Source organism: Opisthocomus hoazin, chromosome 7 (genome assembly GCF_030867145.1).
Source record: "Opisthocomus hoazin isolate bOpiHoa1 chromosome 7, bOpiHoa1.hap1, whole genome shotgun sequence".
Classification (NCBI taxonomy): domain Eukaryota; kingdom Metazoa; phylum Chordata; class Aves; order Opisthocomiformes; family Opisthocomidae; genus Opisthocomus; species Opisthocomus hoazin.
Genome location: NC_134420.1, coordinates 57,582,359 through 57,653,702, shown reverse-complemented (window position 1 = coordinate 57,653,702; position 71,344 = coordinate 57,582,359). Strand labels below are relative to the sequence as shown.

At 42.4% G+C, this 71,344-nt stretch overlaps 3 protein-coding genes across 5 annotated transcripts; all 3 read left to right on the top strand.

Moving 5' to 3' along the window:
* The first annotated feature begins 5,325 nt into the window (after positions 1-5,325).
* On the top strand, positions 5,326-9,379 carry LOC142358784 (alpha-1-antitrypsin-like). 3 transcript variants are annotated; one of them, XM_075426328.1, is made up of 5 exons: positions 5,326-5,432; positions 6,163-6,852; positions 7,360-7,630; positions 8,214-8,361; positions 9,098-9,379. In XM_075426328.1, the coding sequence occupies exons 2-5, from the start codon at positions 6,180-6,182 to the stop codon at positions 9,302-9,304; spliced, it is 1,299 nt and encodes a 432-aa protein (XP_075282443.1). In that variant the 5' UTR covers positions 5,326-5,432; positions 6,163-6,179; the 3' UTR covers positions 9,305-9,379. The 3 variants fall into 3 exon arrangements, with proteins under 3 accessions (XP_075282443.1, XP_075282444.1, XP_075282442.1); XM_075426329.1 differs by having other exon boundaries at positions 5,336-5,432; positions 6,167-6,852; XM_075426327.1 differs by lacking the exon at positions 5,326-5,432 and having other exon boundaries at positions 6,120-6,852.
* Positions 9,380-25,271: 15,892 nt separating this feature from the next.
* LOC104331552 (alpha-1-antitrypsin-like) lies at positions 25,272-31,227 on the top strand. The gene is made up of 5 exons (XM_075426326.1): positions 25,272-25,389; positions 27,019-27,688; positions 29,165-29,435; positions 30,090-30,237; positions 30,954-31,227. The coding sequence occupies exons 2-5, from the start codon at positions 27,031-27,033 to the stop codon at positions 31,143-31,145; spliced, it is 1,269 nt and encodes a 422-aa protein (XP_075282441.1). The 5' UTR covers positions 25,272-25,389; positions 27,019-27,030; the 3' UTR covers positions 31,146-31,227.
* A 9,073-nt stretch (positions 31,228-40,300) lies between these two features.
* On the top strand, positions 40,301-46,418 carry LOC104331502 (alpha-1-antitrypsin). The gene is made up of 5 exons (XM_009936814.2): positions 40,301-40,409; positions 42,073-42,738; positions 43,417-43,687; positions 44,220-44,367; positions 46,091-46,418. Exons 2-5 carry the CDS (start codon positions 42,090-42,092, stop codon positions 46,298-46,300), a joined length of 1,278 nt encoding a protein of 425 aa, XP_009935116.1. The 5' UTR covers positions 40,301-40,409; positions 42,073-42,089; the 3' UTR covers positions 46,301-46,418.
* Positions 46,419-71,344: the final 24,926 nt, after the last annotated feature.

The following is a 71,344-nucleotide window of genomic DNA, read 5'->3' as shown; positions in this document are numbered from 1 at the left end:
TCGGTGAAATCCAGGTTTGTGCCTGCTGTGAGGAAGGCAGGCAGAACTTAGCTGCTTTGAATTCTGCTGGCAGCAGCAGGTGATGAGTGTGTGGCAGGGAGCCTCAGCCCCAGCCCTAGCCCTAGCCTTAGCCCCAGCCCCAGCCCCAGCCCTGCTGTCCTGCCTGATAGGAGTCATCCTGGGGGCCGTGGAGTAAAGCTACGGTTATTGTAGTGAGGAAAGATATAAATCCTTAGGGGACTAGGCTTTATTAACTCCACTGATTACGGAACAGTTTGTTAAATATTATTCTTTGTCTTGTCTCTATCAGAGTGTAGTGAGGGCCACTGTGTTTCCTCTGAGTCAGTTTTAGGTTTCTTGGGCTTTTTTTTCTTGAGTGCAGTTTGACAAAAAAAAGAGTTCGTGAGTGTTTGTACCATGAAAACTTCATGTGTGATGTGCGTCTGTACTATGCATTGACATTGTGCTCTTCATCTGCATTAGAACAGAACAGAGGGATAGACTCGGATTTTTAATGTCTCATTAATTTCTTCAGGCCAGTTTATTAGCTGGACACTGCTGAAGTCAATGATAATATTTTGATAAATTATAATAGTCAATGATAAATGTTTGCCTACAGAGGAGTTGGATACTAAATCATCATAATACTTCAAGATCAGGTGAAGACAGTGTCGACCTCACCGCGCTTACTGGAAGGAGTCTACATCTCACTAAAAAAAAATAATAAGTTACTGATAGCTAAAGGCATATTCTGTATTGATGAAACAGTTAATGTCTCTTAGCCTGGATGTTTAAAGCCTAATCAACTTATTTCATTGCCTCACTTTTAACATTTTTTTTTCCCTTTCATTTGCACTTAACATTGTTTTTCATGTTTTTCAACAAAATCTTGGTAAATAAACTTAAAATATTTTTACATCACTTCCTATCAGGATGGAAAAACATCTGATTTTTACTAGCTTTTAGGAAAAATTTGTTTAAAAGATTGTGGGAATTTCTGCATATAAGATCTGGTAAATGTGCAAATCTTCAAAGCACTTGAAAGTGTTTGAAATTATTGTTGTGTTGACAAAACATCACAATTAGTTTGAGATAGCATTTCTTTTTTTTTTCAATTCATATCATAGCATGTTTGTTATTGCCACAGGTTCTGATTTAGCAAAGATAATGATGATCTTTAGCAGAACTACTCACACGCTACTCATATGACTAGAATGAATAACACTTGCACATCTTGTGCAATCAGGTATCACTTTCAGAAACAATTCCTAGGGCCTTGGTTTCTTCCTCTACTTGAATAGCTCTTGGAGAGGAACCGAAGTTTCCTATCTCCCAGGCTTATGCCTGCATTATCAGGTTAACACATCATACTAGCTGATCTTTCTCCAGTACTACAAACACCTATAGGTGTGTGTGTATTTACATACATAAATATTACGTGTCTTTCACAGGTAGACAAAAACACACGCAATTATCCACATGCAATTATCTACACATCTCACATAAGTAGCTTTTGTATTTTATATGATTTTTAAACCTCAGAAGGAAGGAGGGCATTGTTCTTCCCTTCACTTTCTCATCAGCCTCTTGCAGCCTGAAGATGAGCTATTAGCCTGCCAGGAGGATGATTTGGGTCTGATTCTCTCAGGTTGAACAGTTTGTAAGACTTCAGGGTATTGTATGCTGATCAAGCGATCAAGTGCTCCAGTCACTAGGTTAGTAAACAAAAGATTAGTACTGCTGAGTTCAAAAAGAAAACGGTGTGCTCTGCTCTGTTTTGCTGTTTGACCACATAGCCATACGAGACAGCCACGGAACAAAAGCCTTGGTTTGAAATTGAGGGTACAGTTTGCTTTACCATGTTTCCTGCAGACTCCTAAATGCAGCTCCTCACCAGTGTGCTCCCACCCGAGGTGCTGAACACCCCATATGGGGCATTTTGACATGTGACATAGCTTGGGGCTCCTGCTCAGGAGCCAGACCCTTGGGAGCTTGCAGAGCAGGATGTGTGTGTTGACCAGGCCACTGCTCTTCGCTGGACAGTATAGCAGTTCTCCCTCCTGGCACAGGCTCTCAACTATACCAATCCTCTTTCCTGAGAAGACAGTGAAATTCTTCACCATTATAGTCCAAAAAAAAAAAAGGTATCTGTCTTCATCATTTACACTGCGTTCCTCTTGAAGTTTTTATTTGATAACACCCAGTAGATGTCATTCTGCTAAATATGGCTCAGCAGTAAGTAATGAAGCGAACACACGAGCAGGCCACATCCACACAAGGAAATCCTTTTGCATTAACAATAGATCTTGTTTTCACTTTTCCTTAACTTTTATATTGAAAATTCAGTTATCAATATTTGTACATGAAGAATTAATTTCTTCAAGGCAGATGTAGCAAACCCTGCATGAAGGAATAAGCACATCTGGATTCCCTGATGGAGAAATGTGCACTAAAATGGAGGCTAGAGTTAATGGAAAATGAGAAGCATCTTCTAAGTTGGTCCTTCAAAACATATTCTTAATAGGACCAATTAGTGCCATTCTAGGAAACTGTGTATGAGTTGTAAATATTGAAAACTCAAAGTTTAACTGCTGAGAAAGTACACTCTGTTTTTCCATCACATTGAAATTTTTGATGAGCAGGGAATTTTTTTTCCTCTCTCCCTCTAATATCTTGGCAAGGTAGAAAAATACATAACAAAAGGAAATAAAATGTAAAGCTATAAAGACAAGCAGCCCCAGAAAACAGAAAGGAATATGTGTTGGTTTTCTTAGAGGCTAACGAAGGCATTATTTGCATTATCTTTTATATACATAGTTTTTTGGCATAGTGGAATCTGGAAAAGGAAGTCCTCTGGATGGATTAGCTACTTGCTGGACAACGTGGTATCACTGAATTGCTAACCCTTAATGTAGTCAAGCTGTAAATCACAGTCTCATGATGCCATCTAAGCTATAGACCACAATAAATGTGCTTTTGCACATTTGCATGTTGCAAGCAACGTAAACATACTCTGCTTTATGTGAGTTTATATAGCATCAGAAGGTAGCTTGAAACAGACACAGCTTCCAGAATCTCTGAGGCTGATAAATATACCTTTGGTTAGAAAGTGAAGAAAACAAGCAATAAGGAGCAAACTAGAAAGAACTTTGACTCTATGTTTTTCTTTAAAGGTAGAATATACCACAGCATTTCCTTGCAAGTGTTAGGTTCTGGTAGCAGATTGAGACTGAGGGAACGAAACTGTCTGTTATATCCCACAGAAGGACATTAGCAGAGTGTTGGGATTGTAAGGCCAAATATTCTGTCTTTAGGAAATACCAGAATTAATACTGTCCAGCCTTGATGTAATAAAAATAGCTGTAATAATGGGAATAGGAATGACATGTTTTGACAGCTATTTAACGACACAGCTGTAGAGACACTTAGAAGTCCTGGTGTCTCGTCTCACTTCTGGGACTGGATGTATTCTAGATGGCTCCCTTGCACTAACACCTAACTTCTCTTTCCTCCTCATCACCTTCTACAGGCATTTGCCTGCCAGCTGTCATCCCCACTTTTCCTTCCTCCGCTCTGTAATACGGATGCTTAATCCACAGAGCTGGAACCATTTCTTCGCTGCAGCTTTGGTTATGGCAGGGGAGCATTTGCAGCAGGCCCTGCATCCTCCCTCTCAGCTCTGGTGCCTGGCCAAGGTGTTTCCCCTGATGGAAAACTGGGTATGGATAAGCATCATCATCTGCATAGCAGAGTTTAAAGATCCTCCTTAAATTGCATACCTGACATTCTCACGCACGGTCTTATTGGGAACAGATTTGTTTTGGTGCTCCAAGGATAAATGCAATGGTGGGAGGAATGAATCCAAGGGAACACATGCTGGCTTTTGTTTCTTGATTGCCTTTCAGAGTTCGCTTACAGGTCCTGAACTTGGGCTACAGGCTGAAAAGCTCAACTTTATTGCAGTGCCAGTATGCGCTAAGAATATCTGTATTGCTATCTACGTCCTTGCATGCATCTCCACTTAAGAAGGAGTCATCCTTCAGGCCATCCCTCCATGTATCTCCTTTCTGCCTCACTGCTAATAGACAAACTGATCTGCATTGATGAAGATTTAAGAATATTGGTATGAGTTCTCAGAGCTTGCTAGACTGGAAATACTCAAGTTCCTGTTTTCCATCTTGTAAATTATGTTCACTACTTTATAAGCTGTAATAGGCTAGTGACCACATGGATTGCTGGCTATTTTTTTGACAGCTCACTATCCACTTGTAGTTACTGGGCAATGGGTCAGTGATTTATGGGTTATGGATACTACGCTCACTTCAAAACTGTTCTACACAATGGAGAGGAATTCCACAGGCACAGCCATCTCTGTTAGAAAAACATTCTCCTGCCTTAGTTGGTCCTCGAGTGATCTGTCCATATATCATGAATACCCTGGATATCACCCAGTGTTGCCAGCATGTCTTCTTTAGTGCTGGCTGAAAGGTGAACTGGCAGCCTGTTCTGTGTGCTGCAGGGTCCATTTCAGTTGCATATGACAACAGAAGACTAGCTTCAGGAAACAAGATATTCACTGGCCACATGTCTCTGCAGTGAGTCTCTGGAACGGTCCTTTGTAAGTGTTGTTTCTTAGTGGTGGTGGGTTTGTTGTGTTTCCTAAAAAGTCAGGGGAAAAACTCTTCATCAACCCCCCAAATACCGAGCCAAAGACAATGACCAACAGCTGCATTGACTGGAAATATGTCAGTAGGCTAGCAATGTCACATGTTACACACTGAAGAAACCTTGAGAGTGTTCACCAGTCCCATACAGTCTGCTCCCCTTAAGAAAAGCCCTTAAAACATTAAACGTGGTGTCAAAGGTTATGACTGAGGTATACAATAAGGCAGAAGGGCTTTCTAAATCCAAACCCTGGTTTGAAATCCTGACAGATAGCTAATGACTCTGGCAGTGTCCCTGCCCCATTTATCAGTCCCCTGGGACCAAGCTAAGAGGGAGGGTCTGGCAGGGAGGCTGTGCTCCCTGGGGAGCTGTGCTGGAAGCTTCAACCCCTGCGGCCAGACCCAGGCAAGCAGTGGCCTGCACGTGAAATTACAGCATTTGGCTCCAGCCACAGCAGGTATGGCTCTTCTGCAGATACCCACAGCAGCAGGCTCCTCGTGTCAATCCACAAGCATGGAAGCAGCAAAAGATATAGTCCCTTTTGTCTGCAGCCCCACCACCCAGCACTATCAGCTTGTGTTTGAGTTGAACAAACTGTCCAGAATATCTAGTGTCACTGCTGCTTGCTGTGCATCCTTGCTGGCAATTTTTATTTGCACTAATTAATGATTAACGGGGGTGCTCTTCTTAATCCTGTTCAATGGTACCAAAGAGAAGAAGGAGCCGACAAGACCAGATGGACACAGCAGGATCCTTTTTGTAGCACTGTAAGTACTCTTTTAATCTTCCCTTGGATCATCTGGACTTTCCATATTGGGGGATTATGTGGTTTTCTGGGTAGGGCACCTTTTATGTGTAAACAAAGGGGAATACCTGGTACCTGCAAAAAATCAAAACATGCCAAAAGCCAGCAAGAACTGGCTGCTAGTGAAGAAGATACTTAATGAAATAAAAAATTGTTTTGGAAACAATAGAGAACCCTATGGAGACTTTGCTTGTGACCCGATATTTTATCTGTGAAGAAACTGTGAAAGCATTTTGTAATTTTAGTCCTAGACAGTAGGATCTCTGTTTATATCACATTTTTGTTTAACACGGATTTAATTCTCTAACTATCTGATAAATTAAGGAAGACTAACAGGGCTGCAGTAGTCATCCTGCAGTACAGAGTTCAAAAACCACTGCCACTTGTTACTCTGCGGAAAAAGTCATAAGCTTCCAGTCATGTGCAAATTTTTAAAAATTCAATTTTACTCTTTTTTACAAGTTAGTATGGTCAAAATTACCTCTTTTGAGAGAGTATTTGGTTATAGAAATAGGTTATCAGGAGACATATTCTTTCTGGGGATCACCGGCATGCATCACGAATGTGAAATATAACAGTGAGGGATTTTGGAGAACAGGTGTGTTCTGAGACCCTCATTTTACTTGACTGGAGAACACAGCACGAAGACATTAATTTCCATGTCATGTTTTGTATGCTTATCTCTTTTCCAGAAAGAGTTAACAAGAAAATGAAGCCCACCTTCTCCTTGTGTTTATTGCTGTCTGGTTTGCATACTGTTGCCCAGTGTCATCAGCATCCTCGTTACCACAATAAGCAGGAAGAACCTAAAGGAACATATTACCCAGGACGCAGTTCCAACAGGGAAGGAGTTTATCCAGTTAAGAACAAAACTTTTTTCAAACTAGTGCCCAGCAATGCTGACTTTGCGTTTTCATTTTACAAACTGGTCACATCCGAAGCAACTGATCAAAATATTTTCTTTTCACCCATAAGCATCTCTGCTTCCTTTGCAATGCTGGCACTCGCTGCCAAGTCGGCGACGCTAATGCAAATTCTGGAAGGGCTTGCCTTTAACCTGAAAAAGTTTCAGGAGCAGGAAATACATGAAGGATTTTGTCAACTCCTCCACATGCTGAACCGTTCAGACAGTGAGCTCCAGCTGAGTCTGGGCAATGCCCTTTTTATAGAAGAGACACTAAAACCACTACAGAAGTTCTTGGATGATGTCAAAAGCTTTTATGAATCCGAAGTGTTTTCTACTGATTTTAACAACTCTTCTGGTGCTGAGAATCAGATCAACAGTTATATTGAGGAAAAGACAAATGGGAAAATTGTTAAACTGGTGGAAAACCTTGATCCTCTCACTGCAATGGTTCTTGTTAACTATGTCTTCTTTAAAGGTAAGAACTATCAAAGGGTGCAAAGGTTGTAACTCAGATGCTTACTGCTTAGTACAGGCAATGAAAACAGAAGAGAAAAAAAACTGTAGTTTAAATATTTTAAATGGAGGAAACCATGTTCATTATCTTGAAAATATTCCTATAAAATCACCTGTATTTGTTGTCAGTATAAATGTTTGTGTCCTCACCTTGTTGAGTGAAAGACTGGATTTTTTTAACAAATATCTTTGCTGAGTTTGGTAAATTTTTTGATGTGATGACAGACTCACGCTCTAGTAAAAGATTGTATTTTCAGTATTATCTGTCTTTACTTGTCTTCAAGCACTTGAAAATAAAAAAAGAGCTACTATGCTCTAACACCCGAGTGTGCAGTAACTTTAAAAACATATTTGTTCTAATCAAAGGAAGGCTGTGAGACTAGAGCCTGTTCTATTCACTGTGACCATTCCTGTTTGTATGCCACTGTTTTATTTTTTTTGTTTTTCTTTTTCTCTTTTTTGTCATAAGCCCATTGGGAGAAACCCTTCAGTACTTCATATACAAAACAGGAGGATTTTTTTGTGGATCAGAAAACGTCTGTAAAAGTTGACATGATGTATCGAAAGGGTTACTACAGAAATTACTTTGATGAAGAGCTGTCCTGTTGGCTGGTTCAGATACCTTACAATGGAAACGCTGCAGCATTATTTGTGTTGCCTGACAAAGGAAAGATGAAGCAGGTGGAAGATGCTCTCTTGAAAAGGACTGTATCTAAATGGGAAAAGTTCCTCCAAGACAAGTAAGTGTTTTTGTGAAGGTGAGAGGTGACCATGCTGTAGACTAGTAGTGTTTATCTCACCAAGACAAAATATGAAAGTCCAGGTTATTTTACTGAACTCTATTCACTTAATGGTCCTTCTCTGTGCAGGACTTCCCTTTTCTCAGCTGGAAAATGAAAAAGAGCTGTGGATAGTGAACAAATAGGCCATTGAACTCGGGATCCATCTTGGGTTAAGTTCCTGGCTCAACCATAAGTTGCTTAGCCCTGTGATGAAGTTAACAGACTCTTTTTTCATATGGGCTTTGTGAAACTACAATGGAGCAGCTATTTCTGACATCTTGGGTGTTAGGGTGTTGAGGGCATTCTGTGTAAAAAAGGAAGTTATATTACCATTACTGCAGTTATTTCTGTGATTGCCCAGGCCCTGTTGTGTATTCGAACAATCTTAGGACAGCTAGCTATGATTTTTTTAAAAAAACTTGCTACCTGGCAGTAGCAGCTCTGTTTTAAACAGAGCTGGTATAGTTGTGTCTTTCACCCCACTCCTGGAACCCCACTGTAGAGTCAGTGGATAACATGGGTTCTTTCTTATTTGTTACAGAAAAATACATCTGCACGTTCCCAGATTTTCTATTTCTGGTACCTATGATGTGAAAAGAATAGTCAAACAAGTGGGTATGATTGATCTGTTCACTGAACAAGCTGATCTGTCAGGGATTACTGAGCAGCCTGGACTGATGGTTTCAAAAGTAAGTCAGCATGTGAAACAAAGTGACCACAGGATTTGTCTCTTCCCAGGAACCTGACATTAATATTCCATGAAAATCTTATCACAGTCTCTCGGTAGCATCACTCCGTCATCAACAGCTGCCAGTCTGGAGGCAAAGCAAGCCCTATCATTCCTAAACCTGAAGCCAAACATGCTTACAAGGGGTTATACATACACGGTTTGAGGATGAGGAAAAAACATACATATAATTAAATGTTCTTTTGGCTACTAAGCAAAATTATCTAAAGGTAGCACATTAGCTTTGGTAAAATTTCCTCTAATTCTGCCTATAGAGGGCAAAAGGCTGTTCTTCCTGCCCTTCCAGTGCTCTCAAAAAGTTATTTTTTTCAGCTAGATGATATGGTAAATTCACAATAATACATGAAGCTGCCATATACAAAACTAAGACTAGGCCAAATTACCAGGTTTCTTTGCTTCCAGAGTTTCTTGCCATCAGTCATCTTGAGCGCTCTTTGGCTGCCTGCTGCTCGAGGGTTACTCTCCACGCACTCAGGGAAGGAGGCTAGCAGGAGCGGTCTGATGGCTGATTGTGCTGCGGTGGGAAGGGGAGCAGCTGGTGATGACCTTCCCAGAGGCTGGTGCTGACGGGTTGCACCCCGGGCAGGGCTCTCTTGAGCAAGAGCGAGGAGGGTGGCAGGCTGCTCTCCTCTTCCCAGGTTGTCGGCTGGAGGTTGTTTTGTTTTGTGTCATTGCAGGTGATCCACAGAGCTGTGCTAAATGTTCATGAGAACGGCACTGAAGCGGCAGGGGCCACAGTGAAGGAGGTTACCTGGAGATCTGGCGATTTTCCTCATTCGCCTCGAGTCAGATTCAACAGGCCTTTTCTCGTGGTGATTCTGGATAAATACACCCGCACCGTCCTCTTCATAGGGAAAATCATAAACCCTTTGAAAAATGACTGATTGACCAGATGACACGCACTTATGCACATTGTTGGCTGAATTTCTGTGATCCAGTAAAACATTTATGTGTACTTACCACTGTGTACCAGTGCTTGTCTTTCAACCATTATCCTTATACACACTGTAATCCCTTCAAACACGAAAGCTATTTTTCCTTGTCCAAAAGTCACTGATATTTCCCCCTAGTCTACAGCTGAGTATAGCTTGTAGCATTAATGAAATACAAGTCACTTTTCACCGCTTTTGTAAGAAACCTTTCCTGACGTGCTCCTGCGGGGTATTTCAGAGGTGTAAAACCTCTGGATGATGTAGCTATTGCTCTATGCTCACAGTGTGTGTACAGGAAAGCAGGAGAAGGGAGACAGAGAAAAGGACATGGGAGGTATAAGTCCTGTCTGTTTAATACACTAATCTTTGATAACTAGACTTAAATGCAGATTTCCTTAACACTAGAGTAAACTTCCACTAATTTCTTCGGGTTTTAACCAAGTATGATGTGAAGCTGCAGGATCAGTGACAGGGACACTGGAGGACACACCAGTGGAAAGGGTTGATGAGTGCAGCTGTTTTAGCCTGCCTCTCTCCATCTCCTCCTCAGCAGAAGTCCTCCTCATGAAGACAAAAGGTTATTTTTGCTTCACAGAACATGTTTATTTTACTAAGAAGGAAGCCAACCAGAAGAAAGACTTTCTGTTTTATCTTGCTAATATAGCTTTTATTGCCAATGCCCTGAGATAAAAGTATGGTGGAGCAGTCCATGACACAGCATCTGTTTCCTTTTTATGGATTTATTGTCACTCTTTTCTCTTACTGAAACACCTTCACTGTCATACTTTTCTGCTAGACTTGTCAGACTGTGGCAAAAAAGAGGGAAGAAAAATTATAACTTCAGAGAGTTTGTATTTCCTCAGTAGGAACAGCAGAACTTTCCTAGGGACTGTTAATCTGCTTTAAACTGTCATAGACACACATACAAAATGCAGGTAATATTTGAGAAGTCACCTTTCTAAATATTAACAGTGGATTACTGTTACAGAGTAAAAGTATATTGTGAATTGAGTTTTGTGCCTTTTCACTTAAGGTTTCATGAGTCTAACTTCCTGTCATTGTATTGTTTTATACTGACTTAATGGATAGGATTTTAACATATCAACTACACTAGTTAATTGTATGGTTATGAAAGAAACACAAATCAGTAAATACTTAAATTATTTTCTTATTCTTTCTTTATTTTTTTAAATCAACATCCTTAGCATGTCTTATTAAAACATAGAAAGCCAATGAAAACACCTAAATTACAGACTAAATTCATTACTATAGAATGTCTCAAAACAGTAGGAAAAAAGTAAAATCTAAGTGGCAACTTTTTAAACTTTAGTCTCTTAAAATGTCTGTGGAAAATATAAATTAAAAATTATGGTATTTCTAAAATGCAATTATCTTGATTGGTTTGGGGATCTTTATTTTCATTGTCATGAAATTAATATTATTAATAATAGTAGATTGTAGCTGTAATTATACGAGGGAGGAATAGAAGAACCTTTCCATGTCTACATGTGAGCCATGTAACATGGCATTCACTCTCAAAGTCCTCATCAAAAGCATGTAAACAAATGACAAAACTTTCTTACTCATAACTGTATTTAGTCTGTTCTATATTTGGTAACAAACAGTTAGTTTCATACCACTGAACATGTAAGAACCTGGTATTGGTGTAATACAGATAGACTGATTCTACAGAAGATCATTTAAAATTTCTTGGCAAATCTGAGGGCTAATTCAGGACACTGTGACAAAATCCAGCTTTGCAATGACAAATGATTCTGTAGGCGAATACCAAGAGACTGTATATTCGTTGTTCCTCATAGATCCCAGTGTTAGTGGGGAAAAAAATCTAAATGACATTTTGCCAATCAGATCTCACTTTCAGATGTAAGCTTTTTGCTTAACTTATTTGAACGTGGATGGAGAAAAAACAAGCTGAATTAAGAACTGGATAACAAAAAAAAATCAAGAAACTGTTGTTGGTAGGGAATCTTCTTCAAATGGGAGTAGGGACCATATACATGTGGTTTTGCCTTGGTTTTCTTTCTGTTTTGACAAAGCTCAGGGAATGCCCCTCATGTTCAGCAGACAGCAAATTTGTGTGGTAAATAATCAGTACAGAAGGATTGCACAACCTCCCCAAAACTATCAGCCTTCAGGTTGTCACAAATCCAGTGCAGGCAAGGTTTGCACAGGACAGTGTTTCTTCTTTCAGCCTGCTGGTTTTTTGATTTTTATTTCTTTGTTTGCTCACTGACTGTGAATTTCATGACCAAGAAGCCTCAGTGCAACAGAGGAAGGGCTTTCCTCCTAGCTAGTCAAGGGTTTCTGCTGCTGTGCGCAAGTACTGTGGTGCGCCGCTTCAATGCAATGAGGTTGCTGGAGGATGGAGCTGGCCTGATGAATCACCTGAGGGACAAAGTGCAAAGGACATCTTCTAACCCAGCCTGCACTGAGGCCTATGCTCAAATCTGATGCGTGAGAGCCTGTAACCATGTGTGCGCAGGAGGTGCAGCCTCAGCACTGCCTATGTGGACCCTCAGAGAAATCTGTGATGATATGGCTGAAAGTAGTCTTCTGTGAAGGCTGTTTTAGGTTACTAGCCATAGATGAAGAATTGCCAGCACAGCAAAAGCTTTGGAACAGCACACACTGAGCAGCTGTCTGAAATAAGGAGAAAAGGAAAACAAGTATTGTGGGAATAGCAGTAAACTGTGTATTTGTTGTCAGAACTAGGAAAGACATCTACAGAAGTGAAACAAAATCTAAAAGCTTAAATAAGGAGCTCAGAGACCAGGATTCCAGGATTAATCCATGGTGGATACAGATTTAACCCTCACCTACAAACTATGTGACTTCCAAAAGACATGGGAAGGAAACTAGCAACAATTTTGAGTAGTGCTAAAGATCATAAAAGAAAGAACAAGCAGGAAGAAGCAAAGTGTATATGAGCGTCAGGGCAGAGAGGGAAATAATGTACTTGAAGAAAATCAAGGAAAATAACATATTTCAAACAGCCAGTGGTTAGCACCAAGGCACAGGTCTGTCATTGTTCCCAGCACTGTGCAGCATCTGCTAGGAAGAAACTAAAGGCATACAACATAAGCAACAGCCTGAAAGATCATGGGCTGAAAAGCAAATTCCATATTCTGCTGGAAAGACCTGCTAATGCTCTGTTAAATGTAAGCACAAATAAGAACCCATCTTTTGACAATGGTAGAAGGCATAGGCTTAATGAGAAAAATTCCTGACAAAGCTGAGACGCTTAGTTCTGATGCCAGTGTATTCTTGTCAAACAGGAGATATCATAGAATCATACTATAATTTAGGTCCTTTGCACAGTAATCACCTTTGAATTTGTTTTCTAATATGTAACAACTAAATAGTCCCATGTTGTGATCATTATCATGACATCGAATAACCTGTTACGTTCTTGTACTGTATGATACTGTTCTTTCTGCATGGCACTCTTAGGACATAATGACAAAGAAAAATTTTAGCAGGTTTATAAAGTTCTGGTGGGGATTGATCCCATGATACTTCAGGGATGGTGGAGTAAGATCCTCCCCTTAATGACAGCATGCCTTTCCTGGTGCTCATCATTGATCAGCGCACGTACAATATTATCTTAATGGGAAAATAGTTATCCCTGCAGGAAAATACTGCCATTCATGTCACAGACCCATCACTTGGGGGTGTATGATTTCTCAAAATCAGTTGTCATGTCATTATGTATTCAGGCTTCTATTGCCACCAGGAACTCGGCAGCTTTGAAGGTGTTGTGGCCAAGATCCACATAACCAGCGTCCATCACCTGCTAATCACGCTAACGCCTAGGCTCACGAAGCCCTTGTGACAGATCTATTGCTCAAGGCAGTGCTCTCCCGCAGTCTTCACAGAGCCTTGGTAACCCTGAATATCACATGCATATGCTTGACATATGTCAGAGGAAGTTACCAGCAGCATAATCACCTATGTGAGGTGTTGTAGGGGTTCAGAACGGGGAGTCTGAAGGCATCAACAGTTTCACGGTTGTAATGGATCTAGAAAATGTTTTCTGGAATGGAATGTATTTAATTGTACCACTGACTGCTGAAAGACTGTAAAAGCCAGACCAAAATAAATGAATGCATTTCACACAAAAACTTCCAAGCCTTTTTAATGGAGAACCATACTGTTAACTCAGTATTTTTGCTATATATTAGATTCCTGGCTTGTGCTCTGTCAATTGGCCAGGAGAAAAAATGTCTGTGGGGAAGAGTGGAAGGCCTGTGGTTATATGACTACTGCAAAGGCTTGGCAAGGAGTTGTATTTCTCTCCTTCAAACACAGCATGGTTTGGTCATTTTTGACTTACGTCTATAGCCTGATATTTCTTTTCTATTAGGAAAATACACATGAAGACAGTACTGTATTACAATAATTACATGTTGATGCACATAGACAAGTCAATCACTGGAAATACTGTTGCCTTTCTCTCCTTTACTTTCTTGTTTGAAACCTCCCTCCTGTGCGTATTGAAGTTTACCTGGTTCAAGGCTTTGGCTGCAACTTTCTTCCAGGTAAAGATTCACAGGATACTTTTCCTCAGGACCAGTTTTATTTCTGAGAACTGCTTCCAGATTATGGCTTCAGAGGTTGAAGTTACAGAGGTATCAGGACATGTCACAGACTTTTATCACAATACCTTTAAAAGCGTCTAAATCACTAGATGCCTGCCTTAAAAAAATAGAAAAAGGAAGGGAACTTCCTCAGAAGCTGATTTACAGCCTCCAGGATTGTTTTCACCTGCTTATCCAATTGCCTTATGCTTTGTGGAGTGCAAGCAATAGAACAAAGAGCAGAAGAGGACACTTTGGCTAAGTGGGCATCTTGCAAGTGGTGTGAAACAAGATAACACTTGTACTAAAGCCCATGTTACCTGTGTTGCTTATGGTACAGTTTCTCATTTCACCTGTCTAAAAGGGTGGGTTTGGCAGTGGTGATAAAAGGAATCACCTCTCTGCAAATCAAGGACCAGGAGAACACCTGCTCTTGTGAAATGGTGAGAAAACAGAAACATCCTTGGAGGTTCTGTGAAGAAACATGTAAGGTCTTGAAGAGCACTGCTCTTCACTGAAATAAGGCAGAAGTCCATGGGGAGCAGGCAGGAGGGAGAGGGAAATTCTGAGGTGTCTAAGAAGTCCATGTTGTGCTGTGAGAGACAGAGGCACAAGCTGAGGTCCCTCTTGCTTCTACCATGAGACAGGGAAGCAGGAAAGAGAGAGCAGCCAGGCAGTATGCTGGAGCTAGTCTGGGCAGGCCACCACACAATGCAGGGTTGGAGTTTTCTAAGGCTTGACTGGAATTTAATCAGCAGATGTTAAAGCTTTTGGCATAAATGTCATGGTTTAACCTGTTGCCATATAAGGTCTTAAAGCTTTAAAATGTGCAAAAACTCAGAATAAGCTCTGTGTCATTTTTATGTGACACTTTCATTTGCATTGTCTTTTATTTCTGTTCCATATGGCATAAATAAGATTTTGGTTTGAAGCTTTTGATTCTAGGTTTTGCATATCCTTGAGTCTTTGGGCACGCTTCCTGAACTTCTTTCTCAAAGGCAAGTTCGTGTAGGAGCTGGCAACTGGTATGGCACGATCACCTCTTGCTCCTTCTTCCTTATTTTGGAAGTATGTGGGGCTCTCCCTGTACCAAGCCTTGTAGCAGTTTTAGAGCACTGCAGCAAATGGAGTTTCTCTTCTGAGACATGTTTGTATCTGTCCTAACTGCCAGCGGTTGCCACCTCAGTATCTGCTCAAAAACTGCTCCCTGTCAACCTCGATGGTGGTTACCTCTCTCTTTCTGATTTTGTAGATATGGTACAGTGTTAAACATCGTGTTTAGTTTAGACCCGTCTGCATCCAACTCATTCAATAAAGTACTATGAATCATAAACAAAACTCAGAGCTTTTCCAATCTCAGGTGACTCACTTTTTGGCCAGTTTTTTTGGTAGTATAACATGTGGAGGCTCCTTAAAGAAATAATTCACTTTCTGCACTAAAAAGAAGTGCAGAAAAAGAGAAGGGCAAAACCACAGCAGGGGTAAACATACATAGTTTTAATTCCTGTTTCTTTAAAAAAAAATCCTTTCTGTAGTTCTGTTGCTGTACAAAGAAAGGCATTATAGATATACATTTTCACTTAATTCAGCACAGCAAAATTAAAAGAGCAAATTAGTTCAAAAGCAGTAAGAAGAGTCTGATATGTCCCATCTTTGTATTTTTTAACAGTAAAGACTATGTTTATCTAGTTCCTTTTTCACAGGTACTGATCCCCAAAATGTTCTTTCCATTATCCCCCAAGCAATCCATCTATGTTTTCTTTCCAAAGCGCTCCAGTTGGATGTGACATGTGTGCTTTGGACGGAGGTGGAATTTGGGTGGGGGAAGATGATGAAAGGTCAAGAGAAGTTTAAGGGGAAAACAGCCTCTCTAAACACTTCAGTATTCATGGAGTTTGGCAACACTAAACTAACCACTGAGACCTAAGCCTTGTATCTCATTTCTGTGGGCAAAAACAAGGAATTATTTTTGGCACTCTGTGGATTTAATGGGTGTTCCAGGCTTTCTTTAGAAACTACTTCAAAGACATTAATTAAAACCCTATTTTCTCGTTGTTTACATTCTGGTCTTTGAGTTCAGTCATAGATCTGAACTAGCATAAAACTAATCTTTGTAACAAATATTGATGGCATTCTATGGAGAGATGGGTAATTTTCATGAAGCTTTCTTACTCAGATGTCAATTCCCTTCCTCACTATCTTGTAAATGACTGACAGCAAATAAGTCCACTGTGCGATTAGGTCTCACTCTCACATACTAACTGGTCACTTCAGTGCATAGTACAGCTTGAGAGCTGTAAAATTACCTAAAACATCTCCTTGGAATCAGCAATGTAGCTGAAACCAGGCTCATCTCAAGGTAGCCACCAGCAATGCTGACTTCACATTTGTGTTTTACAAGCAGGTCATGGTAGACAAAGGTGACAAGAACATTTTATTTAAGGGGAGATCCACAGAAGTTTTCTTTCAATTACTGCTAAGCAAGGTCCAGGTGAACAAATGCAATGCCCTGTCTGTAAATGACAACCCAGAAGTTTCTGGATGATGGCAAAGAGATGCATGATGCAGAGGCTGGCAGAAACTGAAGAGAAGATCAATGAATAGTTTGAATGAAGGAAAGTCTAATTAGGAACTTATTCTTACCATGCAGTGGTTAAATACTGGAAAAGGTTGCCCGGAGAGGTTGTGAAATCCTGGTCCTTGGAGGCATGTCCCTGAGGAACCTGATCTAAGCAAACGTGTTTTGAGCAGAGGGTTGGAGTAGATGACCTCTGGAGGCTGTCCTGGGTTTGACCAGGACGGGGTTAATTTTCACCAGAATCCAGGAAGGGGCAACAGCCGGGTGGGCTGACACCACCTGGCCAACCAGAGCAGGATATTCCATACCATGTGCCTTCATGCTGGGTTCCAGTGGCGGGGAGCCGGGCGGTGGGAACTCACTCGTGGCTCCGGAGCGCGCAGTGGCGGTTTGGTCCGGGAGAGCGGCTCTGTGGGTTGTGCAGTTTGTGTTGTGTTTTCTCCTTTTCTGTATCGTTGTTGTTGCTATTCCCTTTGTTTGCTGTTCTGTTAAACTGCCCTTATCCCAACCCACCAGTTTCTGCCTGTTTCTTTCCATTCTCCTCTGCACCCCAGCAGGGGGAGGGGCGGCCGCACGGCACTTTTATTGCCGGCCGCAGCCAAACCATAACAATGCTCCTTCCAACCTAGATTATGATTCTAAGATTCTGTTGCACAGGGGAAAAAAGATGTGGGGAAAACACACTGGCACACTTGATGACTGTGTTTTCTTTAAAAGTAAAATACGCTGTACAGAGGGACAGTTTCAGAAATATAATGTTTTAATGCCTGATTATGATCCCCACATTTTAATTTTTCTCTGCCTTATTGATTGATTATAAAGTTGCTGCAAGAAACCATTGGACAACATAGCTGGACAGAATTTGAACAAGATTTTATTATTGAATGGATGCACGTGTTTCATTAGAGGAGCCTAGCACACCTTTCTCCTGCTTTTCTACTTCAGCCACTTTCTGGCATTTCCAGTTCTCTGCTCTGCACTAGGTCTTTTTCCAGCCCCTGGACTCGGTTTCCTCAGATGAAATCGCTCCAGGGAGTCACCGTATGAGGGACCTCCCTTCACACTTCTGCTGCCCAATCCCCATTCTTATGAAATTTGCCCACTTTCTTTGTGAGATGTTCACAAAGCCCTGCTGAATTTTGCTGAGAAGTACAGGAAGGCTGCACTAGCCAGGGCTGCTGAATACAAGTTTAGTTGTTGTACTTTCACTCTTCAGCAGTCGTCAATGATTATGATTGTAGGTCAAACTGTCTGTAGCAAAAAATGAGGAAACCTTGGCTTAAAGTTTTGGGTTTGGAAATCCATGTAAGGCAATTTCCTGATCTTGCACTTGTACTATGAACATCAACATGCGAACAAAAGGATCTCATTTTTAAAGTATATACAAAGATGCTGTAAACTTAATCCTGTGACTGCCTCTTTGCAGGCCTAATGCTGCCTTGAGAAGCCTAGCTCTGCACTGTACTCAGGGCTGTTGCACTCCAACACAATACATGCTGGAGATGTCACAGGCTTGGGGGCTTGGCCATATGGACTGTCATTTCTTAGGTGATCCAAACGTGTGACATATGCAGACAACCAAAATATGAATTTTGTATGAACATTGCCAGTGTTTAGCTTGAAAACAGACTCTGTCAGAACTCAAAATGTTAAACATGTTAATCTTAGTTACTGAGACCCGTTTTTAAACTGGACAGAGGGAAGCAACATTTGTATGAGAAGACACCTTGAAATTGCAAGAATTCAACCACACAATACTTGAAAAGCAAAGAAAACTTGCAAGTAGTGATCTTTATTTCATATACATATATGCATCACTAGCCAGCTATACCAACAGATAGTGTGCCAGCAGCAAACTGTCAGATTAGGTTGGGCTGATTAAACCTTCTCACTTTGTTAGGCACGGCTCATTGAACAGCCACTGTGTAAGTGTCCACAGGAATTCACCAATTCTTACAGCCCTAACCAAGCAAAAACATGAGGCTAGACTTCTCTTTAGTATCCATTACAAAAATCAACATGATTGTCTCCCATGAAAGTATAAACACAATACACCAGATCAGAACCACCTTGCACACTGTGGTGGTGCAGCACCCCTCACCTGGTGATCCTGAAACCAGCCAGCATTGTACCCTACAAGAATAGCTAGCTGGCATGACTGGTCACACCTGGCACCCCCAGATTAGCCAGCATTGTAATCTTGCTTACATGGTAAGAATGGCTAGCTGGTGTGATGAGCCATTTTTCATGTCTCTGAATGGGGGCAGTGATTTGGGACAACCTGGAACTTTCCTTGTCATTGTGCAAGAGCAGTGAGTTGGGTTGATCAGATACTCCCTGACAATGCCTGGAACCACTGATGCCTGGAGTTGTACCTGCCTGCAGAATTATACGTTCTGGTTGGTACTGGAGTTGTATAGCTACCGCCTTGGGATTACATCATGTGGATTGAGACCAGGATGGAAAAATACTGATGCCTAAAGCCAATCATCTTGAGACCCTATAAACAGGGGTACCAAAGAAGGCTCTCTGAGTTTGTCTGGTCTGCAGTGGGTTGTACCCAGTAACTCCCTCTGAGTGGGATGCTTCTTAGAGTATCTCGAACTCTGTCGGCTTCACCTGGGCTGATCTCCTTGAGACTCAACCTTTGCCCACTGAGAAATCATTTTATTTGAAGTGATTATTTAACTGAACTCGAGGGGAATTTTGGTGTGAGTGTACCGATTCAACATAATATTCTATTACTGTGACTGCAATAGCAAATTCTGCTTAATCATTTAGTAAATGTTAACTAGTGATTAATAACTGCTGACTTCCTGTAACTCTCTCTCTCTCCAAACTGTGAACACACAAACATATTCCTTAGACACAAAACACTGTGGTCTAGGGTCGGTTCTGGATCCAGCCATACCTCGGATCCCCTCTGAGAAGGACTTTAAAAAGTAAGGAGGTTCAGTCTGAAGCTGGTGACTCAACGGGATGGTCTTCCTATCCCCTTACACACTTTTCTTACACTCTATAAATAATTTTCTATATAAAACCCCTTTTGATTTTGTATTCCAGTCATTTGATCAGTAATAGAGTGAACCTTGCCAACACACTCTGTAAGATCACATTTTCCAAATTTTCAGTAAAATCCTTTCTTGCAAAACCTTGGAATGATCATGTAAGTGACCTAACCGCTCTTTCGCAACACACACGAACTGTGTTTATATTAGAGCTAAGAGCAAAAATGTGTTTCTTTAGTAAATGTGCTAATGAGAAAAATAAAACAAGCCAGTGAGAGACATTTTAGTGCAACTTAAAGTTGTGTTTGCATGTCAATGTCAGGTTTTATGCTACTGTTTTTAAAAAATCTCTTTTAAGCCCATCATTACTACCCATAAAAAAGGTTAAAGAAGAGCTACTTAGGACCAGTAAGACTTCTCCATGGACAAACTTTCCACTAGTGTAACTACAGTTTTCAAAGCTGGTCTTAAAATTACACTCTGTAAGTCACAGCAGAGCTCCTAGATAAAAACATGGCTTGGACAGCTATTGGGGTTGATGTAGCTTGAGAGTTAGCACGACTAGGCCGCTTAAGTGAAACAGTTAGCATAACTAAACAGGCCGCTGGAAAAAACAGCTAAGAATAGTCATTGAGAAAGTTCTGATAGTGCACATGATGTGGGTTAGCAAAAACAAGATGTGTTCAAGCACGTGGAGGCGGTCTGTTGCTATTAGCGCTAGTGCATACTTACCAATCATAAGGGAATATGGGGTGCGTGAACAGCACGTGATTTATGTCTGTAGCCTATCCGAATAAGCGTGATTGCGTGTGCAGATATGGAAAATGTATATAACCATGCAAGCAGAGCAATAAAGTGAACTGACTGTGCATTGCATCAATGTGTGAGAGTCATTCCTGTCCCTGCACGGATGCTGAAACTCTGCAGACAGCAAACATCAAGCACCTTAACAATTCTTTCAAGCTTCTGCCAAATGTAAGCATGAAGTACAGATTATTATTAAGACTGTTTTTTTGGTTCATAAACATGGATATAGAAAATCTGTTTCCAGCCATTCTAGTGTAAGAAGTTTTCTTTCCACATGACACAGAAAACTCAGTAAAATACTTAAATTCTACAGTTTTCCTCTAAATGAATAAATACTATACACAGAAAGGACACTTTTGAGGGTTTAATGAATGAAATAAAATGGGATTGTATCCTTTTTTTCTCAGGTTTTAGAGCTGAAATATTATCTTCAAGGCTTTGCAATATGAAAATGGAAATGAAACAATTTTGCGCATCTCTGTAACTGAGTAGTGTTTCTTACTGTGGTTCTCTAGTTGGGAGTTGTTTGAAATGGACATGTTTACCTCTCAGATTATGCAAATTATTATATTAAAGACTCATTAAAGTAACAAGCTCCTGACTTAGAGGTCTCATTAATCTGCATCTACAGTATAAACAAGCATGCAGGATCTGTCAAATGGGATTACAGAGCTAAGACAAATGTTTTTGGAAAAAGAAATGCAGGGAAGATTCTTACGTGAACCACCACCCGGCTGAGGGTGGCTTATCTTCCATGCATCCTCCTTCCCTGCTGACTTGAAGGCCAGTAGCAGGCAGACTTCTTAGTCCTGTTGTAAGAATAGAAATTCGTGGGAAGATCTGACTGCAACCACGTATGTCTGCAAAACCTACTCTATGTAGGCTCTTCAGCCTAACACTGACCACTGCTCCAGAGCCCGTCTCTGGCTCCACCACAGCGACTGTATCGTTTCAGCTAGAGTTTGGTGCTGGGGTAAGCAATGGTGAATTTTGGCAGTGTGTATACTGTCTTTGTGGACAGGACATGGAGATATCCTTGGGTCAGCTGATACAGAGTGGTTCTTGTTTATACCAGATATGTGACACATAATGTGGATGTTACAGATCTTCTGGAGTGGGGTGGCTTTGTGGGCTCTGCAAGAACTTGGTCCGAGTCTTCCCTCAGCCAAGGCTGACATTCTGCTGCCTTGAGACATTATCATTTCTAGTTTTGCTTTGCCTTTCTTTCAGAGTTCCCAAAGTAACAGGAGAGTGATATAATAGCCCGAGAAAATGTTTATATAGAGTGATGCTGAGGGTGGGCATTGGATTCTGTAGGGTATGGCTGGGGCTACCTGAGGTTGCAAGATTTGCTGATGAAAGGAGATAGGCAGCTCATACCAGAGACACTTGGACTAGAATAGTATGAGTACAGTCAGATGGTCAGGAATGAACTAAGGTGTAAATCAAAGTGGCAGTGTAGGCACATTTTTCAGGTTAATCTCTCAAGAATCAGGCCTGTGGTAGACCAGCTGTTGGCTTGTAGAACCTCTGCTGATCCCCCTGATAGGGCAATGGACCTCTTCTTCAAGCCACCTCCTCATGAGAGCACTGATAATTGAAGCAAAGAGAGTGTTGGGGTTGATGTAGTTTGAGAGTTAGCATGACTAGGCCGCTTAAGTGAAACAGTTAGCATAGCTGGACAGGCTGCTGGAAAGGACAGCTAAGAATAAACATGATGTGGGTTAGCAAAAACAAGATGTGTTCAAGGACGTGGAGGCGGTCTGTTGCTATTAGCGCTAGTGCATACTTACCAGTCATAAGGGAATATGGGGTGCGTGAACAGCGCGTGATTTATGTCTGTAGCCTATCCGAATAAGAGTGATTGCATGTGCAGATATGAAAAATGTATATAACCACACAAGCGGACCAATAAATCAAATCGGCTGTGCATTGTATCAATGTGTGAGAGTCATTCTTGTCCCTGCATGGATGCTGAAACTCGGCAAGAGAGGCAGATTTTGAAAGAGTTTCATAATCAATCCACGTTGAATTTCAGCAAAATAATAATACAGATGAACGTCTCAACAGCAAAAGCATTTGCATTTGTGTCTCTGCCATGGTTTTCTCACTGTACAGAAGCATGTTTTGGTTCACCTCAGAGTTATGCAGGGAATCCAGAGTTACCCCCAACCCTTGCATACAACTCTTCTTTGCAGCATTGAGTCTCTCTTGCTACCTTCCTCTTCAGCTGGCCGTGCAGCTGCACAGTAGACTCCACTGCCCAGGCTTCTTCTGATGTGACTAAACCAAGGCTCAAATAAAGCCTCTGAGCATGAGACTGTTTCTGAATTGATGCTAAGTTCATTTTGGGGGAAAAAATAAAAATTTAAAAAAAAAAAATTGAATGGCGTGTTAATTACCTCTTCTGTTCTGCTTTTCACAGAACAGAAACTTAGCTTGGTTTAGCACATTGTAGCAGGTGTCCGAGCTGCACAGTCAGGAAACTAAAGCCTCAAGTGTTGTGGTTTAACCCAGCAGCCAGCAACTAGGACCACGCAGCTGCTCATTTGCTCCTCCACCCCTCAGTCAGATGGGGAGCAGAGGGGATAAAAAGTAAAACTTGTGGGTTGAGACAACCACAGTTTAATAAGACAACAGATGAAATAATAATAATAAAGAATATGCAAAACAAGCTATACACAATACAATTTTTCTCACCACCTGACAACTGATTGACAGCCAGTCCCTGGGCAGTGATTGCAGAACTCACAGATTCCATGGAACTCCTGGATTTTGCAGAGCTTGCAAACTCACAGAAAAGATTGAACTCACAGAAAAGATCAAGTTCATGGAAAAAGTTCATGCCCAAGCCAACTCCTGTTTATAAGCTGAGCATGATGTGTATGGTATGGTATATTTTCATTGTTCAGCTTGGGTTAGCTGCCTGGCTGTGCTCCCTCATGCCTGCTATAGCCTAACATGGGAAACTGAAAAAAGGTCCTTGATGTCTTAGCAACAGCTAAAAACATCAGTGTATTATCAACACTCCTTTCATACTAAATCCAAAACACAGCAGCTACTGGGAAGAAAATTAACTCTATCCCAGCTGAAACCAGGACACCATGGCAGGCCTCATACCTCAGGAGATGTTTTAGCACCTGTGTCATTAGCTGGCAATAAGGTAGGAAGGTATATCTGGTAAAACAGCTGCTTGTGGCTGTGGCCCTCTTCTCTCCAAAGTGTGTTTACCTCTGGCAATTATGCCTACTTGGGGACAACAAACATTAAAGCCAACTGGCCCTGCGACGACTGACTCCTACCTGCTTTGCATGGCTACATGTGGATAGAAAATAGTTTCATCAGCATTTATCTGCATCCTCAAATAATTTTGTTTTGATCCATGTAATTAACAGAAGTGTAAATGCTTAATGCTGCTCTGCTGTATGACTAAAAGAGTAGCACAGAGCAGCCAGTAGCCTGACTGTCTTGGAGCACTGTGAGCATCTCACTTTTTTCCTGAAAGACTGCATTTGTGCAATCAAGCATTCTAGCTTATAAACTCATTTAATTCAAATGCAGTGGGTTTGTGCCTGTCAAAACAGAACAGTCTTCTCGTTCAAGTCTCACCTGACCTACACAAGCACTCCAGTGGACAGCAGCAACTGGTACTCTAGTGAAAAAAACATACAAATTCTAAACCAAAGTGCTTAACAGCAAGCTTTGGCTATATCTAAAACAAGCACGCAGAGTTCAGCTGTATGCTGAAAAAAAAAAAAACAGAGAGCTGAGGCTGTAGGTACTGTGCAGAGAACCTAGCTGCATGACCCAGGCCATGGATCCCCGTGGATAAAGAATACCTCTGAAAGCAGCACAGCTGGGGACTGGGAACAGTTGTGCTTACAGTGTTTCACTGACACAGCTCCTTGGCTCCTCATGATCCAGGGAATCATGCAGCCACTTCCTGAGCAGATGGTAACAAATCTTACAGGTGCAGCAGGGGCATAAACAGACTAGGCAGGCATTGTCCTGGCTGGCTGATCAAACCATGCGTCTAAAGAAGTCGTCCAGCCATGAACGCTGGTCAGCCAGCTTCACAGCATTTACCTTTCTTTGGAAGAAACCCAGGTAACTGAAATACACCTTTACAAAAAGGTTAACACTTCTTGTTTGAGACTCTCTCAATTTGTTACTGGTTAATGTTACTGAGTTGCTCTCTTCTGTTATTTCCTATTCTTTGAGAGATTTGGGACTGTGCCGTAGGTACTGGTTTTTTACACAGTTACATTTGCTCAGTATCATGTTTGGGCACTCACTGCGATGGCACATATTTACATCTTTTTCAAGTGCTGAAGTCTACATCAAGTACTGTTTAGATCTTGATACATTAGGTGGTCCTTAACAGAGATACAGAGAGAATTATTAGGTTGTGAGGAGACACTGTTTCTGAAAGATTACAAGATTATCATGCTACAGACAACTAAAATTCACCATTCTTATATGAATGAATGAGGTACCCACTTTATTAACGAAGCCAGGAGGACTCATTGGCTTCTAAGTAGTGGGGTCTCTACTGTGTAGAAATAAAAGATGAGCTACTGACACTTAAATAGAGTCCAGTAGGCTGGGTAACACAGCTGAGCACAAGTGGTGCTCCCTACAGCTCCCTCGCCCTGACCCTGGCCTTCAGAGCTTAGTGCTGGGCAAAATTACTTGTCTCCAGATGAACAGTTATCTCCATCGCACCTAGGGTATAGGGCAAAGTAGCCACCCTTGGCACAGAAATATCATTTCCAATAAATATTTGCTTAGAGTTGCACACTCTCTGGGATGTAACGCTCCACTCTGCTGACCAACTGGGCCCCGGGGTCTTTGTTCTCTGTTTGGAGAGATGTGGACACATGCCTATGATGTCCAAGAACACCAGCTTCATCAGCATTCAGATTTGTCCTTCTAGGTAATACGTATTTGAAGCTGTGTAATGTTTAACAGAGGAAAACAGCAGTATGAGTGAAGCAGCAAGAGACAGCAAAACCCATGCGAGAGCAAGACACTTCTGAATGTAATGTAAGTACTGTTATCTTTACCTTAACAATTCTGGTGCAGCTGTACAGGATTTAGCTAGTGAGTCATGAAGCACATCTGCTTTCAAGGGTGAAACCTGGTTTCTAAGCACTCAAATGACAGCAGAACTTGATTTCAAGAAATATTGAATAGCAAATTGTAGAGATATATCATAGCAGCTCCACAGATTATAACTCTGCTCTGAATATCTATCCCAAATTGCTTTTTCACATCTAGAGGAATTCTGTTTCATTAACAAGGGGGAAGTATTCTGACTTCCCAACTGTCCATCTTACTTTTTATCATTATTACTATTCCCTAAGCTTACAACCAGATAACTAAAAACTGAGGTGAGTGAGCTCTCTTATTTACACCAACATGGTCCAGACAGGATTCACAAATTTATTTTGTGATGCCAGCCTATCCTGTAAGTCCTGATTTACTCAGATGTCACAGAGCAAAGCTGTGGAAGGACAAGATGGCTCCTTTTCACCCATAACTTAGCAATCAGACACAGGGTGTGGGAAATCCCAATAAATATCTCATCTGCTCTACTGAACTGGTGTCTCTGAGTGCCTTTGCCAGTGACTGGGGGGTGAGCAGGTAGCTCACGTGATCTTCCCTGAAGCTGTTCCACTTCAAGTAGCACACTAGGTGAAGGCTATTTGAAGTTGCTTTTCTAGTCATTAATACAATATTTAATTGGAATATCTCTTACCTGTTTTCTGACTGGTTAAACATCCTACACAGTACAAACCATCCCAACATGTTCTTGGTCTAACCCGTAAAAGGTAAAGCAATAAACAAACAAACAAAAAAATGGTCACAGTTATCAGAGGTGGCCAAGATGCCTTGACCCAGGCTCTTTGCTCAGCATTACTCCGGCCATGGGGCTATTTTGGAAAGACAATAGAGGCCAAGACCACATCAGTGACTTCACCCTCCCATGACCAGGTTGAGGGGGTACATACAGAGAGGAATCCATCTGAAAGACATGTATCACGTGAGTGGTTGCTTAAATCAAAGCAACCTATTCTGATCTAATCAGGTATGGAAGCAGAAAATTTTTACCAGCTCTCTTTCGGTTAGTCACTTTATATATAAAAATGAGTCAGGAACGAGAGAAAGAATGCCACTTTTGAGTGCTGCAATCTCGTATTGTTTTCCATTGACATAGCACTGTCATTTGATGTAAGCCTCATTCAATCACTAATAGCCTAATAATCCTGAGAGTTCTTAGAGATAAACATAAAAGAATTAAGAGTTGCTTCCAATGTGCTGCCTTACCATAAAATGGATTTACACAGAGGGGGGAAAAAAAAAGCCTTTTCACTTGTTCTTTCCTTCTGAACCTTATTTTACTGTAATACTCATGTGTTTCTTTCTCCAGTAATAAGGGACTTCTGCAGCTGGAACAAAGCAGACCTGAAGTAGGCAGCAATGGATAGGAATTACAGATAAACTCAGAAGGACAAGGCTTTAAAAAAACACTTCCATAGTAAAGGAGCAGGTCTCGAGGTAACAGTGATTACCACATAGCTGTTGAAGGTAGCAGGAGATAGAAATGAAAGATGAAATATTAACACAGCTGACCTCCAGCATCCAAGACTATTTCGTTCTTTGTCCACACAGTAGCTGCAAAGGATGATGAAGGCTACCCTTCTGCTGTGCTTGCTGGTGACCATGCTTCACCTCACTGTCCAAAGCCTGACCCACACTGACCACCACAATGACAAGTCCAAGGCAACTGACTCCCAGGAGCAGCATCCCCGTGAGGGAGATCCTCTTGAGTCCTGCCAACAGATAGTCCCCAGCAACACAGACTTTGCCTTCCGGTTTTACAGGCAAGCAACCATCCAAGAACCTGGCAAGAACATTTTCTTTTCCCCAGTCAGCATCTCCATCGCCTTTGCATTGCTGGCCCTGGGCTCCAGAGCTACCAGTCAGGCTCAAGTGCTGGAAGGGCTGGCCTTTAATCTCACCAACACCCGGGAGGAGGAGATACACAATGGCTTTCGTCACCTCCTCCTCCTGCTGAACCGCCCTGGCAGCCAGGTGCAACTCAGTATGGGGAACACCATGTTCATGGACAAACACCTGAAGCCACTGAAAATGTTTCTGAAGGACATCAAAAAACTGTACAAAGGAAAAGTTATTTCTAGTAACTTCCAGAATTCCACTGAAGCTAAAAAAGAGATTAATGAGCATATAAATAACATAACCCATGGGAATATAAACCAAATACTTAAAGATCTTGATCCAAACACTCTAATGGTAATTGTTAACTACATTTATTTCAAAGGTAAGTTACATAGGTGTTACTTACTGCAGTATCGCAGTTTCACCTGCACTAAACCAAATACCCCAGATTACTTCTGAATTATTTTTAAAAGAAAGGCTAGTGTTACGACTAGGCTATTACGACAAGGAACACTGAAAGTTCTCACTCTTCGAAATCTCTTCCACATCTACATTTTTATAGCATATGTTTAGGCTCCTAAGCATAAAAGTTCATTTATTTGCAATCTTCAAATTCTAGGGAATTGCCAGAGCACAACAGATTTATGCGTTTGTAAATTTTTCTGTCAGACTTTATCTTCTTATTTTTTAAAAAATTACAATGTTTTCACATGCTGTGTGAAGTAGCAAAATTCCAAAGGTGCAGATTAAGAAAAATTGCCTAATACTTTATTTTACTTACAGTCCATGCCTATTAAATGGGTAGGTACCTCCGGAGTTGGAGTCTAAATATTCTACAGCTTCTCATCACATCGTATATATCCCAAGAGGTACTCGCAAATGCACTGCTTTGGCAATTATTAAGTTCCTCTCAGATGTTATATTTGTAGCAGCATGTAGGGCATACATGGAATTTACCACCCAGAAAGGCATGTTTCGAAATAGGTGAACTTACTGCAAAATAAATTTTATTTGAAGTACTTTATTAAATTTGGGTACCCTAGTCTCAGATGACCTAGTCTAAGCATTTCTGTATGATACTGGAGTATATGTTTTTTACTGGGGGAACAGGGAGGAAAGCTCAAACTTATAAAGTAATCAGAGTACTGTGGACTTTACATTCCTTTATTTACTTTTCAATTTTCTTTTATGTCTATTCAATATAAAAAAAAAAAAAGAGAACATGCTTCCAGAATGGCAAGATGTGATCCCTGTGTATTTATTCAGTGAATGACTTGACTTAATAGAAAATAAAATATCATAGAAAATTCTGTTGAATAAACATCAAGAGAAAACGATTTTGAAGATTAAAGCCCCTGAAGCCCTATTCCATTTGCTGTAATGCAGTTATGATCAGGCCCAAAAGTTTGGGTTGTTCTTGCATGTAAGCTTTTCCTTAGTACTACAAAATGAAGAACATATGAAAAAGCATGGAAGGAGCTTAACATGCTACCTTTCAAAAGGCAGACATCTCTGTGGAACTTTCTTTACAAGCAATATTCTGAAACCAGAAAGTAACTCATTGGCTCCTGGTCAGCTTTCATTTTCTTCAAATAAAACATAAGGTAATACGATGAAGTTACTTCATTTAATTTATCTGGCTTAGAAAGGTGTTGTACAAGTCCATATGAAATTTAACCTCGGATATTTAGTTATTGCTGAACACAGTACAACAAAGATGACGGGGAACATGATCTTTAATAAACTTGGAATACCTTTGGTGTTCAAGCATGAGTGTAAATCTTCAGATATGGGTGTATTATTAATACATCTTCCTTGAAATAAGCATTTGATCACGTTCTTTCTTTTTGGTTTTAAGCCTACTGGGAAAATCCTTTCAACATTAAGGGGACTCACAAGGATTATTTCCATGTGAATGCAAAGACATCAGTTGAAGTGAAGATGATGACTCGAGATGGATTTTATAAAACTTACTCTGACAAGAAGCTATCTTGCAATGTGGTGCAGATTCCTTACAAGGGAGATGTTGCAGCATTATTTATCCTTCCCAATGAAGGAAAAATGAAACAGTTAGAAGACGCCCTGACAAAAGACACTGTGTCTAAATGGGAAAAATCACTTGAAAGACAGTAAGTATAGAATTCTGATTTGATGATTCAAGGTAGTCAGAATCCAAAGTCTGAATTCTCTGATCAGGTTTCACAGTTACTAGCCTTTGCTGTTGATTGCAGATTTAAGCAACGGAATAGGTATAAAGGGACAGACCAAATGATTTGATGATTTGACACTTTCAGCAAAAATTAAAATCAGCATTGCCTTGTGATGAAGGAATAGAACTGTGAGCTAGGAAATTTATTTTTTTTTCCACACACATTTTCTAGTTGATGGTAAGTGTCTCCGTTTCCCTTGTCTCAAGCAAAATGAGTTAAGAGTTGTAATACTGAGACATAACAATCTTATCCCTCAGAGGGACTGGAGTGTGAATTCCAAAACAAAAACTTTCAAGGCTGGAAAGAGAACTCAAACTTAGTCCCAAAAATGCTGACACCACCGCTGCCTGCTCTCCCATCAAGGGACTGTGTTGCAGACCATATAACAAAGCCCAACTGATGTTGTTCTCCTTTCCCATCCTCCAGACCATCATCTTCCCATGCTCTTTTTGTTGTCACCTTTTTCAGATGATAAGACTAACATTTTAGCACAGAAATACCATGAAGTTGGGAGTCTTCAGTACAAGGCATGCTTCGATTGCAATAACTACTGTAATTTTTTTGGTTTGACAGGAGGATAGAAGTGTATATTCCAAAACTATGGATTTCAGGCACCTATGATTTAAAGAAGCTGTTCATGAATTTGGGTGTAACTGATGTGTTTTCTGACCGGGCTGATCTGTCTGGAATCACAGGAAAGCCTGATGTGAAAGTTTCAAAAGTAAGTTTGTCAGGAGAAACAATGGTCCATGGATTCCTCGATATCCAGTCGTCTTGCCCTAAGCTAAGCTGTGAAATTTTACATATTGCTGGGGCTGGCTGATACTCTGAACTAGAACATTTAGCAGATAAAATAGCTGTAAACTCTCTCAGACATCTCCAAGATCTGGAGATAAGGGAACTCTCTTCCTTCTGACAGGCAAAGGTTGGGAGGAGTGTAGCATTTGTCCCAGAAAATAAACACCGCCCATTTTCTGCGTGTGAAAAGAGTGCCCGTGGATATCTGTGTTGGGACTAGTAAAACAAAAGGATTAAAAATGCCCAACAATAATTTAAAAGAAAAAATGGTATCAAGGTTGAATTTCTACTGGTTAAACTGTAATGCGAGTGCTATTAGGGATATATGGGGAGCAGTTCTGGAGCCCAGCTTCCTTTCCCTCTGAAGCTGCCACTCTGTGAATTTGCTTGAATATCCTACTTTCAGCTAATTCCACAAGGTGTGCAGTCCTTAAAGTCTGTGTTGAATACACTTGTGTTGAGGAACTCTGAATATGAGAATATTTGCTTATTAAGACCACCAACTAGCACGGGCTATAGCGGCCATCTTCCTGACTCCTGCCCTACCAGATGTTTTTGTGAAAGGCAGAATTAACTTAGTGATAATCATTTCACACCCCATCTTACACATACATTAATTCTTGCTGTATTTCGCTGTAGGCTGCTCACAAGGCCCTGCTGAAGATTCACGAGAACGGCACAGAGGCCGCAGCAGTCACTGGCACAGATTTTCTTCCTCATTCTGTTCCTCCTGCTGTTAAATTCAACCGTCCATTCTTGCTCTTGATTGTTGATCAATACACTCAGAGCATACTCTTCATGGGAAAAATTGTAAACCCAACTGAAAAATGACTGGTCAGTGGCTGGTTTTATTGATTTGAATTGCATTCTTCATGCAATTATAGTTCCATGTGATTAAAATTATATCAAAACAGTTACTAACATTTTTCTTTTTCCAAAGAAATGAAGTAAGAGTGTGGCCATTCTTAAAAACACTGTTCTTGCTTCCTCCCTCAGTGGAAAATAAACACTGAGATACACCTGTTTGTGAATTACGAAGAATTTTATAAATCAGCCTTTTAATGACCAGTGTACATCATCTTTGAAAAACAAGGTAAGTATCCATCTGAGAGAATCAGTCTAAAACATTTTAAGTGAATAAAGATTGAACAAAGTGCCCACTCCTGACTTGTGGGCAGGAAGGAAAGAAAATGCTGATGTTTGCTGCAGCTGCTGCCAGCTCTCTCCAGGTCCTTGTGCTGGAGGGCTGACATGAAAATTTAAAATAGAAATGCAGTCCCCTCAGGGATATCTTAGCTCTTCTCTTCCACATGGATGACATTGATGGAGAAAGGTCATATTTTATTTCTGTGAGAAAATGTTTACTTGCCTCTCTGAGGATGTCTGTGCCAATTTGACATCTCTCTCCTTACACAGCCTTATGGATCCAAGTCAGTGTCAAAATCCAGAGCCAAGGCTTGGCACTTGTGAGGATCTGGAGCAACAAGAAAAGGGACGTGTGCTGACAGAAACACAGCCAGTCTGGTGTGGTGTCAGCCTGACTCCCTCCCTGTTACATCCTGTGAGATCAACAGCAGATGTTTGACAGTGACAAATGTATTTAACACTGCTCAAGGGCACAGCAGCATAGACTTTGGTTAAAAAACCCAGACTTTTCCCAGTGTCTGAACCTCATACAATTTCTTTAAATATACCAGGTTAGGTGATCAGGAGTTTAATTTTTTAAATCAGAAGTTTGAGTCTATAGGGCCATGAGGTCAGTTTGATAATAGAGCAATTAGTACCTGAGAGGGAGCTACGCTGTAGAGTCCAGCCTCTTCAAGGCAGCTGTTACCTGCACACACCAGTCTGTGCAGTTAGGTAGCATTTGCCTTGGGTACAGGATGTTCAGGAATATTCATATTCAGACCCCCTCCCTTTCCTGATGGCAGTCAATCCCATACCTCCAATAACCTAAACTCCAGGCTGGTCAGGCTGAACCCTGCCTGAAGAGAGCTAGCATTGGACCTGGAGTGCTGGTAAGGATACTGGCCTGGAAGATGGAAATCCAGGTCTGCCCTTCCTTGGATGGAGAATAGCAGATAAATCCTAATGAACCCTCTGCAAACTACACTGTCGAGTGGGTGATGGCTGAAGCAATGATATCTTGTGACACTGGCAGGGCTTCTAGCAAGATGGAGGCACAGCTTCAAACCACACGTTGGGGGAGTCAGTCACTTTCAGACCAGGCCTAGGCACTTCCTTTGAAGGTCAAGTCTTTTGCCATGCTCTCATATACAACATTTACAGCTGATGACATCCACCCACATTATGTTTGCTTCTTTGAGTCCCCCTTTAAAGTAACAAACTCTTCACAAGCATCCTGTGTGGAAGCAATGGCTAAATCAGAGCTGGGGAATATTTTAGTTGGGTAGCAACCCAAAAGGTGCTACTGGCATTGCTATATAGATTTAATTTTGTGTTTCATCAACAAATAGAAGTTCAGAAGGGATAGGGTATGAATACCTGGAAGGGGTGAAACAAACATTGAGATTCATTATATCCCCAGAGTTTACATGTATGTTAGTAATTAAAGTGCTCCAATGTCTGTTCTCTAGCCATGAGGTCAACTGGCTCATCACAGCTCATACCCATGTTATAGAATCATAGAATCATGAAGGTTGGAAAAGACCTCTAAGATCATCAAGTCCAACCGTCACCCCAACACCACCATGCCTACTAAACCATGTCCCAAAGTGCCACATCTACACGTTTTTTGAACACCTCCAGGGATGGTGACTCCAACCACTTCCCCGGGCATCCTGTTCCAATGCCTGACCACTCTTTCAATAAAGAAATTTTTCCTACTACCTAATCTGAACCTCCCCTGATGCAACTTGCGGCCATTTCATCTGGTCATATCGCAAATTACTTGGGAGAAGAGAGCAACATCCACCTCACTAAAACCTCCTTTCAGTTAGTTGTAGAGAGCAATGAGGTCTTCCCTCAGCCTCCTCTTCTCCACACTAAACAGCTCCAGTTCCCTCAGCCATTCCTTGTAAGACTTGTTCTCTAGACCTTTCACCAGCCTCATTGATTTTCTCTGGACATGCTCCAGCACCTCAATGTCCTTCCTGTAGTGAGGGGCCCAAAACTGAACACAGTACTTGAGGAGCAGCCTCACCAGTGCCGAGTACAGTGGCACAATCACTTTCCTACTCCTTCTGGCCACACTATACCTGATACATTGCTTAACTCTGACCCTGCAAGACATCTGGGCTGCTTATTGGAAATCATGCCCTGCCCACGCTGTGGAATTATTAGTAAAATTAAGGTTTAACATCTGAAAATTAAGGTTTATATGAAAAACATAGCAGTGTTCACCCATTGAGGAAAAGCATGAAATCAAAAGGAGCTCTGAGGATGGAACACAGCTGCAGCAGACATGTGAGGAATCCACTAATACAGCAACTCCCTGCAATGTACCATAGAGGACGGAACGGAGTGGATACTCCGTGGCCCTGCTCCGTGATGATAAAGCAGGAAGAAATGGTTCTCTAGAACTGATCAGCATCTCATCTGGCCCCCTGAGCCAACAGGTTTTCGAAACCTTGCCAAAGTGCTACCCTCTCATGAACTTTGCTTGTTTTAATATCATTTTAATACCAAAACACACCTCCATCCCAAAGGCTATCCGCCTCCGAGGTGCGACCACCCCTCTTCGAGTCAGCACTCTCGATTTTTTGTAAACTATACTTTTAAATGTGAAGCGAGAAAATTTTACACCAATCATGATAAAAGGTATGTATGACTAAAGTCACTCAAACTCCACCTTCAAGGTAGAAAGAATATAAAAATAGCCAGGGAGAAGAAGATATTCGGAGAAAACGAAGATAACACTGTGAGCAAGTCAAGGGAAACTCCACCTCAGACTGCCTCCAACAACCAGGATTGGCCGACGGGCTGAGCCTTGCTTCTCCCCCCCTTGAGACGCCTTGGGTGAGACTTAAACTAAGCGCTTTTCTCGGGAATAGTTACTCCCTAATGTTTATAGCCAGGCTGTGTTATTATTTATAACCTTTTCACGTGTTTTATATTTGCACGTGCTTTCTTGCAGACAGTCACTATCACCGGCAATTCAAAAAACCTATTTACCTGTTGCACAAATAAAACTGCACTGTTTAAGTAGCCAGTTGTCACAGTGTCTCACTGAACGCAACCAAATGCGGCCCTGCTAATTCATGAGCACGACTGGACTGAAGGTGCGGACTGCTCTTAGTGTATCCAGAATCGTGGTAGTTTAATATAAATATTACACGCGACTGGAATGGTAGTGGCAAATTGGACATCACTCAGAATTTAAACCTAGCCGCACCTAGCCTCTCACTTCGGTGAAGAGCGTTAGAAAGCAAGGGGATTTATTTTCTGCCAAATTAACGCGACACACGCCGACTCCAAAAACATGCTTGGCACTTGTTTGGAAGAATCATAGCTGGCATGAATGATACCTGTGTCTGAAACTGTACTGAAAATGTAAGAATATGAGTGACTGCAGGCTGATGGCCAAGCCTGTGCTGCAGCACTGCTCAGTGCACTGGTACAAACAGAGCCAGAGTGACCACCTGAGAGATGGGAAACTGTCTCTCTGTCATTCAGCCCTATAAGCTCCCCCTCTGCCTTTTTCAATGACACCAAGTTCCAGGTCATGCTGGTAGGCCTTCACCAGCTAATTCCAAGAAATGAAGGAACTGGTGACCCTTTGCCTTTTTGTGGAATAAGATCGGGCAGTTCAGGAAACAGCCTCCAAAACTACTGCAAGTCACAAACTGTGAGACTCCCATGTACTTCCCATGGATGTGTTTTTGTGGTTACTTCTGATTAGTATTGTGCATTTACTGTCACAGTAACTGTGTATGCTCATTTTCAACATTCATTCAAATCATTAAGGATTTGAGCCGGTCCTCAGATAATACACCAATGCTTTGACGGGATGGATACCTGAAACCCTTCACAGCTAAGCACACAAAAACTATCATGAAGCGCAAAAATATGCAAGTTTATTTCTATTACATTGTAGCATAAATGAACTCTAAACACAGTTTAAAATGTGACACAACTTACTGTGGAGGCTTAGCCACTGTCCGTCATCCATGTCCCATCCCCCTCCTTATAAATATTGAAACCAAGAGTTTTGTTATGAACCAGAAAGTCTGTCACTGGTTCAGGAACCTGACAGACTTTTGACAGTTGTACAAGCTGCTTGCTAGGTGATGCCCTGACTCCGCAAACTGGAATGAGCTGGCAGAAAGAAGCCATTGGAGAGTCTCCCTTGGCAGCTCGATCTCCCCACTGAGAAAGGCTCAGCACCCAAGGCCAGCGCCATGCAGCTCTTCTTCGAATGATCGCGTAGAGGCAGTCAGAGCTGGAGGTGATGAAATGCACAGTTCCCTGCTCCTCACATCTGACAGTGATGTTAAATAAAAGCAGACCACGACTACAGTAATATCACTGCCAAACTAGTGCTGAAGCAGAGACATAACCATTTCCCCTGTGATCCATTCATTCCCATGGACAGTGCCAGACCAAAGGGAAACTAATATTTTTTGATTGTTAGAAACTTTTAGAAGTGGTTTTACTGACAGATCAGAAAGACAAACGTTACTATAACCTGATGAAGTAATAACTATAGAAGTTCTCAAAGGGCCAGATGGATGAATTTAGGAGGTGTTTCTGCCATGGTACACAGATATGAAATCTATTTACAATGAGATCAAGAAACCTTGAATTGACTTTACTTTTTCTTTACCCATGACTGCATGCAATGCTCCTTTGCTGCACTTCAGCCTGTTGTCCCTGGTTGTCAACAGTCCAGTGGCCACAAGCATAGTAAGGAAACTAAGCACTGCAGGAGCAGCATCCCTGCATGGGAGATCCTTTTGTGTCCTGCCAATGGATGGTCTCCAGCAAAACAGTCCTTTCCTTCCAGATTTACAGGGAAGTGACTGCCCAAGAACCTGGCAAAAACGTTTTCTTGTCCCTGGTTAGCACCTCTGCCGCATTTGCCCTGCTGGCCCTGGGCTCCAGAGCACCAGCCAGGCTTAGGTGCTGGAAGGGCTGGGCTTTAACTTCACTAACACTTGGGAGGACCCACCACTTCCCATTACGGTCATTTATTTTAATTCTGGGAGCTATACATGCCATTTCCACGTTCTTGTACCATTATACTTAATTAAGCTTTTTGGTCTGTAGTCTCAACTACTTGAGTTTCATGCATTTCTTGGAAAAAGAAATTCAAGCTGTGATTCAATTTGAGAGAAAAATTTTGGTCTTGCAGTCTATCTACTGGTACTTCTTTTTTCCTCTTTTTTATTCTAGTGATTTTTTTAAAACCTATAACAACTAGTTTTGAAAAGCCTTGGCAGTGTCAAGCTGGTCTACAATTCCAATTACTTCATCTGGGAACTTTATGGAAAATAGATCAGTAAAACTTAAGATGAACTCTCAGTAAGACATTACCTATCCTGAACATCAAAATTCTGGCTGATTGACTCCAATGGAATTCGCATCAAGCCTTAAATGCTTGTATGCTCTCAGAAACACATTTTCTTTCAGTGCTAGGAGATTAGATACAGACAAAGCAGAAAACTTAAAATACTGTTTTCTGAAAACTGATGAAAGTGATCATCTGAGGTGAAATGTCTATCATGAGAAATGGAATCACACCCTAGTAATAAAAGAAATTTATTTCCTTGTGAGATAGAACAAAGAATAAAATAATAAAATTATTTCATACAGTTCATACAGCTTTCTTCTAGCAAACTTTCAGTTCACATGAAATTTTAGTTCAGGGATTCCTATTGCATTGCTGAAAGAAGCTGAAAACAAAGAAAAGGTTTAGTTTCTATTCCCAGTTCTGTCACAGACTTTTTGCTTAGTCTTCATCTTTTTTCTATCTGTCAGTCATGCTTTTTTTTTAAATGGAGCCGGAAAAACTTCCCTTATCCAAGGAGAAAAGGGTGAAGACATGGACATCATAGTTGGGATTCCCTATACAGAACCAGATAAAAATGGAGAGTGGACTTGATTTTTATTCTAGTTACAGCAATTTTGCAATGATGCCAATTTCCTGATTTTAATGCAGTTACTTATGTAAACAAGGTTATTTATATGAACTTTTTCAGACAGACTTTGAGTGACACATCTTTGTAAGGCAACAAGAAACAGCTGCATGAGGATTTATCATGCAAATTGCACATTTCTCTTGCTCAATCCTTATTATCTTGCTAATGTTTTGTTTCCACAGCCAGAAATCCTTCACCCTGGAAAATCCAGAAATATGACTTGCAAAGCTGGCACATAATAATCTGATGACCAAGCAGCAAGAGGAGTAAGTTAATGATATGAGATGAAACTCCCCCTGTAAGGATGAACCAAGACATTGCATAACTGAACAGAGTCTTTGACAGACAGTAGAGAAAGAGATAATTAAATTCTTCCTAATTCCTTGCATATAGACCATTATCAGGCCAATGGGAAAAGCAGATCTGTCAGTCCTTTATATGACTCCCCTAGTTCCTGGAGCAGGAGTCTCTCTGTCCCTGCCACTGCTTACCTAGCAGCCTCCAGGACCTCTTTACCTTCCTCTGTGAAATTCCCCTGTATGGATCTCCTTCCTGCAAAACTCTACACAAGCTTTCCAGTTTAGCCTCACATTTCACTGTGACATCTGTTCTGGGAACACAGCCATTTGCACCAACAGGAATGTGTAGAGAAGTAACAAACTGCTTTCCCTTCCCTGGGTTCTCACAGATGCTGCCATCTGGCAGGTATACCAGTGATACCCTTGTGTGGTGGTGATTCACCTTCATTTTCCATTGCATTCAACAGGAGAGACTAGTGTTTTCCAAGAGACTCTATTTCTGGCATCTATGACTTAAGGGAGATTTTAAAAGGACTAGGTGTGACTGACGCATTCATTAACCGTGCTGATCTATCTAGAATTGCTGAGAAGCTGGTTGCTTTGAAGTTTGCAGAATAAAATGGTCATTTATGGGTCTGATGTAACTGCTGGTCTTAACTTTGCCTAGGAAGAGACTTGGTCCAGGTTCAGAGGAGCTGGTGCCTGGGAGTGGTGAGCAGGAACAGCAGCAACTTTCCACTCTCTCCCTGACATGCTGAGTGCTGCTGCATGTCCTGGGAGAAAACAGAGGAATCACTGCAGAAGCTCTGCCATTCCCAGCAGTTCCTCCCTGAAAACAGTAGCATCCTTCAGATAGTTGGCCAAGCGTTAGGGCTGGGCTGGAAGATTCATGCTATCTATGTAGGCAGGCCTAGACTTGAGAAAAATAACTTGTCTTTTCTAGAGTTAAGCAACAGCATACTTGCTCCTGCTGAACTTTGTTCATTTTACATGTTACTAGAATAAACTTTCTGAGGACTTCCACATATCATGAAAAAAACCTCTCTGCAGAAATACATTCTGACACACTATGCCTCTATCTTGTGAGAGACAGTAGTCACATAGCCACAACTATGGTGGGTAGATTCCTACATGTAGATAAATTGTAGATTGACGTGGAGTGAAATACTGTACTTTCAATGGAATTAATTAGTCATTGCTAATTAGGATGAGTGCCATGCAACTTGTCTTTAAATAAACTTCTAAATAGTGCCTATTTCTCTCGGCTCCCTATGAAAGGGATCCCAGTGTAAGTCACTTATACTATGCAGATAAATCATGCCTATCCTATGTGTGTGTGGCAAGGAGCTGAGAAGATCTCTCTTCTTCCCAGCTAACATATTGCTATGGTAAATATTGCCCATTTCATTCTTCCATTTATTTTCTTTTTTTGGCTATTTTTCAAGCCATGCGAATACTTCGCTTTTCATTTTAGTAGTTTCAAAAATACTCATCAATGGATTCCCAAAAAGCTAACCAGTGCCTCCAGCTGTCCTTTATCTAATAATTTAATGAGCCCTTCAAATAATGCCAGTTAGGGCACACCTGCAACATGTGCTGCAGGACAACACAGAGATACTGAGCTATTCCTGAACAAATTTGCTGCTGCCTGGGTGTCGTGGTTTAACTGCAGCCAGCAGCTAACCACCATGCAGCCACTTGCTCACTCCTCCCTAGGTGGGATGGAGGAGAGAATCAGAAGACTGAAAGTGAGAAAACTCATGGGTTGAGGTAATGACAGTCTAATAGGTAAAGCAAAGCCACACAGGCAAGCAAAGCAAAACATGGAATTAATTCGCTACTTCCCATTGGCAGGCAGGTATGCAGCCATCTCCAGCAAAGCAGGGCTCCATCATGAGTAACGGTTACTTGGGAAGACAAATGCCATCACTCCAAATGTCCCCCTCTTCCTTTTTCTTCCCCTAGCTTTATATGCCAAGTGTGATGACATATGGTGTGGAATATCCCTTTGGTCAGGTGGGGTCAGCTGTCCTGGCTGTGTCCCTTCCCAGCTTCTTGTGCACCCCCAGCTTACTCACTGACGGGTTGATGTGTGAAGCAGAAAAGGGCTTGACTCCATGTAAGCACTGCTCAGCAGTAACTAAAACTTCCCTCTGTTATCAACACTGTTTTCAGCACAAATCCAAAGCACAGCCCCATACTAGATACTATGAAGAAAATTCACTTTATCCCAGGCAAAACCAACACAGTTGAGTACTCAATTAGATGGCATCCTTGCATCAGGATATCCCATGCAGAGAGTTCAGTGGGGCACAGCATTGTTTTTATAAACAGGCATTGCTTTGGCCTTATCTTATCTTTCCAGTTCTTCTCCTGTTTTCTAAACCTCATTTACCACAGTTATGCCAGACTAACTTGCAAAGATCTTTTGCCCACAGTTTAGCTCAAGCCCAAGAGTAGCAAGGTCCCTGCTCTTTCTCTGCCCTCAGAGGCCTAGCTGCTGGCATTGTTCTGCCTGTGTGCCAGGAAAAAAGACTTATAATGTTTGATGTCCAGAAAAAAAAAGCTTACTCGGTCTTTGCTTTGCAAATAAATCTTATTTGCTCTGTTTAATATTTACCAGTGGACATTAACTTAATGCTACCCAGCAAAATGAAGAATAGGGAAGAAGCACTGTGAAAGAGAAGTCCAGCACTGTAAGTACCATATTGTACTTTCTTAGAAGTCTTTGAATTCATGTTGTCTGTGATCTCTGCCATTTACTGCACAATATTTAATTCTGAGATGTATTTATTTTGTACAGTAATTGGAAATTATTTTATCTTCTGGAAGAACATTCTGAATGTTGGAAGCATGATTCAGTCAGTGATCCATCTCCTAGCTGCAGTGCCAGGACAACTGGGAGATGAGGTCCAAAATGAGTACTCAACAGTCAATACCAAGGTGAAGCACAAAACCTTGTCTCTGCTCCCAGAGGAGTAAATGCAGTTGTAATCTCTATGTCGTGACTACTCCAGGCTGATGCAGAGCTAATGAGAGTAGCACCCCTCTACCTACAGCATGCTTAAAGACCAGGCTACTTGAAGCTAAGTGGCCTGGAAGAGAAACTAATCTCTCTCAAAAGCAGATTTTGGGAATAATAAAGAGAGTACTTACCAGACCACTTACCAGACCAAAAGGAATTACCTCCATTTTTTCAGAGCTGATGTCTTCATCCAGCATTTTAGACATGCTGAGCACAGCTCCCATACTCATCCCTTCCACAGCTTATTTCTCCAGTGTTTTGTACTGGGCAGCCAGAAACAGGGGAACCCACAATTAACAATTCCCCATGAAAAGTTTGATGTAAGACCTAAATCCAGCATTAGACACACAGCCTGACGCAGACCCTGGGGCAGAATCCTGTGCTCCAGAATAAGTATACAGCTGCCATGAACAACATTCAGATAGCTTCTGTTTTTCTGCAGCCCACCACCTACTTCATGTTTTTAAGTTTCTGCCATCTGAAATAATATAGGTGAGGAACACTATGGAGAACATTCTTCTCCAGTGTATTTCACGGTTCGTCCTCTGAAAAGGGCAGAAGAGAGACTGTAGGGTTATGTAGAATTTGCTTATGTTAGTTAAAGGAAGAGGAAAGGTCATCAAATTGCATGTACACAGCAAGGCAGATATAGCTTTTCCTAAGCTCTTGAGTCTTGGGCTTTGCAACCTTATGGATAGTTTATGTGCAACAGAGACAGTCAATAAACTTTAACAATTTATCCTCAATTTACTGAAACACTTAAGGTAATGTTTTGAAATAATACAGTTCTTGAGTTCAGAGCTGCTACACAAGAGGCAGAAAGATATAAAGAGTTTAAGGAGTGTGCATTTAGAGGGATTTCATTCACAGCTATAACCAACATTATCTCTGTATCACTGTGGTGCTTGAAAACCCAAGTCATAACAAGACCATGGATACTAAAGAAACATACCAGCCAAAGTTGGTGTCTCTGCCAATGTACTTAACAAATACATGGGGGCCAATAGCTGAACTCAGCCATACACCCAAAGCCACTTCGGTGTTCAATGAGGCCATGCTGGTCAGAGGCAAGAACTATTTCAGGCATAATACCTCATGCAAGCCTACACAACATGGATTCTCCTCTGGCAATGCCACATTGCTCATTGGTCAGAAACTGAGACAACTGAGTAGAAATAGGTTATCCAGAAGGTCAAGTAGAAGATTATTTCCAAATAGAGCAGTAATCCTAAAGACTGACATCTGAAAATGAGTATCTAGAATACAGAAACTATTTTTATGCAGGAAAGATAAAATACTGTAGATAAAAGGGTTGCTTTATTCTTTCTTAACAGAACAGTTCAGAAGGAAAATGAAGTCTGCATTCTATCTGTGTTTGTTGCTTCTTGGACTTCAAGTCCAAAGTGAACATGGGTCTGATAATGAACAGCAGAAACAGAAGATACCCTATTACTCAGAAGACCATTCCCAGGCTGAAGACGAAAACTTGGCTCATGACAAGATAGCCCTCAGCAATGCTGACTTTGCATTTAGGTTTTACAAGCAGGTCAGAGAGGAGGCAGGCAACAAGAATATTTTCTTCTCTCCTTTGAGCATCTCCACTGCCTTTTCAATGCTCTCCCTGGGGGCCAGAGCAAACACTCTCAGTCAGCTGCACAAAGGCCTTGCCTTCAACCTGACAGAGATGGAGGAGCAGGAGATCCATGAGGGATTTCAGCGCGTCCTCCAGCTGCTAAATGACCCTCACCGAGAAGTCCAGTTGAACATGGGCAATGCCCTGTTCATAGACAACCGGCTGAAACTGCTCCAAACATTTTTGGATGATGTTACAAATTTTTATCATTCTGAAGCTATTTCTAGTAACTTCCAGAATTCTCCAGAGGCTACAAAGGAAATCAATAAGTACATAGAAACAAAAACCCATGGGAAAATTGTTGATTTACTCCAGAGTCTTGATTCGGACACTGCGGTGGTTCTGATTAACTACGTTTTCTTTAAAGGTGAGTGACAAATGCGAGTAGAAGTTATATACATAAGCTCTGGAAGTCTTATCCAGATCTAAGAAACAGGACTTTTGTCATATTGTGGACCTATGCTATCATCTAGCTTAAAATATATCCTTCTACTTTTAAATGACATAAGGAAGTATTTGAAAGCCAGATATGAAGAACCATTTTCCATATGAGTTAAAAAAAAAAAGAGAAATAAAGAAAAAAGAATCCATAGAAGTACTGATTAACATTGTATCAATTTTGTTCAGCACTGAAAATACTTAGAAAGGATAAGCTTGGGAATTTATGATCATTTGTTGAAAGGCACAGGTGTTTGGCTGTGCAGGACACTGTCAAACACGGGTGACGTGTTTTATGGAAGGAATAAGCCTGGAGCCTGTATAGTGGGAGTCTGTGGAAGTTTTACCACCGCCTTAGTAGGCAAAGGCTGGGGCCTTTTCCATGGAAAACATCAGCCTATATTTTTCTTCTGTGATTTTTATTAGAACCATTGAAATGACACAAACCTTCTTTCCATGGCCAGGGAACGAGCATCCTTAAACTGAGATAGGTTTGTTGTTGCCTTCACAGTTTGAACACAGTAGTTAATGCATCGACTAATGTGACATGCCTTTAATAGTCTCCTTTTCGGTCTACTCAATTCTATACTCACTCTTTTGTCAAAAGGCTACTGGGAGAAACCTTTCAACAATTTGTCCACCAGGGACGATGACTTCTTGTTGGATGCCAAGAATTCTGTTAAGGTCAAAATGATGCATCAAGAAAAAGCCTTTAATATCCATAGGGATGAGAAGATGTCTTGCTGGGTAGTAGAAATACCATACAAGGGAAATGCTATTTCATTGTTTGTTCTGCCTGATGAAGGGACAATGAAGCAGGTGGAGGATGCTCTGCTGAGAGAAACAGTGTCTAACTGGATGCAATCATTTCAAAAAAGGTAATCTTTTAACTGCTGCTTTGTTTAAATATTGAACAGGCCATCGCTACTCATCCAGGCAACAAATTGCTAGGCACATCTCTGAGGAACAAGCATTGCACGGTTTCTTTAACTCAGATAAGGTATCGGGTGAGGTTGTACCTAACGAGAACGCACTTCTCAGCTCCCCCAGTCACAGCAGTGGGAGTGCTACCAGCTGTGAGGATCCTGCACACAGGTACATAGCCCTCAGGAGCCTGCCTTGAGTGGGAAGAATCTAGTCCAAAAGAAAGTACAATTTCTTTCCAGTCTGGATGATACTTTCCAGTCAGTCACTTTCATAAACCAGCACTCTGTCCCTGCACCACTGATCAGACTGTGACTGGTGGGACAGGTACCTCAATTTTTGCTTCTCTAGCATGGGATTAATCACTGTCTTAGAAAGCCAAGCCTTAGCTCCATGGGTATTTGGGATGGGTGTATACCTGCAACAGCTATTGCATCAAGGGATCTTGCAATAATAAACTCACATTTTTCATTTATTTTTGGAAAGAAAAATCTACCTGGACCTTCCAAAATTCTCCATCTCTAGCTCCTATGATGTTAAGAGCCTGTTTGAGAAAATGGGTGTGACGGAGGTGTTCAGTCACCAGGCTGATCTCTCTGGAATGGCAGAAAAAGCTCTTCTGAAGGTTTCCAAAGTAAGTATGCAAACAGATATGGTAATCAAGAGATTTGTCTGCCTTGCTAACATGCAGGTTTTATCTTTGCAAATAGGCTGATCTCACTTCTGGAGTGTAGTCATGGCTCACTGATGGTAATAAAGGAAGGAAAATATTAGGCATTAAATGGCTGTTGTTCCTACATTTTAATATCAAATTTTTCACTGCACAGATATCCTGCAAATTCACTTGAAAATTTTTGAAGAAGAAAACAGGTCTGGAAAAGACAACAGGAATAATTTCACAAAAGCTAGTGTAAAATAATTAATGCATGACAAGAGTCATAGTTATGACAGAAGTTTGGGAATAATCATTCTTATGCTATGTATACACTTTTCATTACTACATTATCTAAGCACTTCAGAATTTATATGAACAACAGACTTGTGGGACAGGGATAGCCTCAGTTCACAAAAAATAAACTGTCACACATACAAGCAAAGTGATTTCCCTAGCGTCCCAGGGAATGTATGCCTTGTGTCATGAGGGAAGTGATCCTTCCCCTCTATTCTGCACTTGCAAGACCACTTCTGGAGCTCTGCACATCCAGTTTGGGGCTTCCCAGTGCAAGGGAGATGTGGACATACTGAAGCAAACTGAGTCCAGTGGAGGGTGAGCAGGGCAGTCATGTGTCTCGAGCACATGGTGTGTGAGGAGAGGCTGGGAGACCTGGAGTTGTTCAGCCAGGAGAAGAGAAGGTGAAGGAGGGTTCTTAGAGGTGGCTACAGATATGTATTAGGAGGGTGCAGAGAAGATGGTCTCAGATTCTTCGTGCAGGTGCCCAGTGATAGGATAAGAGACAGCGCTCATAAGATAGAAAATGGGAAATTCTCATCTGATATTATGTAAAAAAATTCACCATGCGGGTGATCAAAAGCTAGGATGAGTTACTTAGAGAGGCTATGAAATTTGCATCCTTGGAAATACTCAAACCCTAACTGGAAGAGACCCTGAGCAACCTTCTCTAGTGTCAGAGTTGACACAATGTAGGGTGGTTGGTTGTATTGGATGACCTCTACAGGTCCTTCCAACCTATATTATTTAATGATTTTGTGATTTCTCATACTGAATAATACCTTATTATATGTATAAACACCTGGATTACATAGACAAGTGAATAGCGAAAGGTTAGTAGGACCTCATGAGAGGAAATTTCAGATGCGTTATGGACAATGAAGAAAAAACACGGAGGGCTGACCAAAGACAATGAAATAAGATCACGTGAATTCAGAAATATGAGTTTGCTATACCTACTGTAGAAAGCCCCGAAAAGTAAATCCATGTCAGTGGGTTGTGTTACAGAAAGACATACTATAAATCTTGTCACTACTGTGTCTTTGCAGAAAGAATTTTTTTGCACACACGGAAATTGATGCACAATGAAAACTTCCTTCTTCTGTGTTAAACATGAAGGACAAAATCTTACTCTGAGAAACAACAGAACAATGAATGTTCTCTATGCTGCTCAATCTCTGCAAGCAGCCAAGTTTGACTCTGCCAGCATGTTGAAGAAAACTCTCCCTGAACTCAGACCTAACTTTGCTTGTCTTGGGAAGGCTGGGCATGAGTATCTTTTTCGCACCAGTTCTACATTCATTCCATGCTTTCTTTTCAAAACTACCTTCTCACAGTGTGAGCAAGTTTGTCCCCAGCTGCTTCTCACTCTTCTGTACTTAGATTTTAATCTTTTCTTTCTTTGCAGGCAATTCACAAGGCGGTGGTGGATGTTAGCGAGAATGGCACAGAGGCTGCTGCAGTGACAGAGATAGAAATGGTACTAATGTCTGCACAGATTCCTCGTCCTCCTTACATCAGATTCAACAGGCCCTTCCTGATGATGATTATTGACCAAATCTCCCACAGTATCCTCTTCATGGGGAAAATTGTGAACCCAGCTGCCAAGCAAGACTAGGCCAGAGCTCTTGTACTCCCCAGTGCAGAGAAGAGAGCTTGTGCACATCCCAGGGAATTCTTTGCATAAAGGGACTAGAATTGATCCCTAATTAACAAATAAATAAGCATCACATTAACTTATTCTTCACTTACAAACAGACAGCTGGGGACAAACATGAGTGGGCCATGTTTATAAAATGACCCCAGCCAAATAAGCAGCCATGGAATCATCAACAGACAAGCATTTCTCTACCTCACTCACTCATCACTGGTGACACAGTGCATGCAGATAAACCTTCCTGCTCCTGGCTGAGAAACTCCCTATGTGTCCTACGTCCTGCATATCGTTCTCAGCTCAGAAACCACAAATCTATCCCCTTCAGCTGAGAAACCATCCTTTCCCTCCCTCTCATTCCTCTGTGAATCCAAGGAGATGTCTCCTTCTTCTGTGAAGTCCTTCCAGGGCTCAGTGGCTAAGAAGAGAAACAGAAACACAGACCTGTTAAACCTTTCCTCTCCTAGGTGGTGGATGCTCACAGGTAAAGAATAATCCTTTTCCTTCCAGCTTGACAACTGTCTCCTACCAGCTCCAAGCCCTTGCTCCCATCTCCATTCCTCATTAATTGCTCCAGAGTAATGGGCCTAACTTTTCCAGCAGGGCAAGGGTTTATCTTCTGTGTCAGTGAAAGCTGCACATCACTGCACAAATGGTCATACTTAAGGGTCTTCTGCATGTACAGTAAAGCCTGGGGTCCCTAGGAGAACTGGACGTGGCAAAAACCGCCCTCTGATTCCAGAAACTGGTGACAGTAGCCTGGGAGGTCATGTCTCCATTGTCCAAATGCCAGGTAGTCATGTTGCCCTCCACCCACTTCTGCAAGCCCAGGCTGATGAGTGCATCCAGGAGATTCCTCTCCATTAACATGATGATTGGGGTGCAGCATGGTGACTTGGACAGCTTCCTGAGCATTGAGTAGGCAGAAGCCAGTGTTACCAGCAGCACAATGTGAGTGGAAAGCTGCATTGCAGAAGATTAATTTATGGTCAATTAAAAATAGAGTAAAATATTAATAAACAAAGACATAATTTAAAAAAGCTTTTCCCCACCCCTCCCTTCTTCCCAGGCTCAATTTCACTCCTAACTCCTCTACAGCCTCCCTCTGAGTTCGGTATGGGGGTTGCAGTCAATTTATAACACTTCTTTTCTGCTGCTCCTTCCTCCTTACGATCTTTCCCTGGTCCAGCATAGTGTCCCTCCCACAGGTGACAGTCCTTCATGAACTGCTCTGGCCTGGGTCTTTCCTACAGGGTACTGTCTATCAGGAACAGACTGCCCCAGCATGGGCTCCTCTCCATGGGGTCACAGGTCCTGCCAGAAGCCTGTTCCAGCATGGGGTCTCTATGAGCTGCAGCTTCCTTCAGGGCACATCCACTTGCTCTAGCTTGGGGTCCTCCATGGGTTGCAGTGTGACGATCTGCTCCACCATGGACCTTCACAGGCTGCAGCGGGACAACCTGCCTCACCATGGTCTTCTCCATGGGCTGCAGGGGATTCCCTGCTCCAGCACCTGGAGTACCTCCTCCCCACCTTCTTCACTGACCTGCGGGGCTGCAGGGCTGTTCCTCTCACATGTTTTTCTACTCCTCCCTCTCACAGCTGTCATGCAGTGTTTTTTAATATTTCTTAAATATGCTTTCCCAGAGGTGCCACCATCTTGCCTGTTGGAGCCAGCTGGAACCAGCTGTGTCTAGCACAGGGCAGCCTGGGCCTCTCCTCACAGATGCTGCCCCACAGCCCCCCCACTGCCAGCACCTCTGCACAGACACCAGATACACAGAAATGCACTCCTGAGATACCATTAAGTTCACTAAGGGTAATGACGTTTAATGGAAGGGTAGAACACTTTGATGGTTACTCTGCCCTAGTGAGGCCCCATCTGGACTACTGTGTCCAGTTCTGGGCTCCCCACTTCAAGAAAGATGAAGAGCTACTGGAGTGAGGGGACTGGAGCATCTCTCCGACAAGGAAAGGCTGAGGGAGCTGGGCTTGTTCAACCTGGAGAAGGCTAAGAGGGGACCTTATAAATGCTTATAAATGTCTGAAGGGTGGGTGTCAGGAGGATGGGGCCAGACTCTTTCCAGTGGTGCCCAGTGATAGGACAAGGGGCAATGGGCACAAACTGAGGCACAGGAAGTTCCGTCTGAACATGAGGAAGAACTTCTTCCCTCTGAGGTTGACGGAGCACTGGAACAGGCTGCCCAGGGAGGTTGTGGAGTCTCCTTCTCTGGAGATATTCAAGACCCGCCTGGACAAGGTCCTGTGCAGCCAGCTGTAGGTGACCCTGCTTTGGCGGGGGGGTTTGACTAGATGACCCACAGAGGTCCCTTCCAGCCCCTGCCATTCTGTGATTCTATGGTGCTAACGACCTGTCAGGAGCTGCCGCTGGGATCCCTTCACAGCATCACCTCAGCATCAAGAACTGGCGGGCCTCCACGCCCTTCAGCAACACAGCCTGTGGAAAGGCACCCCACCTCCTCCCGGTGTTTCCAGCCCCAGCTGCATTCTCCTGCTGAGGAGGGGCTGGAATTGGAGCTTTGCCTGAGAGGGCCCGGGGCTCCCTGCCATGCTGGAAGGCTTTGGCTTCTGGCTGCACTGCGTCAGACATGCTAAATGCCTCTGCCCTTGTGGCTTGGTTTGGGAAAACACTGACCACGTGTATGGATGGGAGAAACCCATGGTGTGCATACTTGCAGTGAGAGATAATGGGGCCTTTCATGTGCACAAGCACAGATCATTTCCTAGACCTACCGGCAAAATCTCCAACCTCTAGCCAGTCTATTCCCACAGACGTAAAGATTTGCTTAATGTAAAATGTTTTCTCTATAGTCATCCCCTTCTCTCCAAATTTTAAAGAAAGAAAACCAGCAATGTTTGAGAAATGCTCTACAGAAAATCTTTGTCAGTTATACCAGTCTAACTCATTTTCTCTCTCGGGAAAATGAAATAAACTGTTTGAGCAGTGCTTGAAGACGCAAACCTCTCCTGCTGGAGCCAAGCCAAGGATTTCAGCTCTGCACGGGGTGGCCAAACTACAAGTCTCTTTATCCACTGCTACTAATACAGCTTGCACAGTTGTTGCTCCCCTGCTTTGGGAGCGGTGAGGTTTAGGTCACCTCTGAGGGTGACGGAGCACTGGAACAGGCTGCCCAGGGAGGTTGTGGAGTCTCCTTCTCTGGAGATATTCAAGACCCGCCTGGACGGGGTCCTGTGCGGCCTGCTGTAGGTGACCCTGCTTCGGCAGGGGGGTTGGACTAGATGACCCACAGAGGTCCCTTCCAACCCCTACTATTCTGTGATTCTGTGATTCTGTGATTCTGTGATTCTGTTAACTGTGCACCATTTGGGACACGTTAGAGGGAAGGCAAGACTGACAGCAAATAGGAAACTGTTTGTACTATCTCATTTCTTCTTTTCACCTCTGCTCACTTCTGGAAAATGAAAAACAGGAAAAACCCCAGTCTTTTCTTTTTATTTGTAAACATTAGATAACTGAAAAAAAAAAATCCCTTTGTAAAAATTCTTGATTAACTTCTTATCACAACTGTGAGATTTTCTGCTGGAAAATAGTGCAAGTCCACTTGGTGCCTTATGGGTTAAAAGCAGTTATTTGAGGGTAGAAAAATTATTTCAGCAGAGACAATAGTTCCCAGCTATGCTTTTCTAACTTCCCTGCAACTGCAAATAAGAACAACCACTCAAAAAAGTTTTAAAAGGCATGCCAGTGATTTCTCAAATAAGCAGTTAAGTTCAAAGGCTTTGTTGAAGATTTATATGGGTTTGGAAAGTGGCTTAAAGAGGTGGAAGAGAGCAGGAGTGTTGAGCTGATTTGCTCAGGAATTTTAGCTCCATGGTGGAACTAGGGGGAGTATAGCAAGAACATGATGATTTAACTGAAAAAGTGAAAACTTTACAGATGTTTGGAAAGCCTGCCATAAAACCAAAGGCAATGCAGTGGCCCAGCTGTAGATACTCTGAATCAGCTCTGGCTGAAACCAAAATTCTACGAAGAGGAAAACATATCACTTTGGGCCAAGATAACACCAGCAAACTGCAAACCCTTCACATTTTTGGGAGAAAGTTGGAAAGAAGAGCAATGGGAGAGTAAGATCTCTCTGAAGAGGACAAGGAACACTTGGCCACATCCTGATGCTCCTCACACTTAAGACATACTGATCCAAGGGAGAGAAGACTTGGACCCAGCCCATGAAACGGACTGCCGATGTGCTGTGCCCTGGTGTTATCAGGGGATAACTAGCCTCACCTCATCCTCCACCAGCACAGCATCTGCAGGTAATTAGCTAAAAAACGAGGATATGGATTTGATCCTTGATGACTTCCTTGTCAACCAAAAGAGTAGCAACTCCCCCTACCATACAGGAATATTGGGCATGCAGGATCTGTAAGCACAATAAGGGGTAAAATTAGACTGCATTAACTTCGCAATGTATTACATCCACTTTGCATAGATTTTAACAGACAGGTCTCTCTGTGCCTTCATTAATCACCTCTCTCTGCTACTTATAGTGTCAAGGCCCTGTCTGAGAAAACAGGCATTAGTGAAGCGCTCAGAGACAGCATTGTTATTGCTGGAGTCACAAGGAACCTGACCTGGCACTGCCTACAGTCAGCTGTAAGTGGGGATGGAGATGATCTGAGCAGTGGTTATGTTTGCGATGTCCAAACAGTCTGACTTGGCATCCAGCAAAATTAAAGTTTATGAGCAGCAATACGGAATGTTGTAGGTGGCAAACGGGCATATTTGAGAAGTAACATATTGCACTTTAAAGTTACTGTGAACTCTCTGATTTCTCTGAAACAAACCTATTGAAATAATAACCATAAATAGTCACCAAATCAAAAAGGGTCAGAAAAAAACCTCATGTTTGCCCTTGGCTAACATAAAATTGTATATTAAAAATGTACTACTGTATCAGGTTTGCATGGCAATGTTTCGGTAGTGGGAGGGCTACAGGGGTGGCTTCTGTGGGAAGCTGCTAGAAGCTTCTCCTCTGTCCAATAGAGCCAGTGCCAGCCGGCTCCAGGACGGACCCGCTGCTGGCCAAGGCCGAGCCCATCAGCAACGGTGGTAGCGCCTCTGGGCTAACGTATTTAAGAAGGGAAAAAACGCACATAAGGGCTTTTTGCAACAGGAGAGAGGAGTGACAGTACATGTAATACATGACAGAAAGAATTCTGCAGACACCAAGGTCAATGAACAAGGAGGTGCTCCAGGCGCTGCAGCAGAGATTCCCCTGCAGCCCGTGGATAAGACCCTGGTGAGGTCGCTTGGCATGAGTTATTTCTAGCAACACCTGGAGCTCCTTGGTGGTTGAGAATTTGAACAAATAATTTCTCATGAGCTCTTGGGAAAACTGCTGGCTTAGCCAATAGCTATTGTATGCACAATCAAGTGGATTTTCTTGCCAGCTATATTTCTTTAAAGATGTGGCAGCACAGGCAATGCTGGGTCAGCTTGTAACACAGGGGCACCATCAAGTTTTTAGTCTTTTAAAAATGTAACTATTGCTAGTTCTGTTAATGTTTTCCATGAAACTTGTTAGTCCTTGTTTGTAAATCTGTGACTCTTTAGGCAAGTACGTCACATTTACACCAAAATTCTGCATTCCTACATGCTGTGTGGAAGTCAATGGAAGCTGTAGATACGTATCGACTGTCTGTACTACAAGTGGGATTGATTTTAGTATTTAAATACGGCACTGAAAAGGGAAACAGAAATCCACATCTTCTGTTTAATTTAGGAATGCAGCCATTCTTTCTAAACCTCTGCAGTATCTATGACATTCACCGCAAGCACAGTGCCTTTGCACTGCTCTTTGTTTTACTCCTGTTCAAGAACAATGTGCCCAAAACTGAGCATTATCTATTCTATTCTGTGAGGGATAGTCTGCATGCATCTGAAGACCTAAAAAAATCAACAGATGAAGTGTTGTGACTGTTTAGAAAGTGGTCAAAGTGACCCCGATGAAGCAGCAGAAACAGGTCCCTCCACAAAACAGCAGATGGCATTAGACCAACCTTGAGACGCTGGTTCCCGAAACGTCACTGTTCCCCCATCTACAGCCATGCTGGGGCCCACATGCACATAGATGGGGAAGGGAGAAAGCGGCATCAGGATATGTTCTCCCTGGCAGGATCAGTTTTGAACAATTTAATTTCTCATCGTGCAGACTGCTTGGTGTAAGGATTTTTGGTAGTCCATAAGTGTTGTAGGCGGGGGGTGAGTTGTGTGAAATTCCTCTCTTAACTTTTAAATTAGTTAGATGACGTAAACAATTCTAAACTAAAAAAGGAATATCTCAAATAAAAACTTTGAATACCTGTCACTTTCCCATGTAGGTCCCTATCTCTCACGTTCCCTGTGCTATTACATATTATTCAGATATAAGCTAAACATGAGCCAGCTCTCTGGCACAGCCGTTGAACCACGTGTTGTAAGGGTTCAGGGGAAGAATTCTCAGTTGCACAGGAAATAAAGGGTTTATTCATTTCTATACATTTCTAAAAATGAAACAGTTTGAACTGGAACTGATCTGAAACACATGCAAGGGCCTCAGTGTGACAACAGAAACAACTTCGAAAAGCAATTTTAAAAACTAGCTTTCCTAAAACTGCAGATTTAAAGAAAATCAGTTTCCATTTGTTTCACATGTTTGCTTTTCACCAGGAATATTTTTAGCTAATAAAACTTTCAGAGCAGCAGTAATTATGGGTACTGCTTGGTGAATCCGGCCATCTGGTTACAGGGTATATATGCTATTGCAGAAACAATATTTCTGTGGTCAAAAAAAATTGTATAAACAGAGACTGATTGGGTATTTCCTCATGATTTCTCTTTTGCTTCTTTTATCCTCATTTTCCGCTGTTTCTCAAAAGCCTCCTGAACAAAAGATTTCATTACAAAATGTCCCAGGATCGTGTTTGTTTTTTCCTGATGGCAAAGTATCAGTTAAAGCCCAAATGAGGACCAAGCTGAGTGGTTGCCTGCCTGGGTGGTGAAATCTCATAGATATAGTAAATAGATAGATATAGTAAATCTCTTGTTGTTTATTTTACAGAAATGAAAATGAAAGAGACGTAGAAGGCCCATTGAAATGAAATGCTATATAAGCACAGAAAAAAATCATTGAAGTACAAATTTTTATCAGTTGCTATGTTTACATACACTTGAGGCCAGAACGGGCCAGAAACCTACTCTTTGACAATGTAAGTGTAGTCTGGTCTTTTGCCTTTGACAATGTAAGTGTAGTCTGGTCTTTTGCTTTTCATACAATACTAAGGAGAGAATGCATTTCTTACTCTCCTTGGAAAAAGCCCCTTTGTCTCTACAGGTCTGCTTTCTGAGCCCTTTTGCTCTAAAGATCTACTGTGCTCCCTCCCTAGTTCTACTGGGAGCTGGATGACATATATGGGATGGAGATTTTTCCTCCCAGAATATTCCTCCCCGTGGGCTGTGACATCAAGCTTTGTCCTTCCCTTACGGGTGGTAACTTAGCATCTTGCACAGCTGGCAGGAAGGGGTAGGGGGAATCATTCCTTTAGCATTTTCTCCAGAGCAGTCATGTTAAAGAAGCCATCATACCCCAACTAAAATAAGACCATTTCCCTCTCTTCATACTGAATCAGAGCATGCTAACTCCTGCTCCAGTATGGAAAACTATAAATCCCCCTACTTAGCTCCTTCAACACTATAAGAAGTAGTCTGTTTAGTAGCATTTGTGGGTTCTGTGTTCAAGGGAGACTTTTAAGGAGTAATCAGAGAGATTCTCTTAAAATAGTGGATCTATAAAATTGTGGATCTGTGGATAGGGAGAGAAAAGTAAAGCATTTGTGTGGCAGTACAAATGGAAACTATCATACAGGGCAAATCAGAAACGGGAGTTGACCTCTTCATACTGAATGGGAGATAACAGAAAAGGTGCAGAGAGTTTGCAAAGAGCTTCGAAACAAAAGAGGAGCAATTACCAAGGCAGTAATAACAAAGAAAAGCAAGTGAAATCTTCAAAGGGTCAAAGCCATGTGTCTGAGTGGGGCAATTAGGTATTTGTGAAGCCCAGAGAAAAGAAATGTGTGCCCCTCACATTCTGTTGATTTCTTCCTTTTCACAACAGCCTTGCTTCTGGCTCCAAGTGGCAATGACAGTTCACCCTCCAACTGGTTTAACACAGGCACACGGGGTATTAAACCAACAAGCGTATTAACGTGGTGGTCAGACTTGGAAATCATAGATACTAACTCCAGCACGATTTAGGTCACATTTTTAATACGGCTGAATTCATGATTATGTATGCACACGGACACCCAGATTTCCCAGTCATACAGTGAGCTCGCTGTAATTAACAACACTATGGTCTTCTAGATACAAAGCTCTTTGCAATGACCTGTGTTCTTAACCAGTAAGTACCATCCTGGCTAACAGTTAACATGCCTGCTCCTCTGGACTGGTCTTCCTGGACTGGACTTCAAGAGTTTTTACTAAATCTTGCACATAGTTTTACTTTCTGTGAACTCTGGGCTGTTTCCTTGAACTCTTCATAATGCTGAGCCCTACATGATACAGTGATTAATATTCTTAGGGAGGTTTTAGAGAGGGCACAGTCAGAATAAGTAACTCCAGCAATATTCAGGGTACTAAACGTCTTCACTCACCAATTTACCACTTAAAGGCTTCCTACTTAGCCTTATCTGACAGACATCTCGTCATGACAGCATGTTGCTAACTTTGGTCTAAAGGCTTAATTAATCCTAAAGCCATAAACCGGGAAAGGTTGTTCAAACACTCAGATAGGAAAGAAACTAAAATAGACATGATTTGATATTTGTGATCAGCTTAGTGTCTGTCATTAAGTTTATTTAAAGAATCACATAAAATATAGCACACTTGAACTTTGACTGTAATTATGCTTTTATTTAATCTTAGAAGTTTTCTAACTTTAGAAACTTAACTACTTCAGAGGTAAATCATTTTACATTCTTTGACAGAAACACTATCTCCTTGCAGCAACCAGATATGGTAAAGAGAATAAAAGTGACAGCATGCTTTAAAGGAAGAGTTTGATTTTTCAAGCACGTGATGCAATTTAGAAAAGATGTCTCAGGAGGAAAACTTGTATCTGGCACATGCAACTAGCACTATAACTTGTCAGGATTTCCAGGATTTATGAAGAAAACAGCTTTACTTGGTATGTCTGAATTTGGAGCCATAATGCTGTTGGCTTTCCTCTGAAAACTTCGAATCAAAAACCAAGGGAAGGAGAGTGTTTGCTACAGCCTACCAGTCTCTGTCCAAGAGCAGCTGTGTGAAAATCCCATCGCTTCATTTGTGGCACGACCCTTAGGAGATGGTGTCGCATTAAAAGGGGTAAAGGAGTCTGATAAACAGCAAAAGGAAAGCCCTCCCTTTGAGTCACGAGGTTCAGAGCAGACCCCCTTGCTTTCTAAACTCTCTCTCAGAGGAGAGTCTAGATGAAGCTGGATCTACTCCTAGTCCCAGACTTGGTCAACGGTTTATGTCTAAAGGGTTAAGTGTGTAGCCACATATTAGATTCAACTTGCCTGTCAGAGCCCCTCCATGGACATTCACTGAAACAGTTTCTCAAAGTTGAAATAATAGGTCATTTATTCAAGCGACAGGTATCACAGATTTGGGATTGCCATTGACAAATGCACTGCCTACAAAAGTTGAGCTCAAGGTAATGGTTTAGCGCTTTAATTAACAGTGTGTTCCTGGGGATACGTCTGACAAAGCCAGAGGTGCAACTCGTACCAAAAAGGCATCCCTTCTTGTGGGGGGAGGAGAGGTTCAGGCCTGTTGACCCGTCCGTCAGGTAAGGTTCTCACTTGGCTCCTCCTCCCAAAGAGACTTTTTCAAGCACCAATTTTTACGTGTTCGAAAATCTTTTGGTGAGGTGGGACTAAGTCAATTATTATGTGTCAATTGGCTCTTGGCGGGACTCTGCAGTTTGACATGCCTATGATGTGGGCATCTTGGTATGTGCTCAAGGGGGTCATCTATTCTTTAACCGAAGCAACCTCTGGCTGCAAGGCCTCTGCCGCATCCCACAGATCACTTGATTTACAGTGATGGGCTATCCCCCCTTCTCTCTGGTAAGATAAGCGCAAGTTAATTGCTCCGTGCGTTAACTCTTCGGCTCTCAACGCTTGAGTCCAAGCATGTCTTTCGTCTTGCATTGACAAGTCCAGCAAGGCCATCGACTACAGATGGCAAGAAACAGCACTGCCATTGGGACCCAGGAGTGATCAGTAGGTGCTAGTTTTGCTCTCTTGTGCCGGCATGCATAAAGTGTTTATCTGTGTCCAGAAAAGCAATTTTGTCACTGCTTGCTCTACAGCTACTCTAATAACTTTATTTGCTCTGTTTGCTATATAACAGTGTGTTCACTGTTAAAGCCTGTTCAAACAATATGAAAATAGTTCAAAAAGCAGTAAAGTTCAGATGAATATGCTGGAGTCCTTCTGAAAGTGCTGTGGATACTATTAGATATTAGTAGCTAGAGATGTTAAACTCACATTAGCTATCTGCGTCATAGATTAACACATTCAATAGATTAATTCATTCATGCACAGCTAATGCAACTGACTATAGCAATGACAATCTGCCCTGCACAAAGAAGCTCTTGTTTTGCCAGCTAAGAAGGCCGATGAGGTTTTCACTGCTGTGAAAATGATTTTTGAATGAAACTTCTAAAGAAACAGTAATGAGGCATGCATTGATCACTGAACACAAATTATAGAAAGCTGCAGGATTTTTAGGAAGGACTAGTTCTCCTCATTACTAGATAAATAGGGTATCTATTTCTTTGGTACAGAGCTGATCGCTCCCTGTACTTCAGCACATAGAACCTGTCAGTGCAGCGGCCTTGTAGCAAGGAATAGATCCAGGGGGTGTCATAGCAGAAAATCTGCAGAGAGAATCGGGAAACTCAAAAGCAAATCTGCAGCTTCATTATGAATGGGCCCCAAAGCAGTCATCCCTCGTCTGGCTGTTGGTGGGGTTGGAGGGGAGGGATTCGTGTGGCATGAAAGGATTGGTGCTGATGTGGAGAACGAAGATCAGTGCCTTGTCTGTGCAGGTGACTGAGAGGTGGGGAGGGACTAGGGGGAAGAGGGAGGATAGGGTAAATAGACCAATAAGAAGATAAGAAAGCTGTGGTGATGAAAGCATGCTGAGGATGACAACACGGGGCAACAGCAGGTCTTGGCATTTTGGAAAATGCCCAGGCTGATTCTCATATCCTATGTTACTTAATTATCCAGCGAAGTGAATGGTCCCAGAAGAAAGTGGGTGTGCTGCTGGCCAGGGCTTATGCTGCAGCCCCATGTCAGCCCCTATCTGACCACCACAGTGAACAGAAAGAGTAACATTCCCTAAACGAAGAGGGGGCTGGCATGAAAACCAGGCTCATCCCAAGTAGCCCCCAGGAACATTAGCTTTGCATTACATTCTAAAAGCAGGCCTCAGCAGAAGCAGGTGACAAGGTCATTTTCTTTTCTCTTTGACCCTCTCCATGGTCTTTGCAATGCTGTCCTGGCAACCAAAATAGCCACGTGGAGTCAGCTACACAAAGGTTGGAGCAGCAAGAGATTCATGAGGATTTTTCCGTGTTTTCTCCAGCTACTGAATGACTGTGACAGCAGTAGATGACCAGTCATCACTGCTCCACAAGATTCTGGATGATGCCCAGAGGCTGTATGATGCTAACACGATTTCTAGAAAGTTCCAGAAAACTTCTGAGGCTGAAAATCAAATCTGTGACTACCTAGAGATTAAAAAAAAAGCCAATATTTTGAAAGAAAGCTGAGATGGAAACATTTAAGGTAAAGAGATGCTTTGCCACCTTTGAGAGCATACAACCCTTCCCAGGAAGACCATCTGACACTGCAGGGCCATCTCCGGTGAGGGAGGAGAGAGTTTCACCCCCTGGGACACCTTCCTAAGGCTTCTACAACAGCTAAGAACTCCTTCCATGGTCCAGCTTTCATCCACTGGCTACCTGCCTAAACACACACACAGATGCACATGCTGTTGTTCTTCACACGTCCACCTTTTTATATTTTTATTGTGTTTAATACAAAATTTGGCTGCCAGCCAAATCAATCTTGCTTCTGACCACATCTCCCAGCTCCCTTTTTATGTCTAGCTCAGAAATATCCATCCTAAAGCCCTATCCTCTTCAGGATGAAAAAGGAAAGCTGCTCCACAATAGCTGCACTTTTCTGGAAGAATTTTGCATATATACATTCACTTTCCACTCTCTCAATTTCTTTCTTCATATATCATCTGAATTTGGGATCACTAGGTGAGAAGAATTAAGGGCATACAGCATACTTGATCACATATGTACTTGTGATACATACCAGACACTGACAAGACAGAAGTCTCAAGAGATTCTATGATAGTGCATGGGGACACTACTGGCAGCTGCTTCCTTTACTGTTGTTAACTGATTGTCTATAAGTAGCTTTTCACTTTGGATGACTCCATATGACACTTCTATTGCAGTAATAATTGCCTGCGTTTGGACCCAGAGTCCTGCGCTCCAAGATGATCACCTTTGCCTAAAGCAGCTCGTATTCCCAATACCTGTGCAATAGCATGCTGACTGCCCAAAACATGCGTGGACAATCTGGGTAGCTGATCTGCAAATATTAAAGAATAGAGAGAAAACAGGAAAGAACAGAGAGCGCCCTCACTGGCATCACAGCATGCTAGAACAAACACGTGGAAATTCCTGATGGAGTTCAAGGCAAAAAGATGGACTTTGTGGTATCCTCAGTACTTGTAAATGGTACCAGGATGTCGCACTTAGTAGTTATTCCTTACATCTTGAGCTTCTGGCAGGGGATAGTCAGGGGAGCAAAGAGCACCTACAGGAGGAAGAGGGTTTTGTAACAGAGGCAGCCCTGTGACTCCAAGCTAGTGTAATGTGGCCACCCTGGGATGGCTGGAACTGAGTCCAAGAATCATTAAACTCCTCAGGGAAACAAGCTTTTCTCTTAGACAGAATGAGGCATGAAAAGGAAATTAGGTCCTCCCTACAGATTGTAGTGTAGGTTTCCAGAAGGCTTTCTGGGGATATCCTGAGGACCAGAGACCTAAGAAGCTAGAGAAGGATTTGAAGGGACAGTTAATTTCCTTATTCCAAACACTTGTTATTAATAATTTCAGATAACAGTCACTTCTGAGGCAATGAAGGACATCCCTGCCCAGTGCTGGTGAGCTGCAGCTCTGAGCAACAGATCACTAAAAGCACCTTCTTTCGATTCTGAAACCTTTGTGGCCCACCACCCTTGATTTAAACAGCAAATAAAAAAGGCTGACTGTGCTCAGCCTTTCTCTGCACTCTGTGTTACTAAAATTGGATTTGCCCCTTTCCTTTCAGTGGAAAAGATCCACCAGACACTGCCCATCACTCTCCCTCATCTTTGTCCCTGCTGCTGCATGGTCTGACAGATGCAGCAGCATGGGGAACAGGGATGCACAGCAACCACTGCAGGTGTCCATCGACTGAGATGCTCTAGACAATGTTACTGTCTATAGCTTGGTCCTTGCCTCTCATGGTTTTCTTTACACCTAGGCAAAAACAGAAAACAGTATAGTATAGCTAAATAACATCACCAATACATCCATGCTGCTATCTGTACTGATTGTGATAAATGCCTGGCAACTTCTCATTTTCTTTGGCTATCGGGTTGCTAGGTGAGAAGGCACCAAGGGTCCAACATGCTTTTACTACAAGGGCAAGACAGCACTGCATGAATTACAGTCCCACTGGTCCTTCCTTCTCTATTGCTTACAACTCACCAACTGCAGGAACACTACCAGCTGGTCATTGCCAGGGAGGAGCTGGGACCTTTAACAAGGTGTTATGTTGCAGGTCTAAGGACAAAAGACACTATAAATGACATGCTTTAGACACCTGTAGATTCCACATCGCAGTTCATCATCTCACGGGCTATCTGCAGTTTCTTACTGGTTTTCTTCCACTTCTATTTTACTGGAAAGTTCCCTGCTTGAACCAGACCAGAGTCACAGCCTTCTTCCTGCACTGTTTTCACAATCGTGAATTCAATTTATTGAGCAAATAACTGCACATTTCACCTTGCTAGATCACCCTCCCCTGCTTATATTACCTGAGTCCAAAAGACGCAGGGCCTCCTCTGACTGAGGAGGTTGGTTCCCATCTCAGACCTGGAACCAGCTGCTCTCTCACATCCATAAGTATTGCTCCCCTCAAACACATCTGAAGAAAGCAGAAAAAAAGCAAAACTCAAACAGGCTTCTTACAAGCAACACTATTAATAACATTTCACAGCAATTAATTACCAGAATTTTCTATGCATCATTTTCATCATCCATCATCCAACAACATATTCCTTGTTCTTTCATGGCATTCAGGAGTTTCAGCCATCAGAAGCAGGACTCAGCTTCTGCTGAAGTGAGTGTGCGTGGGATGGGAGCTTTTCCCCTGGAGGCAGGTTGGTACCTGTTCATAGTCCTCCACGCCCTTCCCTAATCTACACCAGTCTCATCCCCAGATGTACCCCCAAGTGAATGAAACACCAAGCCAGAGCAGTGTTAACAATCAGTTTCAAATTTGCCCTTTGAATGAAAAACATCATCAGAAAACCACTTTTCATTTTCTCACTAAATGAGCTGAAAGGTTCTTCAAGCAATCAGCATGTTTTGTCTGACCCTAGCTGACAAGCTGCACATTACTGAGCAGGGGGAGATATTATAAGAGACAAAATTTGAATGAAGATTTTTTAAACACTTATCCAGTTCAGAAACTGTGAAAACTACATGCTTTGATTTTTCATCTAAAATGTATTTGAGGAGAAACTATTCAGTAGATTCAGCAAAAGCTTCAAGAGTTGCTCTGGGCAACCTGGCACAACATGTTTGGATGAAGACAAGTTTTGACAGGAGGATTTCACCCTGTCAGAGGCTCTTCCTCCCTCACCATGCAGCTGACCTCCCTCTAAGTAGAAAGTCCCTCAACATTTGTAAAAAAAGAAACACAGGCAATATCTACATTATTTGCTGATCGTCGTGAATGATTATCTGTCTCTGGTCTGGTTAATGTTTATGACATAGTCTGGATTTGTAACACTGTTTAATAGCTCAGGGGATATGAAGAACAGGACAGACCCAAAGAGCTCTGCTGTTCTGACCTTCTCTCTGTGCATTGGAAATAATTGACTAGAGCAGGAATAAATGTTTCCAGCAAATGGCCAGATTTAGAAACAGCTACTGAGCACCAGATCTTCCACAAACTGAAATCTTCAGGGGCCCAGAGGGACCACTGGTAGTGACACTCAGCTGTTCCTTTTAGCTTGCCATCTGCAGTCACCTCCATGGCCACCACCTCCCAGAAGCTGGGTGAGTTTCTGAGATGTCGTAAAGAAAGGTAGAAAGTATAAAGCCAGGAGGTTGAATAAAACAACACAAGTCTTCTCAATATAGGTGAAACAAAACAAAATTAACAATGAAAGTAGGCATGAAAATGCATTTTTACTAAACGAGAGATATTTCAGGCCATTCCTCTTCACTGAAAGTCATAGGGTAACTCTTGCCTGCTAATATCAGTGCACACTGGGCACTCTTTGGCCAGGTCGTGTTGGATGTATTTATGTACACCCAGGTTACTCGTGGTGATGGTCAAGACCAGCTGGGTCTGTTTGCTACAGGTCTCTGATCATCATCTTGTAAATAGTAGCGAACAAAATATAATCAACATCAGCTAAAACCCGAGGTAAATCAATGCTGAATTGGCACAACTGTCTGTTTAGGTATTAGGAAATACAGAAGTTGATGTGACACTGACAAATTTGTCTCAAGACCCCCTGTGCAGATATCTTTATGTTTGTTTTTGGGAAGGCACCATGGTTTTACCTTGAAAAAATGCTGGATATTGCTTTTCTCAAGTATATGAATATCTGCAGTTGGAAGTGAGACTGAGTTCTCAGAGTGAAGATTTTTTCAGCTTGCATCCATGAAACTTAGAGTCAAACCTTACGAGCTGTGCTGGAAAGACAAAAGACAGGGGTTACACAGGCAGCTGATAACATGACAGAGGAATGTACAGATGCAGGATGCGCTGAATAGAAATGTAAGAAGCATTTTACCCCAGCCCTGGGACGTCACCCAGCCAAAAGCAAAAATCTTTACTAGAGGGAGGTGAATTACTTCTATCCCACAACAGGACCAGAGAAATTTGGGAAACCCCCCGTATTCATATGGCTGGGAGATGAAGGGATTGAGAGCAGCCTTGCCAAGAAGGACTTGAGGGTACCGGTGGATGAAAACCTGGACGAGCCGACAATGTGCGTTCGAAGCCCAGAAAGCCAACTGTATCCTGGGCTGCATCAAAAGCAGCATGGCCAGCAGGTCGAGGGAGGGGATTCTGCCCATCTGCTCCACTCTAGTGAGACCCCACCTGCAGTCCTGCACCCAGCTCTGGAGCCGTCAGCACAGGAAAGACATGGACCTGTTGGAGTGGGTCCGGAGGAGGGCCACAGAAATGATCAGGGGGATGGAGCGCCTCTCTTACAAGGACAGGATGAAAGAGTTGGGCTTGTTCAGCCTGGAGAAGCAAAGGCTGAAGGGAGACCTTAGAGCATCCTTCCAGTACCTGAAGAGGGCCTGTAGGAAAGATGGAGACAAACTTATTAGCAGGGTCTTTTGGCATAGGACAAGGGGAAATGATTTTAAAATAAAAGAGGGTAGACTTAGACTAGATATAAGGAAGACATTTTTTACAACGAGGTTGGTGAAACACTGGCACAGGTTGCCCAGAGAGGTGATGGATACCCCAAGCCTGGAAACGTTCAAGGCCAAGTTGCACGGGGGTCTGAGCCACCTGATCTAGTGGAAGAAGTCCCTGCTCATTGCAGAGGGGTTGGACTAGATGGCCTTTAAAGTTCACTTCCGACCCAAACTATTCTATGATTCTATGATACCATGAAAGCAACATCATATCGGTAGGAAACTCACTCCCCCTCCTGGCCTGCCTGACCCACAGCAAAGTGCGAGCTCAAAATCTCCAGTGTCTGTAATGCTCTTTGGCTTCACAGGATCCTTCACTGCTACCATCCCTCCTGCTCAGTAGCTCAGGTGTGGATGACCGCCACAAAGATACAGACCAGCCTGACAACGCACACTATGTAAGTGAAACAACAATATTTTCTGAAACATTTTCTTCTCCCCATCAGTACTTCCACCGCTTTTGCAGTATTAGTGTTAGGTAAGAGATGTGCCACGTTGAGCTGAACACCAAAAGGCTTTTTCTTTAATTTGCCAGAGGTCTGAGGAAAAGGAGATAGGCAAAAGCTTGTTTCATCTTATTAAGATGCTTAATTATTCACAAAATTTTCTCATGCAATTAAATATGGGAAATGTCATGTTCCCAGATAAGCGGCTGCACCCTCAGGAAGTTTGCTGACAACACAAAACTGGGAGGAGTGGAAGACACACCAGAAGGCTGTGCTGCCATTCAGTGTGACCTGGACAGGCTGGAAAGTTGGGCAGAGAGGAACCTGATGAGGTTCAACACGGGCAAGTGCAGGGTCCTGCACCTGCAGAGGAACAACCTCATGCACCAGTACAGGCTTGGGGTGGACCTGCTGGAGAGCAGCTCTGTGGAGAGGGACCTGGGTGTCCTGGTGGATGACAGGTTGACCATGAGCCAGCAGTGTGCCCTGGCTGCCAAGAAAGCTAAAGGGATCCTGGGATGCATTAGGAAGAGTGTGGCCAGCAGGACGAGGGACGTTCTCCTTCCCCTCTACTCTGCCCTAGTGAGGCCCCATCTGGAGTAATCAGTCCAGTTCTAGGCTCCCAAGGTCAAGAAAAATGAGGAGCTACTGGAGAGAGTCCAGCAGAGGGCTATGAGGATGATGAGGGGACTGGAGCATCTCTCCTACGAGGAGAGGCTGAGGGAGCTGGGCTTGTTCAGCCTGAAGAAGAGAAGGCTGAGAGGGGACCTAATAAATGCTTTACAAATATCTTCAGGGTGGGTGTCAGGAGGATGGGGCCAAGCTCTTTTCAGTGGTGCCCAGTGACAGGACAAGGGGGAATGGGCACAAATTAAAGCAGAGGAAGTTCCGTCTGAACATGAGGAAGAACTTCTTCCCTCTGAGGGTGACGGAGCACTGGAACAGGCTGCCCAGGGAGGTTGTGGAGTCTCCTTCTCTGGAGATATTCAAGACCCGCCTGGACAAGGTCCTGTGCAGCCTGCTGTAGGTGATCCTGCTTTGGCAGGAGGGTTGGACTAGATGACCCACAGAGGTCCCTTCCAAGCCCTGCCATTCTGTGATTCTGTGATTCTGTAACTGCAAAAAGCAGAAATCTCATGAGGAAATCACTGATGAAACCAAAGGTTTTGATCCATTAGGCAAAGCAATAATTCTTGTCAACATTTTTCTCATTAGTAGGAAGTACAACACAAGAATAGTAAGTGCAGTTCTCCCATGTCTCACTCACCAATGTCACTCAGCTCTCCCTGGCTTGTGCACCTCTGCGGTGCCAAGGAGGTCCTGGGGCACTATGTGATGCAGTCCCCCACTCAGCAGCATGTGCTGTGAGCAAAGACTCCTGCTCTGGGATGCCTTGGAGGAAAGCACCATCTTCAGAGAACTTGTGGGCCCTTCTGACCCAGAACTTGGGAGTCGTTTATGTAGATCCATAAAAATACTGAGAGGTCTCTAAACCGTGAAGTGTGGTGCGATATACACTCCAGAGATATCAGCCTGCAGCTTTTCAGAGAGACGCAGCACACGGTTTTTGGCTACAACATAGTCAATACTGATGAGCATTCATGAGCTCATGAGTGCAGTCACTCTTTCTCTGAGAAGGGTGGATCTACAGCACATGTTTGTAAGAAAACAGAAAGAAATTAGATATCTTAGCCAATTTTGTTTAATCATTGGCAGCACAATGGTGTGAAGGGTACTTCTAAAAGACCTTAATATGCAAATATACCTGTCTAAACATAATGGGATGTGGTTCTCAGCTCTATTGATGCTAGAAATACGAATAATCCACCAAATTTCTAATGCTACCTGTAGTCTTAATTCTAAAATTTTTCACATTTTCTTAAAGAAGCTTGAAGCAGGGAAGTTTTTACCAAGGAAGAGTATCTAGAGTTCTAGTGGCAGATCACCTATTTAAAAGCAATTTAGTGCAAAACAATGTTGTAACTAACTTGTAAAGACATAATCATACTGTTTCAAAATTGTTGAGAAATTCATTGAAGAGCTGTTGTAGAGTGCATGGGCATTTCACAGACAGATACTTGCACAACAAGACCCAGCAGGGTATTATCACCAAGGACTTCCCAAAAGAATTCACAATTCACGGTCACCATGGAGATTTTAGAGATGTATTGCATACATCTAATAGAATTATATTGTTATATACCATACATGTGGTTGTATACAGTATTTAACATGTACTACAAATAACTACAAATGTTCCAGTCAGTAATACTGGTCAGAAGGAAGAATGTAGAACAAATACAAAGGTAATGGCAAAAAATAATTTAAATATGATAAAGAAGATAACTATAAACTGTGGCTGTTTCATTTTTTTCAGAATGCCCCAGGATTTATAATTCTGCAGAAAACATGTTGCAGTGGAGAAGCCCCAGTAGAAAAACACCATTCGAGCTTGTGTAGTCCTCCCAAATACAATAGTGCAGTCTCCAAATGTAGTCCAGATGCCAATAAACATATCAGGGGACAAGTGAAAAAAGATTTAAGTTGGAGCAATCTTTGCAGCAAAACCAATATCATTATTTCCATGAGGACAATGTATTATGAACACCCTGGGCGAGGGTGGTTGGCTTCTGGGCCGTTCTCTGCAGTTATCTTCCCTGGGAAATGCCAGAGGGTTATTCATCCCACCTGATAAAGCACAAATGAAGAGAGGGGACAGAAGATAACTTGCCAGGAGGAATTCTGAGCCATGGGAAAAAGCACTTTCACAAGTAACCCTTCAGCTACTGCTTTCTCCATGGATATTTTCTATGGTGATAAAGCACTGAATTATGCGCCATAGTTTACTTTTCCCTTGACTGGAGGACTAAGCAATAAACAAAATAAAAATGGTCAGAAATGTGGGATGTCTTTCGGGCAGGAAGAACAGACTCCATGGACACCAGAGCCCTGGGGTGGGAGCTAGCTCCCCTTTGGGTGAAGCTGGACAGTGATGCCTTCCAGGACCTCCTAGCATGTCTGTTCAGTACTGGGAGACACCTGGTCCAAAGGGAAGCTCCCCTGAAACAAGTCTAGTGGAGACACTGGGTCCTCAGCACCAAAAGGTTTGCTGCCCAGCCATAAAATATCTCTATACTAATTCTGTGCTTACTAAAGAAAAAAGATGAAATAAGACTAAATTTTCTGGCAAAAACAGTTTTGATAATCTGTGTTTCCTCTTGTTGAATGCTACAGATCATTCAGTTCACCTCCTTCCTAGAGAGATTTCTCTTTTTTGTTTACCACTTGCATACTGGGAAAAGTCTTATGCACCACAGGGAAATGGAATAGACACTAATATTCAGTCATCAATCATTGCTGATTGATCAATCATGTCGGGTGGTGGTAAATAGCTCCTTTTCAAACCAGCAGCCTGTCACAAGTGGGGTCCCCCAGGGATCAATATTGGGCCCAACTCTGTTTACTTTCTTCATAAGCGGACACTTCAGAAGGGAGAGTTACCCTGCAAGAAGACCTGGATAGGCTCGAAGAGTGGGCTAACAAGAACCTTATGAAGTTCAACAAGGACAAGTGTAAGGTCTCGCACATGGGAAAACACAATCCGGGAGTGCAGCACAGGCTGGGATGTACCCAGCTGGGGAGCAGCTCTGTGGAAAGGGACCTGGGAGTCCTAGTGGACAATAGGCTCAACTTGAGTGAAGAGTGCTGCTGCAGCAAAGAAAGCCAACAGGATACTGGGTTGCATCAACACGGGCATCACCAGCAGAGATAAAGAAGTCATTATCCCACTCAAGTCAGCACTTGTCTGTGTCCAGTTTTGGTCCCTGCTATACATAAAAAATGTGGACAGGATGGAGAAGGTCCAGAGAAGGGCCACAAAGATGATCAAAGAACTGGGAATCCTGCCATATGAGGAAAGGCTGAGAGGACTGGGTTTGTTCAGATTTGAGAAAAGGCTTAGAGAGACTTTATAATCACTTTCGAGAATTTAAAGGGTGGCTACAAAGATGATGGAGACTTCCTTTTTACAAGGGGTCACACAGAAAAGAAAAGGGGTAATAGGTACAGGTTAATCCTGAGGAGATTCCCATTGGGCACAAGAGGAAAATTTTTCAAAATGAGAACAATCAGCCATTGGAATAATCTCTCCATGTAAGTGGTGGATTCCCCAACACCGGACACTTCTAAGATTCAGATGGACAGGGTGCTGGGCCATCTTGTCTAGACTGCTTTTGCCAAGTAAGGTTGGACCAGATGATCCTTGAAGTCCCTTCCAACCTGGTATTCTATGATTCTATGATTGTAATTTATGTTTTCAGTAAAAGTTCATACAGAATATTTTCCATACTAAATTTCACTGAAACTATTCATACATCTTTAAGATTGAACCTTGCTATTTTTCTCCCCATTCTCTCCCATGTGCACTTCCATACTTTTCTGTGGGTTTAACAGATCACCACATCATATTTTATGCTTGAAGTTGAGGGTAGGGAACTAATAACTTTTGCTGCACAGCATTTCCAGAGCAGATGGGTGATTATGTAGTGTGTGTAAGCTGATACTGGTTTAAGCATGTCATAAATACAAGGAAGTGAAACAAAACTTGTGCCAAACTCTTCACTTGGTTACCCTAATTATGCGTACAAGTGCCAGATATTGCCACCAGTCTCCTTATCAATACAAACAGCAACTTTTAGTGGTCATGAATAAAGACTTTGCGTACATGCATGCAAAGGATTTTACAATATTTTAAACAATACAGTCACTTAAATGCTTTAATCTTTATTGGCGGTTTCTTTTTCCAAGCAGTGGCAAATGTCTGTGTAGCCCAAGATAGTCCAACTGGCATAAGCAAATGGACCTGCTCAGGAAAACGAATGGGACCAAAGTATTCATTAAAGCAACCCGTGCCTCTTGGGAATTACAGGAAAGTGAAACTGTGTTATTCCAAGCAGGTGAGCAATGCCTGGACATGCCTCTGTGTAAGTTCCATACATGCTTTAGCAAGGGTCTGCCTACCTACAAACCATTTCATCAGCCCAGACCCACACAATTCCTTCTTGTTTTGATGAAAAATAATAATGTCCTCATTCAGGGACAACTGCAACCTCTCTCTGTGCCTGCTTGGTGCTAGTGTTGCCACCCGCTCCCACTCCAGCCCTAAGCTCAGCTCAACAAGACTATTCCCGCTCTGCAGTGCCCACGCGATCCACAGCGCCATCTCATGGGTTGCTTGGATTAGACCAAGGACGGAGACCCATGTCTCACATTCAGAAGGTGAGGATTACTTCTCATTATTTCATGGCAAGCTGTCTCCACATTGGACAGATGACAACTGCTGCAGGAGATCCTCATGTACATGTAAGGGGCAGGATCTGTTCTCCCTTTCGTACAGTTGACAATCCTCTGCCTCCCTCCGTTTGTTGATAGGCCAACGAGCAGCATCCTCTGTCTATCTTGGGGAAAGAGTAAATCCTTCAGAAAACTCTATACTTGGCAACACATACTGTTTACCTTTGATTCATTGATTACAGGGGGTCAGTAAAGCGTGTTCACATCAACAGCAGAAGGTGTCTATTAAGGTGTATTTCCACAGTGGTTAATGTGTTACTAATTAAAAGCCTTCAGCTGGAGGGGTTAACACTGTTGGCATTCATGGTCATGCGTTTTACATAAACAGCCATGACTTTGTCTTTACACTTTTGCGTAATTCCTACTCAGGCAGTAGGCTGGGGGAGTGGAGAGAAAAAGTGTGTATGTGAGGTTCACCCCCACACACATCTCCCACAGCTTTCCCCAGCTCCCCACCCCAGTTACAGACATCCTGTAGCCCCTCTAAGCGCCCCAGATCCCTCCCAGCCCCTGCAAAGGGGCAGAGAAGACTGTGTGCTTCAAAGTGAAAACAAGCCAACCTTAAAAGAAAAAAAAAAGAGCACTGAATTTTCAGAGCATTGGGAAAAGGATTACAAGTATTTTTCTTTTAAAAAAAAAGATAAAAGAAGGGTTATGGAATTATAGGCCACTCAGCCCAACTCCAGTTCTTGGAAAAATGTTGGAAATATTAGTAAAGCATCCAGAAAATAACAAGTTGATAAATAGCAAGAAAAAAGCAGGATGACAAAATGAAAATGGTTTTGTCAAAAAAACCCCACATCAGACCAGCCTAATCCCCTCCAACAGCAGAGTAACAAGCCTTGTCATTAGGAAATAGTTGAGCTGAAGTACAGCTTAGCTAAGCAATAGCTAGGTTATATTTAGGTTTAGTGAGGCGCTCTTGTCTTATATGACATGTTCTTACATAAGGTACAGAAATATGCACTACAAGATTGGTGCAAGATTGGAAACGATTTTCAAAGGTTTTAGCGATCCAGCATGAAGCAGAAACGGGGCTTTCTCAGAGGTGTGCTCCGGGTGTAGGCTGACTCAGTATTTTCGTTGTCGCTGGCATGAAGACACCAGGTATGGCAGGAGGGGGAGGCAGACTGCAGCCCAGGGGCAGGAACAGGGGGGCTCCGGTTTTGCCTCCGGAGAAATGTAATCTTAAATCAGTGTCAGAGGAGCAGGACACCAGCAGTCTCATCTCCAGCCAGAAAGAACAGCCACCTTCGTCCTGGCATTTCCTGACTGCAGGGGTTTGCAGTCAATGTGTCCTGCCGAGCTGCCTGGCATTTGACAGCTCCTCCAAGAACCCCAAATTTTAACACCTGCAATATCCCATACTACCTGTTTCTGAGGTGTCTAAGTACAGAATAATCACTACAGATGGTGGATGGAACAAAAAATGAGATTCTGAGCAAAGAGAAAGCAATGCAAATGCTGGAGCAATCAGGCTAACACACAGGTGGCAGCCGACTTACGGGGTTTAAAATCAAGATAAATAGTAAGCTAGTTTTCAGTCAGCTGGGTGTTTCTGTCAGTGGCCAGTCTCCACTTTCCTAGCCATTTCAGAGAGATCTAAAGGCATCTTGGCAGAGATGATGTACTGTTTAAGGAGAGAACAGAAAGAAGAAAGTGCTTCCACAGGGCATGTGCAGAAGTTGGCAGCCCCTGGGCAGTTTCCAGGGTGTGAATCTCTTATGGATCACCTGTCTCATAGCATAGGGCAAGAGGTGTGGAGACATCTTAAACCTGCAGAAACCTAGGGACGTTCTTTGGTGAAAGAACCAGCCATTACCAACATAAAGATCTAACACAGAGTATGTCCAGACCACGTAATTTTAGAGCAAAGCAGCAGCACGTTCACTGAATCTGCCTCTTCCCTACAGTTCTCCAGAGGCAACAATTGCAAACAGACATAGGGAGGAAGGAAATTTGACCAGATAAAAGGTAGAGAACTGTCAGCATTTGTTCTCAGACCCACTCACTTGTATTCTTTATTCATGGCACCAGAAAGCAAAACATAAGTCTACTCAGATAATAAAAAAATTTAAATGTACAAAACAAATTAGCATGCATTTGAACTTTTTCCAAGCTTTGTTCTTCTGTGCTAAAAGATTTTGTCAATAATCAGAGACAGCTCTCCCCACTGCAATCATGCAAGTTCATCTTTGGAGATGCTTTATCTTGTTCTGAGGCTAGACAGCAAAGAATCAGACCTTTTGAGACACTGCAGTCATGCTTCTTGCATCTCTAAGGAAGCCAATGGAGTTAAATCTCAACTGCTCGCACACCCCACTAAGGACACATCTGAAAACTTACCATCTTCATGGAGATATATGAAGGAAAATGACAGTATCAAGTGTTTCTTTG

Bases quoted from the DNA above. Each gene is read 5' to 3' on its own strand.
- LOC104331502 (XM_009936814.2), top strand. From the start codon at position 42,090: ATGAAGTCTGCATTCTATCTGTGTTTGTTGCTTCTTGGACTTCAAGTC. The intron at 43,688-44,219 runs GTAATCTTTTAA...ATTTTTGGAAAG, and splicing joins ATGCAATCATTTCAAAAAAG to AAAAATCTACCTGGACCTTC. The intron at 44,368-46,090 runs GTAAGTATGCAA...CTTTCTTTGCAG, and splicing joins CTCTTCTGAAGGTTTCCAAA to GCAATTCACAAGGCGGTGGT.
- LOC104331552 (XM_075426326.1), top strand. From the start codon at position 27,031: ATGATGAAGGCTACCCTTCTGCTGTGCTTGCTGGTGACCATGCTTCAC. The intron at 27,689-29,164 runs GTAAGTTACATA...TTTGGTTTTAAG, and splicing joins TAACTACATTTATTTCAAAG to CCTACTGGGAAAATCCTTTC. The intron at 30,238-30,953 runs GTAAGTTTGTCA...ATTTCGCTGTAG, and splicing joins CTGATGTGAAAGTTTCAAAA to GCTGCTCACAAGGCCCTGCT.
- LOC142358784 (XM_075426327.1), top strand. From the start codon at position 6,135: ATGTTTTGTATGCTTATCTCTTTTCCAGAAAGAGTTAACAAGAAAATG. The intron at 6,853-7,359 runs GTAAGAACTATC...TTTTGTCATAAG, and splicing joins TAACTATGTCTTCTTTAAAG to CCCATTGGGAGAAACCCTTC. The intron at 7,631-8,213 runs GTAAGTGTTTTT...TATTTGTTACAG, and splicing joins GAAAAGTTCCTCCAAGACAA to AAAAATACATCTGCACGTTC.